The 72,089-nt window shown below is 45.5% G+C and overlaps 3 protein-coding genes across 3 annotated transcripts; all 3 read left to right on the plus strand.

Moving 5' to 3' along the window:
• The first annotated feature begins 6,761 nt into the window (after positions 1-6,761).
• Positions 6,762-7,340, plus strand: LOC136516013 (uncharacterized). Its single transcript, XM_066509435.1, has one exon. The coding sequence runs from the start codon at positions 6,762-6,764 to the stop codon at positions 7,338-7,340; it is 579 nt and encodes a 192-aa protein (XP_066365532.1).
• Positions 7,341-19,527: 12,187 nt separating this feature from the next.
• Positions 19,528-24,129, plus strand: LOC136517262 (periodic tryptophan protein 2-like). Its single transcript, XM_066510800.1, has 7 exons — positions 19,528-20,765; positions 21,238-21,489; positions 21,582-21,674; positions 21,843-22,214; positions 22,748-23,092; positions 23,187-23,414; positions 23,511-24,129. Exons 1-7 carry the CDS (start codon positions 19,575-19,577, stop codon positions 23,679-23,681), a joined length of 2,652 nt encoding a protein of 883 aa, XP_066366897.1. The 5' UTR covers positions 19,528-19,574; the 3' UTR covers positions 23,682-24,129.
• An 11,335-nt stretch (positions 24,130-35,464) lies between these two features.
• LOC136517116 (vesicle-fusing ATPase) lies at positions 35,465-43,460 on the plus strand. The gene is made up of 21 exons (XM_066510633.1): positions 35,465-35,773; positions 36,416-36,511; positions 36,596-36,680; positions 36,758-36,808; positions 36,991-37,161; positions 37,275-37,429; positions 37,505-37,613; positions 38,378-38,477; positions 38,571-38,626; positions 39,222-39,287; positions 39,392-39,474; positions 40,040-40,173; positions 40,753-40,963; positions 41,527-41,658; positions 41,737-41,797; positions 41,882-41,941; positions 42,143-42,201; positions 42,304-42,391; positions 42,555-42,677; positions 42,905-42,970; positions 43,055-43,460. The coding sequence occupies exons 1-21, from the start codon at positions 35,598-35,600 to the stop codon at positions 43,196-43,198; spliced, it is 2,226 nt and encodes a 741-aa protein (XP_066366730.1). The 5' UTR covers positions 35,465-35,597; the 3' UTR covers positions 43,199-43,460.
• Positions 43,461-72,089: the final 28,629 nt, after the last annotated feature.

Here is a 72,089-nt window from a genome sequence, read left to right on the forward strand (position 1 = left end):
TGTAGATATCCAGGGGCACACATATGATCTGCCTTGACTCTACCGCAAGTGTCACACTCTGCAACAAACTGGGTGATATCTTGCTTCATGTAGGACCACTAGTATAATTGGCGCAGATCATGGTACATCTTGTTGCTGCCAGGATGGATAGACAGCTTTGAATGATGGGCTTCATTCAAAATCTTTCTTTTCAGCTCTTCATTGTACGGAACCACTAGCCTATCCTTGTATCTCACGACCCCCTGCTCATCAATGCTAAAATGAGGGCCACGCCCTTCAGCCATCAACTTCCTGATGTGAGGAATCTCTTCGGGGTCTTCCTTCTGTTCCCAAATAATATGCTCTAGTAATTCTGAGGTCAATGCAATATGAGCTAGCACCTCTGTGTGGGTGAGAGACAAAGGTATTTCCTCAACCTAATGTGACTTATAGCTCAAAGCACTTGCTACAACATTAGCCTTTCCTGGGTGATAATGGACTTCCAAATTATAATCCTTTATCAACTCTAACCATCTCCTTTACCTCATGTTCAGCTCAGACTGAGTGAAAATATACTTGAGGCTCTTGTGGTCTATAAAGATATGCACTTTGTTGCCCAATAGATAATGCCTCCAAATCTTCAGAGCGTGGACCACAGCAGCCAGCTCTAAGTCATGAGTGGGGTAGTAACCTCGTGCTTCTTCAGTTGGCGCGAAGCATAAGCTATCACACGCCCATCTTGCATAAGCACACACCCCAAACCCATCTTCAAGTCATCACAGTATACATCAAAGGGCCTATCAATATCTGGTTGAGCCAACATAGGAGCCGTGGTCAGAAAAGTCTTCAGAGATTGAAAAGCTTCTTCGCAAGCTGGGCTCCAATCAAACTTAGCTTCTTTCTGGAGCAGCTTGATCATGGGCTGGGCTATCTTGGAGAAATCAAGGATGAAATGCCGATAGTATCTAGCTAGACCAAGGAACTGACGGATCTGGTGCACAGACTTAGGAGACTTCTAATCCAATACATCTTGCACCTTGATGGGATCTACAGAAACGCCTTTAGGTGTCAACACATGCCTCAAAAACTACACTCAATCTAACCAAAACTCGCACTTGCTGAATTTAGCATACAACTTGTGCTCCCTTAGTCGAGTTGGTACTATCCAAAGGTGTCGGGCATGCTCTTCATCATTCTTGGAATAGATCACGATGTCATCAATGAAAACCACCACAAACTTATCCAGCTTCGGCATGAAAACTGAATTCATCAGGTACATAAAGAAGGCAGGAGCATTGGTGAGACCAAAAGACATCACTAGATACTCATACAGCTCATACCTAGTAGAGAAAGTTGTCTTTGGTATATCATGTGGCCTGATCTTGATCTGATGGTAGCTTGATCTGAGATCAATCTTCGTGAACACCTTGGCACCAGCTAACTGATTGAACAAAGTATCTATGCGGGGTAAGGGATACTTGTTCTTAACTGTTACCACATTAGGGGGCGGTAATCCACACACATCCGCAAGGTACCATCCTTCTTCTTCACAAAAATAGCCGGACAACCCCATGGTGAGGAACTCGGACGAATGAAACCTTTGTCCATCAATTCTTCCAGTTGCCTCTTCATTTCTGCTAGTTCTCTTGGAGCCAGGCTGTATGGGCGTTTAGAGATGGGAGCAGTACTAGGCTCAAGCTCAATGGAGAATTCTACCTCTCTGTCTAGTGGCAACCCTAGAAGGTCTTCAGAGAAAACGTCTGGGAACTCACATACTACCGGAATGGAGGTAAGATCAGGAGCAGCTTCAGCATGGGCAGCAACAGGTAAGACTAATTCTGAGGGTATAATAAGAGACATCCTATCATCAGAAAAAGGAAGCCGTAACTCCACACTTCTCCTCTTCATATCCAATACTACCCCATACACCCGCAACCAGTTCATTCCAAGAATAGCATCAATGCCTTGCCTCGGCATTTTCATGAACTATAGATGGTAAGTGTGGGTGGCTAATACCAAAATTACTGTATCTATGCAGGTATTGATGAACATTTGTGAACCTACCATATGGATCTTATAGGCATACGGTATAGCCATAAGTGACAAGTTGTGCCGTTCTACAAACCCCATGCTCATAAAGGAATGTGATGCACCTGAATCGAACAACACCAAAGCTAGATGGAAGTCAATGGTAAACATACCAGCCATAACTGCCTCCTGCTACACAACTTGCTGAGCATCCGTGAAGTGCACCTGACTAGACCTGCTAGGCACTTTCTTCTTAATGATGGTCCTCTTGACAAGCCTGGAATTTGCAGACGGTTGAGCTGACTGAGCTGGCTAGTTCTAGGGACAGGCTCGGGCATAGTGGCCATCTTTGCCACACTTGAAGCAAGCTCCTGGCATATTCCCAAACCCCTGACGAGGTGGGGCCTACTGTCCCTGAGACTACTGTAGCTGCACCTACTGCAGAGGTGCATGATACTGAGTAGAGGAAGTCTGCGACGTCTGCTGAGGTTGCTGGAATGAAGGCCCACCAGATGGTTGATAGGGCCCCCGCTGGACAACCTGAATCTTCTATGTGTGAGGGTGGCTAGAAGACCCTGCGTCCACCCGCTTCCTCTTCCAATCATCTTGAGATGCCCGCTGAAAACCCTCCATGGCAATGGCGGCATTCATCAGAGCCCCAAAAGTCTGATAGTTCCCCGTATATAGTTTCTCCTAAAGGAGGGGAGCGACACCACGGAAGAAGTGTTCCCTCTTCTTGTCATCAGTATCCACCTGACTGCTAGCATACTAAGCCAAGTGATTAAACTTGTTCACATATTCCATCACTGTCCTGTTCCCCTAGTGCAACTCCAGAAACTCGGTCACCTTCTGGTTGATGACACCAGCAGGGATAAAGAACTCTCGGAAAGTGGTGGAGAACTCCTGCCATGTTGCCGGATGATCCGGTACCTCCATGGCCTAGAAAGTTTCCCACCATGCACCTACGGACCCCAAAAGCTGCTGGGCCATAAAGTACACCTTCTGCTCTTTGGTTACTCCGAGCAGCCGAAACTTCTGCTCCAGCGTGCGAAGCTAGTGCTTCGCCTCTAGAGGCTCATCAGATGAGGTGAAGGTGGGTGGGTGAGTCTTGAGAAAGTCCTGGTAAGAGGACTATCCCTTAGGGTGGCGGGCACCACCCCCATTCCCATCGTGGCCCCCGTGGCCTCTAGGGGCAAGGCCCGCAACAGCCTGTGCCATAATCTCCATGGCACGAGCCGTTTCCTAGTGAGTAGCAGCTGACTCCTGGCGAGCAGCCAATAGTTCCACCATTATCTCTGTGGGAGTCATCGGTGGAGGCGGTGGCGGCGGCAGGAAGGGGTGAGGAACCAGAGGTGGAACCTCCCGACCTCCCCCGCTGTCGTGCTGAACAGCCCGGCCACTATCACCCTGGCCCACGGGAGCCGCCCCAGAACTAATGCTCCCACATCCAGACCTTAGGTTCATCTGTAAGAGATAGGGACCATTCATTAGAACACCCTCCCGATCAGAATCAAGGGATTAGATAGGTGATAGCACAATTATTACAACATTCATTTAGTTAGTCCTACCAATTTACTACTCACTTATACGTGAAGGGGGATTTTAGTTCAAGTAAGATGCTATTATTATGATGCATGTTTCGACCTATACGTTCACTCAAGCCGAAATATAGCGCCATTCGTAAAATTTTTGGCACATCGCACACTCACTTTCCGTATACTAAGCGATTTCTTACGCAACGTAAGTCAGTGTACCTACAGAAAATAGATTAGATCAAACCAGTGATGCTATCCTAGATAGACCATATTGCTAGGGCTTATATTTATTTACATAATATAATCGCATCCTACTTTTCGTAAACTTTGTTGGTCAAATTTTTAAGTTTTGAAAAAGAGTGATGAAACTTGTAACCATTATTGGTTCTGGTACCAACTGTGGTAGAACCGCCCGAAATAGCACACTTACGGAGGTACTCGTCTTCCACCAGACACTAAGCACCCTGAAAGCAAGCCACAGTGGGCAGTATCCATCGAGCACACCCTGAGGGAGAACCCGAAAGATCCATATTTTTCCCAAGGATCCAATAATGAGAACGAGTTACAACACAAGTACATTTCATACATTAGAGTTTCTTAAAAAGTACATTATTATAATACCAAATACCAGAGTGCGGAATGATGACAGCAGAATTTAAAAATAACATCTAGTGGTAAGGGGCGAGGATTCTGTCTGAGCCCACCAGAAGAATCCTCCACACAAGGTACTCTTCAAGCATCACCTGCAACAGGGGTAAATAAACCCTGAGTACACAATATACTCACAAGACTTATCTGACTAGTGGGAATAATTTCCCGACTCCAAGGAATATGATAGGCCTTGTGGTTTGCTGGTTTTCTTTAGTAGAAAGTAATACTAATAGTGAGTCCTTATTTATGTATTATTATTATCAGCCGTATTAAGTTATCATCTAGCTAGTCTAAATAAGCGCATGTCTACTTTCAAGCAAGGGTTGAACAATTAGTTATATTTCTTCTCCTTTCTCCACTTTCAGTTCTTACTACGGTGCTAAACCGCAGACAAGCCGTACCGGATCGCCCAACGATTCGCGAATCAATGTGCCCTCCGAATCTCTTGTCCTCCAACTGATGACACCCCTGCGGCCACCCGCACGCACCGGCATAGTGGAACTAGCACCGGCGACCCACGCCGGCCACCTCAGGCCTCCTCCTCCCCAACCAATGAGCCGAATCTCACCTAGGCGTGAACGCGAAGTGCAGGGCGGAGGAAATGCGCACCGGGACGCAGTAGCGGGGTCGGACCACGATGGTGGGCAACCTGCAATCACGGCGATGCCGTTTCGGTGAACGTTAGCAAGACCAGGGCCAAAGAAGTAGCTAGCAAGCTTCAGCGACTCAGCACAGCACCTTACGATGCGCTGGCTCGTCCGGGAAAGGCACGAGCCAAGCTAGCCACGTGCGCGTGAGATGGTGCGGTGGTGCCTGGCGGTGGCATGGCTACGACAGTGATTGCTATACGATGGCAGGGCTAAGACTGCGGTGAGCATGGTGATGACCAGTTGGAGGAGGGGCTAGGAGAGCAAGGAATTGGGATGGGATGCTTTGGTTGCGTGGCTAGCCGACGGCGCACGTCCATCTGATCTTATGGACCCGGCGGGCGGCGTTTACAAATTGCCGCTCTGTGCAACGGCATATGCAGCAGGGTGGGGATGGGGGCGCAACCAGCTACCTAGCGGAGCTGAGCGTGAGACGAATTGGAGCCTAGTGTTGTGGTCATAGCGAATTGGAGGAGAGGGGTCACGCCGGTCACGGCGACAACGAAGGCAGGGGAGCTTTGGCACGGCTCGGTCCGGCTGTGGATGTCAACGCAGCGTACAACAATGGGGAACAGTGGGACATGTGGGACGTGCCCCCAGACTGTCATCCGCACGGCCGCTATTGCAAGGCAACGAGACGCGGTATGGCACCACCGTGGCCAACACCGGATAAGACGAGCATAGGGCAGCGCGACACCGAGGTGACGGGGACGCAGGTGATCATTCTGGGTGCGAGCAGCCAAGGTGAGTCAAAGGGAGCAGTAGCGACTAGCAGTGTGTAGCGCAGACCCGGTGCACCATCTGGCCTAGGTAGGGCAGAGCAGGGCATGGCACGGTAGGCACAGTTGGCGCCCTGGACGCAGCGCGTCAGCCGACGAGGTGACCCACGCACCAGCGAGGGCAGCAAGCAGCCAAGGCCTATGCACGGTGTGTTCACGGGCGGTAGCGAGGACGCTATCGGTGCTCTAGCGTGCGCTGGCGAGACAGCAGCGGCGGCAGTCCGGGCAGTGACGGTGGTCGCAGACAGCGTGGCGGTAGGCGATCAAGGCTCACAGCACAAGTGCCATGCGTGCGCACATGCCTAGGCGTAGCCCTAGGACATGGCCAGCGCGGCAGTGGAACACGGTCGGCATGGCAGTGCGCTGGCAAGCCAGCAGCGTGCTAGGCCAGCGGTGATCGCGCCCAGCACTAACTCAAGTGTCGTGCATGCTTTTTAAAGCAGGTAGAAAACTTGTTCACAAAGCTCCAAACGCCAAACTAATTGTTCGATGCGCAAGAGGGTACATCAAGCCATCAATCGAAGTCATGACATCACGCTATTTCCTAAGCCGATCGTTTTACAAAACTGGCCAAAGGTAGCTTCGTCGACCTTCTTTCAAGCCTACGTGAACGGGCGTCGTTCCGAATGGTTTCACGTCGAACCCCCATTCCGACCTCCTGGATGTACTAACTAGCTATCCTTGTCCGCGACCGCACACATTTCATCGTTGTTTGCTAAATGTTCTATAGCATTTTTATTTTGTCCACAATTCGATTAGAATACTAAACAGTATTATATGAAACGTAACCTTTGTCTCATGTTTTGTATGAATGTTTCAAGTGCCGAACATCGATTTATAATTCATGTTATATACATATGCACATAATTATGATGCTCATGAAATGTTTAGCAAGAATAGTATAATGTAACACAGAGGGTGTTACAGACAGTATATCTAAAGACCTATTACTATGTATTATTCTGAGATAGATCTTGTATCCAAAGCGAGGTAACTCCACCTTCCTTCATGATGATTCTTAGAAGGTGCTTCAGCGTTTTGGAGATGATTTTTAGAAATTTTCCATCAGCCGATACTTTTGGAACAAGATATATGATGCTACTGAGGATCCCGTGAAGCATCTTCCGTATGCCCCCTACATTATGCATGTGATTGAGCAAGTGTTCGGCATCCAGTTCCCCATAGACACTCAGCACAAACTCCTAAAGATCTCCAACAAGACATTCATCACTGCTGCAAAAGAACTAAAGATGAAGGGTGATGCAGCCAAAGCCAAAGGCAAAGGTGTTTCAGGTTCTCGCTCTCATCGTGGTGCTTCACCGCCTGCTGCTACTGCTTCTCGCTCTTCTAGTGCTGAGCCCCTCTCTTCTTCCTCCTCTAGTAAGAAGCCCAACAAGTTCAAGTTCTTCATGACATATATGTTTGGACAGTGTTGTGCTAGTGCTCAACGTGAGCACGATATGCAAGAGAGGCTATATCGGTTGGAACAGCACGTAGGCATTATGTCTTCTCCTCCATCACCGTTTGTGCCTCCCCATGATCCGTTGGCTTTATATGATGAGGCTTCTGCGGCATATGAAGATGATGTGGCTTCTCGCCCTCATGGCAAGGGCAAGGCTACTGAAGAGGAGGAGGAATACATGGATGATGATGATGATGAAGACGATGATGGTGATGATGATAGTGACCAAGATGAGGATGATGACTATGAGGATGAGTAGTCGGTTTTTCATGCGGCCTACCCCTTTTGGCACTTGTTGACAAAGGGGGAGTGTTAGGCTTTGATATCTTGTAATAAGTTAGTTAGTCATTCTACTTTGAGACTTAAAAACCTTTAGCTTGTGTGAACTATTCCGTATGGTGGCTAGTATGTGATGGACAACTTTATATATATGTTTGTGATGAATGATTGTAGGACAAGTAATGGTTATTTATCTACCTTATTCGCTTGTACTTGTCTATACTTGTGATGGTGGATGTATTTTGGATGGTCATGTGTTGCTTCAAGTTTTTACTTTGAAATCTTGGCCATCATATTCTCTTTTACTTGTTGTGTGAAATAACATGTCATATTGCATTCCTTTTCACGGATATATATTTGTTCACACACACTTGTTGCACCCCACGGATTGCAAAAATTAGGGGGAGCTTTTGTCTTGATGTATGCAAATCATGTATAGATGATTATAATTGAAATTTAAATTCATGCATATATCAAGGAAGAGCTCTTCATAAATTTTGGGTTTCAAAAGCTTTAAATTCTTTCATTCTTATAAAAGCCTAAGTTGGTTGTCATCAATTACCAAAAAGGGGGAGATTGAAAGTGCATTTGCCCCCTATGTGGGTTTTGGTGTATTGACGGCATCCAAATTAGGGACTAATATGATCTTAATGAGATATGTCGCAGCTATTAGTCCCATGAAAGATTCAAAGAGTTGATAAAGATGAAATGGTATCCCTCAATTCTTGAAGTTGTAAAGGCGAACGAACTCAAGATGCTCTCCAAAGGTTTTATTTTTGTTTTTGAGTTTATGATCCATCGTACTATAAAGAGGGATGCAAACTTAGTTGGTCTGAGGAAGATAGAGTGCTCAAGCATAAAAATAAAATCAAAAGAGAGACACTCTAGCACTCTACGAGCACGTAGAATTTTTTTTCTGTAACTATCGGTGTTGGAAGTCCCAACGTAAGCGGGAACACCTGACCGTCGGAAGTCACGACTCATGCCGGAAGTTCTGACTCCCAGTCACTTAGCCTGTGCGGTGACTGTGGACGTCAGAAGTCCTGACGTGAGTCAGAACTCCCGACAGTCAGAAGTCCCGACCCAAGCTAGGAGTCCCGACACCTGTGGTTCTGCTGGTCAGCTGTCTGCGCTCATCAAAAATCTCGACCCTTGTCGGGAGTCCCGACACCTGGGGCGTTGCTGGTTGGCTGGCTGTCTACGCACATCAGAAGTCCCGATGTTTGTTGGGAGTTCTGACATTGTCTTTCACGTGCGGACTTCTGACCCTATGTGAATAGTGTTTTCTATTAACGTTGGAAGTCCCAAGATCTGCGTCGGAACAATTCTCATGACCGACTGGACATGTCCGGTCGCGACTGGTACCTTACTGGAAATGATCGAACGCTGGGGAATTGCTGCGTCCGATCAGTTTGAGCAACTGTGTCCGGTCATCACTTGACCATTGAGATCAAATGACTGAGGTTGAATAGAGGAGACACATGGCGAGCATCCATTGACCGGACGCTGAGGTCCTGCGTCCGGTTGATACGACCGGAGCGTCCGGTTGTCCTGAGTTTTGCCCAGTGAAGGGGTAACGGCTAGTTTAGCCCGTGGGGCTATAAATAGAAGGTGGCCTCGGCCATGGCTGATGCTGAGCACCTCGGGGGACTTTGTGTCCATGCTTGAGAAGTGCTTGGGAGCCCTCCAACTCACATATACTTGATAGTGTTCATTTGATTGTGTAAGAGTGATTCTAGTGCGATTGCATCATGAGGTTGTATCGAGTGGCATTAGGTGATAGAGTTGCAAGTCAATGGTGCTTGTTACTCTTGGAGGTTGCCACCTCCTAGATGGCTTGGTGGTGGTCTCCGTTGAAGCCTACAAAATGCTTGTGCGGTGCTCCGGAGAAGAGCTTTGTGAGGAGCATTATGCTTGCCCCGCGGGAGCTACGAAGAGCAACTCTAGTTGAGCATGTCATTGAGCTACCCTCACTTTTGGGGTAGGTTCTTGCGGTGCTCGAAGTGCGGGCTTGGCGGGTGATGCCAATTAGCCACCGAAACACTAAGTGAGCGGTCGACACAACGTGGACTAGCGTGTTGGCAAGCACGTGAACCTCAGGAGAAAAATCACCGTGTCAACCTTGTTCTTCCTGTTGGTTTGCAATCCCCTTTCACAAGCTTGTATTTATATTTCATATACATTGTGCTTGTGTAGTTGCTCTTGTAATTAGTTAGCTTGTGTAGCTTACTAGTTACCTTCTTGCTTGTGTAGCATAGAAGTAGCTCCCTTGCGTGGCTAATTTGGTTTGTGTAACCTTGTTAGTCACATTGCTTAGTTTGTGTAGCTAAGTAATTGCGCTTTCTAATTTGGCATTGGTTGCCTTGTTATTGAGCATTGTTACTGAGCATTAGGTGGCTTTGTGCTTTTGCTTACTAGCATGTGTAGGAGCTCCCTTGTTGCTTAAAGTACTAATGGCATAGGTTTGTGTGACCTTGCTTCTAGAATTGGTTAGGTGAGCTCTAGCTAGCCCGGTACCTTTGTTGCTTAATTAGTATCTTTGGAAGATGCTAAAGAACATAGATAGAGGGGTGTAGTCTTGGCTAGACCGATGGTTTTAATTCTGCACTTATTTCGGTTAGCTGACGTGATTAATTTTAGAAAGGACTATTCACCCCCTCTCTAGTCCGCCATCTCGACCTTACAAGTGGTATTGGAGCTAGGTCTCTCATTTGTGGTCTTTACCGACCCGAGAGGATGGCGAACTTTGGGCTAGAAGTTGTTTGTCACACACATTTTTATGGCACACAATATGCATGGTGGAAACGTCATATGCTTGATCATTTCTGTGATTTGGGTCCCAAGGCGTGGTGGATCATTGTTGTTGGTTTTTCTCATGATGCTTTGGATAAGGACAACCTCACCCAAGTACAAGAGGATTGCTTATAACTTGATCATCGTGCTCTTTATTATCTAACGTGTGCTTTACATGATGATGTTTTTAGACGTGTGTGGGACTTGGAGAGTGCCCATGATATGTGGATGGCACTCTAAGCCTTCTACGGTGACTCCTCCACATGGGATGATGGCAAATTCAAGAAGGAGGATGATCACAAGGTGGAGGCACATGAGTGTGTCGAGCATGACCATAATTTGGTGATTGTGGAAGATTGCTCCACCTCATGGTCAAGTGATGATGATGATGATCGATCTACCACAAGTTCACTTGACAAGGTTGATGATGATGCCACAAGTGTTGCACATGAAGATTCTACCTCAAGCACACTTGATGGTGATCTTGATGATGATGGTTCATGCTCGGGCCATGATGATGATGCTACTACAAGCTCTCCAATGACACCACATTGCATCATGTCACAAGGTGACACCAAGGTATCAAATGATAATGTGGTTGATCATGTTGATTCATATGATGAGCTTATTAGTAGACTTGCTAGAATAACCATGTCTTTAGAAAATGAGAAAGCTAAAATAATGAACTTGGAAAATGAAAACTCATTTATAAAGAAATCTTGTGAAGAACATAAGAAATTACTTGATGCTTTTAAATCTTCACATGATGAGGTAAAATTGAATCATGAGACACTACTTGCATCTCATGATGAATTATTAGAACAACATGCTTCTCTCATTAAAGTATTTATAAAGAAACTTAAAAATAATGAGAGCTCATCACATGGATCAAATGATAAATTGCAAAATATTGCTAACCCTTGTGATGTAGACAAGAAGCATGTATCCACCTCTTGTGATGATTTATTAGATATGCCATGCTCTTCACAATTAGATGTTTGTTCTACTTCTATGTCTTATGAGACTAACCTTTTGAAGGAGAACAATGAGCTCAATGAACAAGTGAAGAAATTGAGCAATAAGTTAGAGAGATGCTACAACTCTCAAGTCACCTTTGAGCATATATTGAAGTCTCAAAGAAACTTTGGTGACAAGAGTGGCGTTGGCTTTAAGACTAGCAAAGTCAATCATCAAGAAAGCCGCAATGACATAAGTGGCATTGGCTTCAACAAGAGCAAGATCAAGGGTAAAAGATGGGGCAAGAGAAGATATGAAAGAGAGATGAAGAAGCAAGAACAAGAGAAGCCCTCTCATTTCATGTGCTTCAAGTGCCATGAAGTGGGACATCTTGCAAATGGTTGCCCCAATGAAGAAAAGCTCAAGTTGACGAAAGAAGAAGAGAGGCTAAGGCATATTAAGTGCTTCAAGTGCCGCACATGGGGTCATCTCACCTCAATGTGTCCAACCAAGCAATTGGTGAAGCAACTAGAAGAGCCTCAACCAAAACCACAAGTTGAGCAAGAGAAGACACCCCAAGAGCAAATCAAGATCAACCATGATGGTAGTAATTTGATGATAAAGAAGAAGAAAACTAGAAGGGGTGGAAAAGCAAGAGAAAGAGCAATGCGTCCAAGGATGAATCAAGATGCAAAGCAAGTGAGCAAGAGCAAAGAAGAGAAAATGGAGAAGATTGCTCACATGAGATGCTATAGTTATGACACATTAGGCCACCTAGCTTTGGGTTGTCCAAACAAGCTTGAGAAGAAGACTCAAGCAAACAAGGAGAAGCAAGGCAATGAGAAGCACAACATGAGCAAGGAAGAAAAGGCTCAAGCAAAGAGAAAGTGCTACTCATGCCGGGAAAGGGGACACATGGCACATTCATGTCTCCTAGGTAACACTCCTAAGCCTATTTCAATTGATGATGATTCTATGCTTAGGAAGGATGATAATGGTACCTCTATGGTTGCTATTGCAAAACATCTCGCTACTCATACTAAGGCTTTGCCTAAGTATGTCGCTCCTAACTTGAGAGGACCCAAAATTGTTTGGGTACCATCAAAAAGTGGATGATTGTTTGTAGGTACCATTGCATTGGAGGCTTGGTTCAAATGGTATTCATCTTGTTGATCATGTAGTTGAGCTAAGTATTGCTAGGTGATGATCATTACCCCAATGCCATGTCAAATAGAGTGAAATCCAAGTGCTATCAACATACAAGTGCTATAATTCAAGTTGTTGGTGATTCATTGGATATATTTAATGACTTGTAAATAATTGAGTTGAAGCTTGCTAATTGGATGATCATGAGCTCACCAAGGTATATCTCTTGTTGATCATTTCATTTGGGTGCATATGAGTTGATTGAATTGGATAAATATGCAATGTTGCTTGCTATGAGATGATTGAATGGATAATTGATTAGTAGTCAAGTTTGGATTGATTTGTGTTGGATAAGTTCATAAGATAATATTTAGCAAGTGGATTGAATGGATTTATGTCTTGTGAAAGTATTCAAATGAGTTAGTTTCAAGTTTGATACATATTTGATGAAGTATAGCTCAATTGTTGAAATCTGTCATATAATTGAGAATCTAAGCTAGCTGTGATCTTAGCCATGTTTGAGTAATCAACACTTATTGGATTGGCATAAAAATTTGTGTACATGCTCTAGACTTATGGTATAAGATGCTGTACAATTTTCATGAGAATTGGATAAGAAATGCTTTGGTTTTGGAGTGGATCTTGTCAGCTATAGTGCAACAGTTTTCAGCATATAGCAGTGGTGGAAGAATTGAAATTTGGTAGCAATCTAGAAATCACATGAAGCTCAAATTTTTACAGCTGCTAGATAACTTAGTGAAGCACATCTCTGCCAAATTTAGTGATGTTTGGATTTATACTTTGTGAGATATGCTTATTTCTCTAAAAGGTACAGAATCTGCCAGAAAAGTGACAAATATTGGATTGATCTAGAGTCACTTTGATTGAAAGGTCCTCAAGTTGGAAACATGTTTATAAGTAATTAAGGCATCTAAGTTTGGTTTTGAGATGATCTAGAAGCATGACAAAGAATACAAGGCCATTTGATTGTGGAGTGTACTTTGCACACATTCGGTACTCAAATTGGAAGATCAAGATCAAACTCAAGATAAAGTTAAAGTTTAAGTTCTAGTGACTATTGGAAATCATTTGATAGAAAGAAAAGGACTTAAATAAGTCGAAAGAAAAGGACTTAAAGAAGGAATCAAGGTTACTCATCAAGTTAAGTCCATCACTTGTATCAATCAATCAAGGTATTTCAAGTGAGTATCAAGAATGGTTCTTTGGAAAGATGTCACTTCTCCCTAGTGTAGGGGATTGCCGCCTATATATAGCCTAGGTAAACCAAGCATAGTACTTGGAAGGCTAACATGGAAGTGGTGATCTGAGGAATATTTGAGATGCTTAGTTGAAGAAATCAAATGGGTTGATCAAGAAAAGCAAGCAACACCCAAAAGAGAGCTAATTATATTATTTCAAGTGGTATACCAAATAGTTCTCTCATGCAAGCATTGATCAAAAGATGAAGCAAGTCAACCACAACAAGAAAGTGCACTTGATCATAAGTGGTATTCATTTTATATGGGTGAAGAATGGAATTCAAAATGGTATCTATTGGTCTTCACCAAGCTTATAATTGGACTTCACATTGCTATTGGAGTAATGAATTGGAATCTATGTGACTATCCTCTACTCCAACATAGCAAAGGTATCATTATAATGTGCATGATTATTTCATCCCTTACTAGTATGCGGTTAGTGCATATAGTACATGCTTCATAGGATCATGCATAACAAATAAAATGTTTAAATTCATAACCTACCACTATTGTTTGAATGATTACTTGATCTAGTGGTTAGTATATGAATTTATTCATGAGCTAGTGAACCCAAGTACTTGATTCAATTTGGATTGCCAACAAGTGACAAGTACAACATTGACAAGATAACCCTTGTAAGAGGTGTGAAGAAGCTTGTCATTGGTTCAAACCAGACTTAGAAGCTTAGGCAAATCAATTTAGTTCAAGTCAATATAGAAGCTCATGATAGTGATAAGAGTATAAGCACAAGACAACAATGCAAATGGATATCTAGTTTGTTTGTTACAAGTGGTATCTAGACTCAAGTATTTCATCAAGAATCTACAAGTGATGTCTAGATCAACTCACAAGTGATATCCTATAAGTGGTACTCATGAAGATAGCAAATGTTCAAGAAATGTTTTTTATTGATAAATCCAACAAGTGGTTCCATACTAGAAGATTCTTTCAAGTGGTATCACATCTACATGTGGTATCAATCATGCAAGAAGATGGTTCCACAAGTGATCCTCAACTTTAAGTGATCATCAAATGAAGAATGCATCCCTCACCTACAAGAGCTCAAGTGTATTGAATAGATGACCTATGCTATCACATAGGGGGAGGTGTCACACAAATTGATATCAAGATCAAAGATTCTATGTGTGGTATCTCAAGAAGCCCTACACAAGATACAAGTAGTACAAGTTACAAGTGGTATCTACAAGTAGTGTTATTCCAACAATCAAGTGATGTCCATAAAAAATGCAAGATTCAAGCCTTAACCATCTACCCCCAATGCATACCTTTGCATTAATGAGAAACTCACCTTTTATAGAAATTGATGACAAAGGGGGAGAGATTGTACAAAGATTTGAAAACTTTGAGTTTGAGATTGTACAAGGGGGAGAGATAAGATATGAAAGAAGTAGAGGTTGGACATGGACATAGACAAAGAGGGAGAAATGGACAAAGAAGGAGCAACATTGAAGAAAAGAGATGGATCAAAATTCTTGGACAAGAGAAGCACACAAGTAGGGGGAGCAAGCTCATGAACTTTGAATAATTGCATTTGATATGTGCATATTCATGTGCTTGCTTGCATTGCATAAGTTCTTAAATTTAATATGCATGCTTGTGTGATGAATGCTAGTTGTAGAATTTGATTGATGAAATGAAAACTAGCATGCATAGGATGATAGCTAGACACTTGGTATGCTTTTCAAGTAATGCTAGTACCTTGCTTTTATTGTTGATCTCATGAGGTATCTAGTGCTTTATGTTTCCAAGTGATATCTAGCTAACCATGGTGCTAAAGGATGAACTTAAAGGTGCAACTCCGAGTGGTACACACTTCAAAAGTTTATTCTATACACCTTAGCATCATTTAGTAGTATTTACTCTCCCACAATTTTAATCTATGCATATGTGAGAGCTTCAAAACAAACACTCTAGCACATATGTAGGGGGAGCTAATACTACCATTTCGGGTTTGTGGTACTTGTCCAAAATTATTTACACATGGTAAAATTGCTTGGGCAAGCAACATGAATCCAAAAGAGCTTAATTTTCATATCTTTGTAGAGTTGTCATTAATTACCAAAAAGGAGGAGATTGAAAGGTCCTTGTGTGGTTTTGGTAATTGAGTGACAACCTAGGTGAACTAATTGTGTTTATGTGAGATACACAGGTGATTAGTCCATAGGTACATGTGTGTGAGCAACATATACCATGAAAGTGAAAAAGGCTTGGAGATGTTGCAAAGCTCACACATATGATGATGAAGGAGCTCATTGCACATGAGACATGACATTGAGTCATGTGATCAAGGTGGAGAAGATCAAGACAAGACTTGGCTTGATGGACTGGTTACAAGCGTGAAGGGCAAGTTAGAGGCTTTGGAGCGATGGACCGCGTGGCGGTGAAGCTTGAGCAAGACTTGGCGCCGATAGACGAAGGCAACGGTGAAAAGCAAGTGAAGTCAAGATCGATGAACCAATATATTCACGTGATGATATGAAGTGGATCATATCATTGTTGATCATGTTGGTGCATGTGTTGCATCGACATTAGAGGAGATGGAATGGAATGCGCAAGGCAAAGGTATAATTTAGGGCATTTTATTTCACCGGTCATAGGTGTGTAGAGAAGTTAATGACCAGGTTTAGGATAGATGGCCATACTATTAACAGGGGCAAACTTGTTTACATATCGGTCATCTAGTGCCACTCGAGTGATCTAACTTTGCATCATCGCTAGGATCGAGTGGCGTGGCAAGTTGAGTGGCTAATCCTTTGGAAAATGATTGTGAAAATGCTAACACACATACACATGGTGGTGTACACTTGGTGGTGTTGGCACATTTATAAAGGAGATGAAGTTGGAGTTGATATGGATCAACTCGACGATGAAACAGAGGCGAGAAGGGTTAGAAACTCCACCGGCGCCCTATACAGAAATGATAGCATCTCACTGAGTGGACCGGACGTTGGTCACATGGTGACTGGACGTTGGGGTCCTATGTCCGGTCAGTGGCAGCAGAGAACGTGCAGGCATCGGTCTTCGACTGGAGGCTGGCGCTGAAAGTGACCGGACGCTGGCAGGGTGTGTCCGGTCAGGCTGACGTATGGTGACATAGGTGACGCCGAGAAGGTGGAGAAGGATTGGACGCTGATGCTATGTCCGATCATGACTGACCGGACGTGTCCGGTCACGACTGGTACCTTACTAGAAACGACCGAACACTAGGGTTGCTGCGTTCGGTCAGTTTGAGCAGCTACGTCCGGTCATCACTTGACCATTGAGATCAAGTGACTGAGGTTGAATGGAGGAGACACATGGCGAGCATTCGTTGATCGGACGCTGAGGTCCTATGTCTGGTCGATACGACCGGAGCGTCCGGTCGTCCCGAGTTTTGCCTAGTGAAGGGGTAACGGCTAGTTTAGCCTGTGGGGCTATAAATAGAAGGTGGCCTCAGCCATGGCTGGTGCTGAGCACCTCGGGGGACTTTGTGTCCATGCTTGAGAAGTGCTTGGGAGCCCTCCATCTCACATATACTTGATAGTGATCATTTGATTATGTGAGAGCGATTCTAGTACGATTGCATCGTGAGGTTGCATCGAGTGGCACTAGGTGATCGAGTTGCAAGCCTGTGGTGCTTGTTACTCTTGGAGGTTGCCACCTCCTAGACGGCTTGGTGGTGGTCTCCGTCGAAGCCCGTAAGAAACTTGTGCGGTGCTCTGGAGAAGAGCTTTGTGAGGAGCATTGTGCTCGCCCCGCGGGAGCCGCGAAGAGCAACTCTAGTTGAGCGTGTCATTGAGCTACCCTCACTTTTGTGGTAGGTTCTTACGGTGTCCGACGTGCAGGCTTGGCGGGTGATGCCAATTAGTCGCCGAACCACTAAGTGAGCGGTCGACACAACGGGGACTAGTGTGTTGGCAAGTACGTGAACCTCGGGAGAAAAATCACCGTGTCAACCTTGTTCTTCCCGTTGGTTTGCAATCCCCTTTCACAAGCTTGTATTTATATTTCATATACATTGTGCTTGTGTAGTTGCTCTTGTAATTAGTTAGCTTGTGTAGCTTACTAGCTACCTTCTTGCTTGTGTAGCATAGAAGTAGCTCCCTTGCGTGGCTAATTTGGTTTGTGTGACCTTGTTAGTCACATTGCTTAGTTTGTGTAGCTAAGTAATTGCGCTCTCTAATTTGACATTGGTTGCCTTATTATTGAGCATTGTTAGTGAGCATTAGGTGGCTTTGTGCTTTTGCTTACTAGCATATGTAGGAGCTCCCTTGTTCCTTAAAGTACTAGTGGCATAGGTTTATGTGACCTTGCTTCTAGAATTGGTTAGGCGAGCTCTAGCTAGTCCGGCACCTTTGTTGCTTAATTAGTATCTTTGGAAGGTGCTAAAGAACATAGATAGAGGGGTGTAGTCTTGGCTAGACTGATAGTTTTAATTCCGCACTTGTTTCGGTTAGCTGGCGTGATTAATTTTAAAAAGGACTATTCACCCCCCTCTAGTCCACCATCTCGACCTTACACCCTCGCTGCGGCGCCCCCATCATCCACCGTACTCTGTCTCGGCCGTGCACCTTCCCGCGTCATAACGTTTCATTTTCTCTGCAACATCCGTCCGACCGTTGCAACATATGCAGTATACTCTTGAAACGTACCTATATAGCCATTGCAATCCAGATGAAACACATGAAACATGGTCTGAAATATCTAAAAACATTTGGAGCATCGAGAAGAGGGGAGATAGTAGTGGATGCCTAGCCGGCGCCGAGAGGAGGATGATACATGGAGGCGAGGTAGTAGAAGGCGAGGAGGATGCAACAATCGATCTACTTTTGAAATATCCAAAAGAAACATTTGCATCACACATCTGGAGAGAGATGAACCACTTGAAACATACATCTGAAACACTTGAAAAGCCATTGCAAAAGAATATGCAACATCCAGATAAAACAATTGCAACATATGTTTAAAACATATGCAACATCCAAATAAACACATTCGCAACATACGTCTGAAAAAATAGATGAAGACATTTGGAACAGACGCTTGCAACATACGTATAGCCATTGCAACATATGCAACATCCACATAAAACACTTATAACATGCATATGAAACCTTGAAATACTTGAAACATATGCTTGCAACGTGTATGGTGCGACACTCTAGTGGACGGTGACCACCATGTTAGGTGAGCCTCGAGGCAGTCGCAAAGTACGGCATGGCACGACGCCCTTGTCGTCTCTAGCGGAAGAGGAGGTGATGAGGAGGACGTCGGTGCCGGTGTCGGCGCTAGCGATGAGACGGGAGAGAGACCTTGTACCGGTACCTGTAGCAGAAGCCATCCGAGGATATGAGCAACACAGCGGGCTTAGAGGGAGCTTGGAGAGCTGCCGCGTGGCAGCGGATGCCGCGGTCACAACGGTGAGGGGCGGGTGGAGCAGGACGAAGGCCGTGGCGGCAGTGAGGGCCACGGTGAGAAGGAGCAGGAGGCGGGGGTGCGAATGAGGGCTGGGGTGCGACCACGGAGAAGGAGAGGAGAGCGACGGTGGGCCACGATGAACCGGGGGTCCGGACCTCGATTGGGGGCGGAGACGCCATCGGCGGGCGGTGCTTTAACTGCAGGACTTGGGGAGAGTGGGAGTGGACTGGATCTGACAGAAGCAGAACGTGTGTGCGGCTGGTAGCTTGCACTCTTGCGGAGCGGGGGATTTTTATTTTGGGAGACGACATGTAGTATCAGATATTTATGATGGGCACAATAAATAAAAGACGTGAAGCCACGTAGGGTCCGACGTCCGAACGCGCATTACTGCCGTTCATGCAAAGATAGAGATTGGGTGTCCAAAATTTCCAAAACAAAAGGCCTAGTTGCCAAGTATCAACTTGGGCCAAATAGCCCCAGGCCGACCAAACAGTTGAGTCCATCAGAAGAAGCCACGACCCACTGAAAACTCAAAATCAACTAAAACCCCCTCGTCGTCGTCGAGCCGGTTCCCCTCGTCCCCCAAAACCCTAGGCGGCCGCCCACCCGCCCGCCTTCCTCCTCCCTCTTCTCCCGCCATGAACTACGGCTTCCAGAACCTCCTCGGCGCGCCGTACCGCGGCGGCGACGCCATCTTCGCGGGAGACTCATCCGTTCTCCTCTCCGCCGTCGGCAACCGCGTGGCCTCCACCGACCTCGCCGCCTCCTCGTCCCTCACCCTCCCCTTCGAGTCCTCATCCAACGTCACCCGCCTTGCCGCCTCCCCCTCGGGCGACTTCCTCCTCGCGGCCGATGACAACGGCCGCGCGCTCTATGCCAACCTCCGCCGCCGCGCCGTCCTCCACCGCGTCTCCTTCAAGGGCGCGCCGTCAGCCATCCGCTTCAGCCCCGACGGTCAGCTCATCGCCGTGGCCGTCGGGAAGGTCGTGCAGATCTGGCGCTCCCCGGGGTTCCGCAGGGAGTTCTTCCCTTTCCACCTCCTCCGCACCTTCCCGGGCTTCGCCGCTGGCGTGACAGCATTCGATTGGTCCCCGGACTCTGCGTTCCTCCTCGCGTCCTGCAAGGACCTGACAGCTCGGCTCTTGCCTGTCAAGAAGGGACTAGGAGGCAAGCCCTTCCTTTTCCTTGGCCATCGCGCGGCTGTCGTAGGTGCCTTCTTTGCCACGGATAAGAAGACAGGGAGAGTCAAGGGGGTTTATACAGTCTCCAAGGATGGAGCTATCTTTACATGGAATTTGGTGGAAGGAAATGAGGAAAATGATACTTCACCTCCGCCATCACCAGGGACGCCAGAGCAGGGGTCAGAACAGAATGATGTCATGGAACTGGATGATGGGAGCAGGGAAAGGAAGATTTTAGGAGATTTGGAGGAACCAGACACTAAGCTGCATTTGGCAAAATGGGAGCTGCGGGAAAAGCATTTCTTCAAGCAGTCACCGGCTAAGTTAACAGCATGTGATTACCACCGGGAGCTTGACATGGTGGTGGTTGGATTCTCTAGTGGAGTATTTGGGCTGTACCAGATGCCAGACTTTGTGTGCCTCCACTTGCTGTCAATATCAAGAGAGAAGATCACCACTGCTATTTTCAACAGTTTGGGGAATTGGCTTGTCTTTGGATGCGCCAAACTTGGGCAGCTTCTGGTCTGGGAGTGGCGGTCGGAGAGCTACATTTTGAAACAGCAGGGACACTACTTTGATGTGAATTGCATTGCGTACTCACCAGATTCTCAGTTATTGGCCACTGGAGCTGATGATAACAAAGTCAAGGTGTGTGCTAAGCGATAGCATTTACGATCTCAATCATGCCCTGCTCTTCTTTTTTGCTATGCATGATCTCCATTGTTTGTGTGATTGTGTGAACACACAATCTCATCTCACAGGAATTGTTGATATGCACTTTTTTTTGCTCAATCCATTGAAAACCGAATGTAACTTATGATTATCTTTTTCCTGATCATATTATCTAGTGCTGCGTGAGATAGCCAGAGAAACTTTGCTTCATAATTTAAGTCCAAATCACTAAACTGGTCCTCCAACTTCGTGCAATTAGAAGCTAACTCTGTCCTTGCCTCACTGAGCTGCTTACTCGTACCACGCTTATTTATTCAAATGAAAGAAGAGTAGTGCCTACTATCGGTATTTGGTGATAACATTAATTTTGCAAAAAATATTTAATAAATCTATTTAGTTAGTGTTAATGTCCTGCACAAAAAGTTTGATAATGTAACTCGTGTTGCAGGTCTGGACAGTTTCATCTGGGTTCTGTTTCATAACATTTTCGGAGCATACAAATGCTGTTACTGCAGTTCATTTTATGGCCAATAACCATTCTCTTCTAAGTGCCTCACTTGACGGGACTATTCGAGCATGGGATTTGTTCCGCTATCGCAACTTCAGAACATTTACCACCCCTTCACCTAGGCAGTTTGTTTCTTTAACCGCAGACCAGAGTGGAGAAGTAATATGTGCTGGAACACTTGATTCATTTGAGGTGTGTGTATGTAGCAACCTTTTATCCCCCAAAATTTTCATGTCTTGTGCTTCACATCAAGCTCCGTTGACAATCAAAACATTTCCATGCAGATTTTTGTTTGGTCAATGAAAACTGGTCGATTGTTGGATGTACTCAGTGGCCACGAAGGACCAGTGCATGGTCTAATGTTTTCTCCAATCAATGTAAGAGAATGCTTTGATATATTTTCTTTGACTTTCTTTTCAGAACTACAATTAGTTACAAAAGTCACTACTTTATGATTCTGCAAGAGCATTTTGTTCCATTTCAGTATTTTCTGTTCTGTATGTTATGTAAGTTCATCAAAGCAATAACTGGGCTTTGTTGGGTAGGCTATTCTGGCTTCATCATCATGGGACAAAACTGTTCGCCTTTGGGATGTCTTTGAGAGCAAGGGTGCAGTGGAAACCTTTCAGCACTCACACGATGTTCTTACTTTAGCTTATCGACCCGATGGAAGGCAGATAGCATGCAGTACTTTAGATGGCCTAATCCATTTCTGGGATCCATCTGATGGTTTGTTGATGTATACCATTGAGGGCCGCAGGGATATTGCTGGGGGTCGCCTCATGACTGACAGGAGATCTGCAGCTAATACAAGTATAGGAAAGTACTTCACAACGTTGTGCTATTCTGCTGATGGAAGTTCTATTTTAGCTGGAGGAAACACTAAATATATTTGCATGTATGATGTTGGAGAACAGGTCAGCAAATCTTTCTTGGCATGATTGTATTTGTACCTTGAAGCATAGTTGTATGCCAACAACTATGAGTGTGTCTTCAATTTTGGTCCTGCATTTTGAATACTCTCTAGATACTTGCTGGATATTATCTACTACTATTATCTAACCAATGTTCTATCTTTCTGCTTAATTTTCGAAATATTTACATGTTGTCATCATGCCATGAACTGTATGACATCAACAGCTAGTTAGGAACCCAAATCTGAAGCTGTAGTAGTCTGACTTTTCTCCATTTTGCTATGGTGAACATACTTTTAGGCTAAAATACATAACCACATGATCTTGACTTTGTTTTTGCTTGTACACATATCTTGGTCTGAAATAATACTAGAAACCTTTCATTTTATCTAGAGAAATTCCATTATGTACTACTGAAACTACATGATTCGTAAAATGCCATTCATTGTGGGTTGGCATCTTTGAATGGTGAGCATATGGGGGTATGCGATGGAAGATAAGTAATCGCCCTTGTTTTAATGTGTTTCTTTGAGCAGGTGCTGTTGCGTAGATTCCAGATCACTCGCAATCTCTCATTGGATGGAGTTCTTGATTTTCTGAACTCAAAGAAGATGACAGATGCTGGTGCACTTGATCTAATTGATGATGAAGACAGTGATGTTGAAGAAGGAATTGATCGACAGACTAGAGGAAACCTAGGGCTTGGTTTACCTGGATCAATGGCAAATCGTGGAAGACCCATAGCTCGGACAAAATGTGTTAAGTTTGCTCCAACTGGAAGATCGTTTGCTGCAGCGACCACTGATGGTGTTTTATTGTACTCAGTTGACGAATCATTTATTTTTGATCCAACGGACCTTGACATTGATGTTACGCCTGAGGTATTTACTTCATGCCCTTTCTTGTTGTGTATTACCTATTGAAAATTGAAATTACTCTAATCAATTTGCAAATTTCTGTGTTTGGTATTTGTAGAAAGTAGAGGAAGCTCTTGCAGAAAACCAACAGCAGAGAGCCCTTATACTTAGCCTTCGGTTAAATGAGGACTCCTTGATTAAGAAGTGCATATTCGCAGTTGATCCATCCGATGTAAGAGCAATTTGTTCAGCAATTCCTTACAAGTATCTCCAAAGATTGATTGATGCTTTTGCTGGTCTCTTGGAAAGTTGTCCCCATCTGGAATTTATCCTCCTGTGGTCTCAGGTATCATCCTCATTTTCATTTTCTTCCCAAGATTATACCTGATGTTTTGGTTAATATACCATATGTTAATCTCATACTTTTCTTTTTATCATATAGGAGCTATGTAAGGTCCATGGCCACTATATTCAACAGAACTCCAGAACTTTGCTTCCTTCTCTGAAATCATTGCAGAAGTCTATAACAAGACTACATCAGGATTTGGCAGACACTTGCTCTTCTAATGAGTACTTGTTGAAATATCTGTGCACTGCTGGTACAAAGAATTAGGTTGTGCTGAGAAATACTTAGTTCAGTGGGCAACATCTTTACCGATCTCCTTGACTGCGATTTCTATAGGAGGTTGATGTGTTTGCAAACCCAGAAATGCATGCGAGCTCTGACCACTTCAGGAGCTCTGCTTGGGACCTCTAGGGCTGGATTGGCATCTGTGCTTAATCCTGTGGACAGTGGCTGTTGTGTTCAGTATACTGAACTGAAGCAACAATGCAACATGATCGATGCTCCGGAGAAAGTTGAGCTGGGTCTGGTTTTGTTGTCAGTGACCATTGACAGTTGGCGATTTTGTGTTTTTCCTCGGATCTGTGTTCGCATGTGTACCTAATCAGAGGAGGATTGTTAGCCGATTTGTTAGGAACGAGAGAAACGTGTTATCAAATGTTTGAATCAGAACTGGAAATTGATATTTTGTAATGAATCGAATCGGAGATCTATGTTATATTCACTGCTGTTTTTTTTTATTTCTGCTGTGATGTTCTGAAGTTCGTCTGCTACGTGGAATTTCCAGAGCCTGGCAAAGTTGGATGGAGCCGACGGATTTCAGGTATTTCCTCAGTGCTGAATTAGGGAGCAAGCCTTCCAAATGGTATCAGGTTGTTTACGGCACGCCTGCTTGTGGGCTTTTTGGGGCGTCTGCGAGTCTTTTCTCATTCTACCACTAGAACTATTGAAATCAGATATTCTACTCACTTCGAACTTTTGAAACCATTCATGTTACCTCCATGCCTTGGTTTGAAGTGGTTTACCTCCTTATCCTTTTTTTAGTTTAAAAAACACTAAATACTTGATAAGGTTTTAAACAAAAAAAATTGTCTTCAAGGTTTTAAAATTCTGAAGATAGATTGCGATACACCAAATCCAAATAAGATATTCAGAGCCCATGAAATTATATCTATATGGCATAAAAAAGATTTAGCTTTAGCAAATGCAAAATTATTCGGAAGTATCTAGAAAATTTTCAAAACATTCTAATTGTTGTATAAACGTGTTTTAAAAACTTATCGCAACATAAAACATAATATGCAACCAGAATGGATACATAGACTTAATGTTTTGTTTTTGTTTTAGACTCTTTAATATTTATCTTAGACTTCATAAAATTTTCAAATCACCAATATAGTCTTCACTACTACATGTGTTTCTTTAATATATGTTTCAAAAAAAAATGCACATGCCTGCATGATGAATGCTAATGTTTAGCATATGCAGTGCGATGAATACCTAATATTGGGGTTAGTAAATCCTTACTTAGCACCTTTGTACATCGGCTAATCCTATACTCATAAAGTTAAACCCTACTAGAGATTTCTCTCAACATGCAAGCTATCCACATCAACATCCACTACAACTTGCAATTATAGCCAACTAGCACATGTAATTATGATAGTTATCTCTTCATCTACTAACATGCGTTTAGCTGTCCACATCAATGTGTCAAACCATTCATCAAAATTAATTTAAGATAGTTTCATTCATATAACTATAAATATAAATAGTCTATTTTTTTTAAAATTATCTTGAATCCCCACAGCAACGCGCGGAGTATTCTCCTAGTTATAATAGACAACGAGAGTTTCTACTAGCAAATAAGCACCAAAATAAGTCTATTAAGGCCCCGTTCGCTTCACTGAAAAAACAAGCCGAAATATTGTTCCGGCTGATTTGTTGTGAGAGAAAAATATTGTTCCGGCTAAAAAAACAAGCTAAAAAATACGGATTATAAGAGAAGCGAACCGGACCTAAGATTCAAACAATTTGGTACGACTGAGCTTCACTGGTGAATCATTTTTTTTGTCTTTGGCTTGAAAAGCAGCTCTACTGGTGAAGCTAAATCTATTGCTAAACCGTTTGACAAAACAACTTATCTTATTTGTTGAAAAGAGTGAAATATCCCTAATACCCTTTCTTTTTTCATTTCTCTATTTTTTTCTTTCTTATATATTTTTCTCTCTCTTCAGTCTCCACCATATCTCTTCTCCCACCGCGTGACAATCTTCCTCTTCCCCGGCTGCTTGCTCCACGCGCCGGCCCTCCCCGGTCCCACGCCGGCCCTCCCCGCCAAATTTTTTATATTTTGGCAAGTTTCTCACAAATAGATCATTAGCGGAAAGAATTCAGAAAATGGACCCTTAGCTCGGCGTCATTGATGCTGATACCGAGCTAGGCGTCAGCGTCTCTGGCGCTGAGCTCCTGGGCACGTTGGATGGCCTGCCAGGTAGCTCGGCGCCAGAGCGACTGGCGCCGAGCCTCTATTACCTGTTCGCAACAACGCGCACGCATATGGCAGCATTCATTTCCTACACAGTGTATCGCTGTTTTTTTCCTACACAGTGTTTCGCTGCAGTCGCAATTTTGTTACCTATTGTCTGATCGTGGTAAATACGGTGGACAGGCAGGCAGGCTTCACGGTCGCTGTGCCTGCTACTGCTCAAGAGCGTGGGCGAGCAAGGCTGTCATTCCCAATTCCGGAAGAAGCACTGAAGCAAACACTGTGCTGCTCACTGCTTTTTAGAGTTCACTGCTTTTGCTGCTGCTCACTGTGCTGCTCACGGCGCGCGCGACGAGGCGGACAAGACTGGAGTTATGCGCGCCTGCTGCTCACTGCTCAAGGCTACAATAGCTAAAAATTTGTTGGGAGTTCAGTTTATTAGTGCTTGTTTAGTTTCCAAAAAGTTTTCCAAAAAATACTACAGTAGTCATCACATCGAATCTTACGATATGTGCATGGAGCATTAAATATAGACGAAAAAAAACTAATTACACAGTTTGGTTGGAAATTGCGAGACGAACGTTTTGAGCCTAATTAATCTATGATTGAACACTAATTGTCAAATAAAAACGAAAGTGCTACAGTAGCCAAATTCATAAAATTCGCGAACTAAACACGCACTTAGAGATGATATGTCTGCCGTGAGAGTGACGAGCATATAGGTTTGTCCTCCTTTGTTTTGTTCATGGCACAATCAAATTTGTCTCCTCATATGATTTTAATTGATTTTCATGTTTCCACATAATTTATGATTTTCACCACATACTTTGTCGTACTAATAGACAGGATGGAGTCGGATCCAGCGACTTATACTGTACGCGGACACAATGTGGTCGTCCAAGGGCTTTAAGGTGAACTAATAAGTGAAGTGTAAAAGGTGCCACAACCGTAGTCGTGTTGAGGTGGAGGTGGGATAAGAGGGGAGAGAAATATCGAGTGGCTTACATATCCAGGATTTATGGAAGCTAAAATATCAAGTTCAAGCCTACATATCTAGGACTTAAGTGTATTTATTTATGTCTAGTAGGCAGTGGCTTACATAAATCCATTGATCTTCCACAAATCATGAAATGACCATGCATTACAAAAACAAAACCAAACGAGTCACATCAGCTATACCCGGATGGTGTGAGTAGACACCTGTACAAAAAAGAAGAAGCTAGATAACGTACGCACATACTACAGAAATACGATGCACACTAGGGATGAACGTAGCATCATTAGCACCACCGCTAACTTACCGTTCAAACGAGATTAGCACTAAAAACAAACGGGGAGCTCAGAGAGAAAGGAATAAACAAATAGAGGAAGCAGCGCAGTCAGAGGCAGTGAGCTCGCTCGCCCTCCTGCACCTCGGCCCTGTGCTCCCATCGCTTTCCCCTCACTCCTCCCACTCCCATATGCGATTCCAAAATTTTAAAGACAGGGCACGGGTCACGCATTGTTGCTCGTATTTAAGACAGACAGAAGGCTACGACAGCCACTGATATGAACCCGCTAGGGTTTATGGACGATCTTTCGATGAGAGGCGTGAGATCACTCGATTTGGTGGATGGAGATGACGTTCACGGCCCGACTACAGCCTTCCAAGACCGCGCCTTAGCAACCGATACACCACCTCCAAAGGCCGTCACGATCTTGTGGAGCGCGACAACCAGCCACTAGGGCTCCCGTCCTGCAAGCAATCGAAGAACTAGCAAGAACAAGGAAACAAGCACTGAATTTGCAAGATGAGATTGAAAACCTCAAACTGAATCTTATTATGAGTGGGGTTCCGAAGACAAGGAGACGGGCGGCTGGATCAGCACGCGCGCCTACAAGCAAGTAGCAAAGGCTAAACTTGATCTAAACAAAACCCAAGTGTTCCTGGTGGCGGCTAAGGGGTATATGACGTGTGGAGGACGACCACAAGAGAGTTTGGGTCGTGCTCCAACCCTAGGACGCGTCCCTACTGGACTCTAAACGATACAAGCCCATTGGGCTAACTTAAGGTGGCGCAGCACCCTGGACAGAATAGACCTCTCGGTGATTTTTGGACTGTTGACGCCGTTTCTGAGCAGGTATAAGTATGAGGTCAGATCCGTATGAAAGTAGACTTTATTAGCTTTCCAACAAGTCCAGAATCACCCCAATCCGAATCCGTATGTAACCGTGGCGACCGTCGCAAGTTGGAGGTGTGCTGCAGTCCGAATCCAGCCTACGCGAGTCCTTTTCCCTTTCGGTCTTCTCCTTGATTCCTAATCAAAACAAGAGTGCACGTGTCTCCAAGATCTAAACAGGATGGACAAGAGCTCAAGAAGGAACTCACTTGATGATTAAGTGTTCGAGCACGAGCACGGGTAATAGGACCAGCAGGTGTCGGCGTGGATGTATGATCGGTGTTGATGTCCTCATCATCCTCCCTTTCTTGAATTTGAGTCGTCCTCGACTCAAGCTCATCTTCCTCACCCAAATAAGGCTTCAAATCTGCAATGTTAAATGTGGGACTAACCCCAAAATCTGCAGGAAGATCAAGCTTATATGCATTCTCATTTATTCGTTGCATCACTTTAAAAGGACCATCCGCTCTAGGCATCAATTTAGATTTTCTTAATTCAGGAAACCTATCCTTTCGCAAATGCAACCAAACCAAATCTCCAGGTTCAAGAATCAATTCCCTTCTACCTTTATCTCCAGCAAATTTGTACTTAGCATTCATGCGCTCTATGTTTTCTTTAGTGGTTTCATGTAGTTTTAGCATCAATTCAGCACGTTGCTTAGCATCAAAATTCAACTTTTCAGAACTTGGCAATGGCATTAAATCAATAGGAGCACGTGGTAACAAGCCATAAACAATCTCAAAGGGACACATCTTCGTAGTAGAATGCAGCGAACGATTATAAGCAAACTCAATATGAGGCAAACAATCTTCCCACATCTTAATATTCTTCTTTAAAACAGTCCTTAACATAGTAGATAAAGTTCTATTCACAACTTCAGTTTGACCATCAGTTTGGGGGTGATAAGTGGTGGAAAATAAAAGCTTAGTCCCCAATTTGGCCCATAAAGTTCTCCAAAAATGGCTAAGAAATTTAGCATCACGATCAGAAACAATTGTATTTGGCACACCATGCAAGCGAACAACTTCTCGAAAGAACAAATCAGCAATATTTGTAGCATCATCAGTTTTATGACATGGTATGAAATGTGCCATTTTAGAGAATCGATCCACAACCACAAAAACACTATCTCGCCCTTTCCTAGTCCGTGGCAATCCCAACACAAAATCCATAGAAATATCCTCCCAAGGAGCACTAGGAACAGGAAGAGGCATATACAAACCGTGTGGATTCAACCGGGACTTAGCCTTTTGACATGTTGTGCAGCGAGCAACAAATCTCTCCACGTCTCGTCGCATCTTTGGCCAAAAGAAATGACCAGCAAGAATGTCCTCCGTCTTCTTCGCTCCAAAATGCCCCATCAAGCCACCTCCATGCGCTTCCTGCAGCAACAACAAGCGAACGGAGCTAGCTGGAATGCATAGCTTGTTAGCTCTAAACACAAACCCATCATTGAGGATGAATTTGTTCCACGTTTTCCCATCTTTACAATGCAGCAGCACTTCTTTAAAATCAGCATCATGAGCATATCGGTCTTTAATTGTTTCTAACCCAAAGATCTTGTAATCAAGTTGATTCAGCAAAGTATATCTCCTAGACAATGCATCTGCAATGATATTATCCTTCCCTTTCTTGTGTTTGATAACATAAGGAAAAGATTCAATAAATTCAACCCATTTTGCATGTCTACGATTCAGTTTTCCTTGACTACGAATATACTTCAAAGATTCATGATCAGAATGTATAACAAATTCTTTGGGCCACAAATAATGCTGCCATGTTTCTAATGTCCGCACTAGAGCATATAATTCCTTATCATATGTAGAATAATTAAGAATAGGCCCGCTCAATTTCTCACTAAAGTATGCAACAGGTTTTCCTTCTTGTAACAAAACATCACCCAATCCAATTCCACTCGCATCACATTCAAGCTCGAAAGTTTTATTAAAATCAGGGAGTTGGAGTAGAGGTGCATGTGTTAACTTATCTTTCAGCACATGGAAGGCATGCTCTTGTGCTTTGCCCCAAGAAAAGGGCACTCCCTTCTTTGTAAGCTCATTCAATGGTGCAGCAATGGTGCTGAAGTCCTTCACAAAACGGCGATAGAAACCAGCAAGTCCTAGGAAACTCCGCACTTGTGTGACCGTCGTGGGTACAGGCCATCCTTGTATAGCTTCCACCTTGGCTTTATCAACCTCAATTCCCTGTGGAGTGACAACATAGCCAAGAAACGATACTCGATCGGTGCAGAAAGTGCACTTCTCAAGGTTACCAAACAAACGTGCATCACGTAGAGCATTGAAAACATCACGTAAGTGATCAAGGTGTTCATCCATGGATTTGCTATAAATCAGTATATCATCAAAGTAGACGACAACAAATTTCCCAATGAAAGCACGCAAAACCTCGTTCATTAATCTCATGAAAGTACTAGGTGCATTAGTTAACCCAAAAGGCATGACTAACCACTCATATAGACCGAACTTGGTTTTGAAAGCAGTTTTCCATTCATCTCCCAATTTCATACGAATCTGGTGGTACCCACTACGCAAATCAACCTTTGAAAACACAACAGCACCACTCAATTCATCAAGCATATCATCTAATCGTGGAATAGGGTGTCGATATCGAATGGTGATATTATTAATAGCCCTACAATCAACACACATGCGCCATGTTCCATCTTTCTTAGGCACTAAAATCACTGGAACAGCACAAGGACTAAGAGACTCACGCACATAACCTTTGTCTAGTAGTTCTTGCACTTGTCGCTGAATTTCCTTCGTTTCCTCCGGATTGGTCCTATATGGCGCACGGTTTGGCAAAGATGCTCCAGGGATAAGATCAATTTGGTGCTCAATCCCTCGTATTGGTGGCAGCCCCGCTGGTATCTCCATGGGGAACACATCAGAATACTCCTGCAAAATGTTAGCAACAGCAGGGGGCAAAGAACGTTGCATATCCTCAAATGAAATCAAAGCATCCTTGCATACCAAAGCATAAGCAACAGAGGTGGATGCATTGAACTCATTAATATCAGATTTCGTAGCAAGCATACAACGTCCTTTCAATTTTATCTCATCTTTGTCATCAACAACAGATTTGTCACTCTCGCTCTTTGCTTTTGCAGCCTTAGTAACATCAGATTGCATAATAGCTTCAGGAGACATAGGATGCAACACAATTTTTCGATCATGGTATAGAAACGAATATTGATTTGATCTACCATGATGCATCGAATCCCTATCAAATTGCCATGGTCTACCTAGCAGAATATTGCAAGCTTGCATAGGCACAACATCACATTCAACAATATCTTTGTATGATCCGATGGCAAAATCGATTCGCACAAGTCTCGTTACCTTTGCCTTACCACTGTTGTTCAGCCATTGGATGTAGTAGGGATGGGGGTGTGGTTTGGTGGTGAGGGCGAGCTTCTTTACCATGTCGCTACTTGCCAAGTTGTTGCAGCTACCTCCATCAATGATCATGCGGCACGAACGCTCCTTGATGACACACTTTGTTTGGAATAAAGTGTGTCGCTGATTTTGCTCCGCCTTCTCCATTTGTGCACTAAGCACTCGCTGTACAATCAAGCTCTCATAGTGCTCCGCGTCACCTGCATTAATGTGTTCTTCTATGTGTTCCTCACTACCTGCATAGTCAGCCGCAAGCAATGCAAGTGTATCTTCATCAAAATCACTAGCAGATGAGCACTCACCATCATCTTTGACAATCATAACACGCTTGTTTGGGCAGTCACGCATCATATGGCCATATCCCTTGCACCGATGACATTGTATGTTGCTTGTTCTACCTGTCGATGCCACGGATGAAGTACTCGCAGCCGGCTTTTGCGCTGTCTTCGCTACTGAATTGGTGGGGGCAGCTCGAGTCTTGTCACTAGATGATGGCGTAGGAGTACGTGTAGACGAAGTTGTAGACGTGCGCGGCTGCCATGAACTAGCTTTCCCTGCAGAAACATTAGTCCTTGCGCCAGCACGTCGTCCCTGCACTTCCCGTTCAGCTTTACAAGCAAGATGAAACAGTTTGGTTACGTTATTGTATTCTTTGTAAGCGAGGATATCCTGAATTTCCCGATTTAACCCACCTAAAAATCTAGCCATAGCAGGTTCCTCATCCTCCTCTAATTTACAACGCAACATACCCGTTTGTAATTCCTGATAGTATTCTTCTACACTTTTAGAACCTTGTCTCAATTGCTGCAACTTATTTATCATATCACGGGCATAGTAAGATGGAACAAATCTAGCTCTCATGGCTCGTTTCAGCGCATCCCAAGTTTTAGGTATGTTATTAGGATTTTTCTTGCCATATTCAATCCACCAAACAGAAGCAAAATCTGTGAACTCACTAGTAGCAGCCCTAACACGTGTGTTCTCAGGAAATTCATGGCATGCAAACTTTTGATCAACAGCAATCTCCCAAGTAATGTATGCATCAGGGTCATATTTACCATCAAAAGGAGGTATTTTAAATTTAATCTTACTGAAAGCATCATCATTATTGTGTACCTCGCGTCGGCGGCGGCCACCCATACCTCTACGGTTGTGACGTAGGCGACGTCGATCACGAGTGTCTCGATCATCATGTTCAGTATCACCTGTGTATTCTTCATCGTAACTACCATCCTCTCGATCTTCCTCCTTCTTTTCTTCTTTATGCTGGTCTTTATCATTGTTGTGGAGGTCATCAAAACGCCTCAGCAGAGCAGCAAGGCTTTTGTCCACACTAGCAATGGACTGCTCCAAACCTGCAAGCTTGTTGTTGGCGGCAATCTGCGTAGCCTCCAACTGCCCAAGTTTGTCATTTGTCACCTGCAAGTCATTATCAAGTCCCTCCGTGTGCAACTTCACTTTCCTTTCAAAATGTTGTATGATGCCCTTTGTGCGAGGCGAATGTGGAATTTGGTTATCTTCGTCGGTCCCTGGCATGGTTCAAAGACAAAGACAACAAGAAGACAAGTGAAGAAATAAAAGCCCTACAACTACTAGGATGTAGCTACAGCAAGTCGCTCACTCTCCACCTATTACACAAGTTCTTACCAGTTCTTACCTTGCTCGACAGGAGGGGTCATCTACCAACAAGTCTGCAGCAATGGATGAAGTGTATCGGTGCCGCAGCACGAGACCTGTCAAGCTGTAGAATATGTGGAGCTATAGGTGGGCTGAAACAAGGAACGAACTAGCACCACGTTAGTTACAAAAAGCAAGCTGAATAATCGTTCAACCGGCGGTACTGTGCTGGTCCTAGTCTAGACCGTGCTAGAGACGCGAGCCTGGACACAAAGGAGAGCACAACACACCACCCGAAGTGAACAAAAAATCTCTAAGATCAGCCCCTTTCTCTTCTTTTCTTTTGCTTCTTTCTCTTTTTTTTTTCTTTTTTTTTCTTTTTTTTTTGAATAATTTTTTTTTTCAGGAGGCACTCAAAACTGATTATATGAACAAGAACACTTCCAAAGAGTAACTCAGCACACACACTTTTTCCGAAAGGGCAGGGGTATTCCGGTAAAAAAAAGATACTCTCTCTCTCTCTCTCTCTCTAGAGTAAGCCACTCGTTTAGATATGAATACTTGCTGCGTGGTTCGTTTGATATTTGTAGCACAGGGTGAACTGATTCCTCGTCCGATTGGAACTTCCAATTCTACTCGGACTTGGCCAACAGCGAGGAATACCCGATTCCTTGATCCGACTCAAACTTGAAAACCTACTTGGATTCGGCCAACAGAGAGGAACAGCCGATTCCTTGTTCGATTCGAACTTCAAACCCTACTTGGATTCGGCCAACAGAGAGACTATATGATAGCGCGTGTTGTGATAGAACGTGACAAGAACTCGAAACTCTAAAGGACTAAAACTAAGACCAGCAACTTGACACAACCGATGCAACCGACGACTCAACAAGCCCTAACTAGGTAGCACTAGCCACGGCCCAAAGGTCTATAGGATTGTAGTAAACTAATCTACTATTTTTTTGGCTTTTTTTGGACTGTAGGAAAAATAAAAACAGTGAAGAATTACAAGTCTCTCACCGATAAACCTTGCTCTGATTACCAATTGATATGAACCCGCTAGGGTTTATGGACGATCTTTCGATGAGAGGCGTGAGATCACTCGATTTGGTGGATGGAGATGACGTTCACGGCCCGACTACAGCCTTCCAAGACCGCGCCTTAGCAACCGATACACCACCTCCAAAGGCCGTCACGATCTTGTGGAGCGCGACAACCAGCCACTAGGGCTCCCGTCCTGCAAGCAATCGAAGAACTAGCAAGAACAAGGAAACAAGCACTGAATTTGCAAGATGAGATTGAAAACCTCAAACTGAATCTTATTATGAGTGGGGTTCCGAAGACAAGGAGACGGACGGCTGGATCAGCACGCGCGCCTACAAGCAAGTAGCAAAGGCTAAACTTGATCTAAACAAAACCCAAGTGTTCCTGGTGGCGGCTAAGGGGTATATGACGTGTGGAGGACGACCACAAGAGAGTTTGGGTCGTGCTCCAACCCTAGGACGCGTCCCTACTGGACTCTAAACGATACAAGCCCATTGGGCTAACTTAAGGTGGCGCAGCACCCTGGACAGAATAGACCTCTCGGTGATTTTTGGACTGTTGACGCCGTTTCTGAGCAGGTATAAGTATGAGGTCAGATCCGTATGAAAGTAGACTTTATTAGCTTTCCAACAAGTCTAGAATCACCCCAATCCGAATCCGTATGTAACCGTGGCGACCGTCGCAAGTTGGAGGTGTGCTGCAGTCCGAATCCAGCCTACGCGAGTCCTTTTCCCTTTCGGTCTTCTCCTTGATTCCTAATCAAAACAAGAGTGCACGTGTCTCCAAGATCTAAACAGGATGGACAAGAGCTCAAGAAGGAACTCACTTGATGATTAAGTGTTCGAGCACGAGCACGGGTAATAGGACCAGCAGGTGTCGGCGTGGATGTATGATCGGTGTTGATGTCCTCATCAGCCACTCCACCTCTCACCAGCAGGCAGCACTGAACTCACGCGTCTCACCAGGGGCCAACCAATCACTCTGGCGCCGCTCTAGCAAACAGGTAATAGAGTCTCGGCGCGCCATCGGCGCCAGCGTCTCTGGCGCCGAGCTCAGGGTCCATTTTATGAATTCTTTCCGTCAGGAGTCTATTTATGAAAAACTTTTAAAAAAAAGGACCAAAATGTAAAAAATTCAGCCCTCCCCGCGCCGTCCCTCCCTCGAACTCGAAGCCGCCGCGCCCCCGAGTCCGCTGCGGCCGCCACCCTCGAAGCCTGCAGCGTGAGCCGTAAATTGGACTTTTTCCTCGAAAGAATCCGGTGCACCACATTTGGCCCATGACCAGGCCCAAAGGCTCTTCCTTCAGAACGAAGCGAGCCAGGAGCCACTGTACACGCCAGCGGGCTCAGAGCATAAACTGAATCCCTCTTCTTCCTCTTCGCGAGCAGCGAGACATCACACGCGCCTGCACGATCTCCTCCTGCGAGCGAGATCTCACCACCGCAGCGGCGCCGCGGCCATGGCGGGAAGGTACTACCACGGGCAGGGCGGTGGCGGGGGCGCGTCCATGGAGGTAGTCAGCACGCCGAACCAGGAGCTGGCCCTCACCAACTGCGCGTACGTCTCCCCCGCGGACCTCCGCCGCTTCCCCAACGGGCTCGCCCTCGTCGCCGACGCCTGGGTCTTCACCCTACGATATCCTTTTGTAGATGGTCTCGTAATCTATCGTCTGCACAGTTTATTCTGAGATCTCTGTCGCACGAGCCTGCCTGGCGCTTTGATCTGGTCTGGTAAATTCAGTTTGAATCCCGGGTCTACGGAATTCCGCGTTGATGTTTTGATTTTGGTACCATATTTGAGCTTTGGTAATCTCGTGGTGATAACCCGGAAATTCGATTGCACTGAAATTTTGGTCCTTGTGGAATTTGTCTCAGCAGGCTTCGCACATTTATAGTCTTGTTAATTGTTACTGGAACTGTTTGATATGTTTTGTGCCATTTAGTTGCACTGGAAAATCCTTGAATGATGAATCAACTTCGAAATGAACCATCATTCTTTCATTGACTAGTGATCCGTTTCCTTATCACATTTGTACGCTAATGTTATACTGCTATTGGTCATTCTAATGTTGTGCTCAGGTGTAGGGCTTTGTACTCAGTTCACCAGTGTCACCTTTGGGTATTGTGGCCTAGAAATCTAGTTATTTTAAAATAACATAACATTGCTTCAATTTTGAGAACAGCTGAATCCTATGAAGATCTGATAATATCATGTATTGTCCTTCCTAAGTTTTTTTTTTTACCTTTCTCTTATGTTTGATCCTTAACGAATATCCACTGACCACAATGCGGTCGCAAGTGGACGCATTGCCTTGAATGCTATTCAGCGTCGGCAGGCAAAGGTTTCAGCTGGGGATTCTGTTACTGTTAGCAGGTTGGAAGTTTAGCTGCCCACTGAAATGAATATTTTTATGATACTGTGTTGCCTTACTGTTTGCAATGACAATTTGTGGTCCAGTTTTGCCCCCCCTGATGATTTCAAGTTGGCTTTGCTCACTTTGGAGCTAGAGTATGCCAAGGCAAGAGCCAATCGAAATGACGAGGTAAGCTATGACTGTTTATGATGCAGATCTTACTAGTGCTTGATCACTATCTCATATTCTTTGTCTTGGCTTATCAGCTGGATGCTGTTGTGCTTGCCCAACAACTCCGTAAGAGGTTTCTGGATCAGGTACGAGACTATCGGTTACTTAATTTCTTTGAGTAGCGCTCTTTTTCGTTCAGTTAACTTTAAAGTGTATGCTATTCATGAGATGCCACTAGTGCATTATTGGATTATCAATGGCTGTAGTTTTATTATTGTTACTTATGTGCCCAATAAGTTGGTCCCCTGGGGTTGTTTACACATTACAGGTCATGACCTCGGGGCAAAGGGTGCCATTTGAATTTTATGGAACAAACTATGTATTCACCGTGAATCAAGCTTTGCTAGAGGGTCAAGAGAGTTCTACACCATTGGATAGAGGATACTTGTCAAGTGATACATACATCATATTTGAGGCTGCTCCTAATTCAGGAATTAAGGTTATCTGAAACACCCCCTATATTGTTCTTAGCACTCATTTTAACTGCGAATGTGGCAGAAGCATTATCTATAAATTGTAACATACCTCAATAATCCTGTTTTTGTACTTTAGGTGATCAACCAAAAGGAAGCTGCTAGCAGCAAACTTTTCAAACATAAAGAGTTTAACCTGGAGAAATTGGGGATAGGTGGGTTAAGTGCTGAATTCACTGACATATTTCGTAGGGCATTTGCTTCAAGAGTCTTTCCTCCTCACGTTGTCAGTAAGTAAGTATGATACCTGCTTCACTGTTTTTTCTACTGTTGTAATCGGGATTTTTTGCTAATGACCTAATACTATAGGTTGGGCATCAAACATGTAAAGGGTATATTGCTATATGGACCTCCTGGTACTGGCAAGACTCTTATGGCCCGACAAATTGGGAAGTTATTGAATGGAAAAGATCCCAAGGTATGAATTTTTCTTAATAAGCATGGATACAAATTTTTCATTTACCTAACTATTTGTGCGAAGGTTGTTGCATCATTCATTTTATAAGTATTTGAAGGACATTTTACTATATATGAACATTAGATAAAACTTGGGTTGAGGAAGTTTCTTATTTGCTAGTGTTAGTAGATCAGAACTTAGCACTTTTCAGGTAGTCTCAGTTCTGTTATTGTAAATACTAACTCGACTAAAATTTTGATAATTTTTCATGTACTATTGATGATAATATAGTAATATACTTGAATGGAGCACGGTTAGCCAGTGGTCTGTACTTATATGATTTGTGAAAACTAACACCATAATGCAGAGGCAGAACAGAACTACAAAATTTAGCTGTGGAGTGAAGTATAGGTTAGCCGTGTTGTCTGTCCATCTAAATTAATAGATGTAAGAGGGTTTGTAAAACCTGTGCAGTGAATTGATTCCACAGATACTATCATCTTCCTCTACTTATAATCAGTGTTTTCCTAAACGCTAAACGGTAAACAGTCGGTCACCTACCGTTTAGCTATTATTCGGGCTAAACGGTCCACTAAACGGGCTAAACGGTCAATTAAACGGGGTAAACGGACGATTAAACGGAAACGGACGGAAACGGCGCACCACCGTGTAGCGTGTACACGGCGTGTACACGGGCTACACGGCCGTGTAGGCGAACAGTGCTTATAATGCTAGTTTTTTGTCGATTAGCCTCTTACATGTCTTATACATTTTTCCAATCTCAGATTGTGAATGGACCTGAAGTTCTGAGCAAGTTTGTTGGAGAAACCGAGAAGAATGTGAGAGATTTGTTTGCTGATGCTGAAAATGAGCAGAGGACACGAGGTATGTTTTCTCATGAGGTAAAGCATTCCCATATTTCTGTGTTGATTGAAACCTTTTAAACACTTCATTTTTTGTACCTCCTTTCTAACACAGGTGATCAGAGTGACCTCCATGTTATCATATTTGATGAAATTGATGCCATCTGCAAGGTGAAATTAATTTCCATTTATGTTTATGTCATCATGTGTATTGTACTATTTTGATTGCCCAGAGCTTTAGCAAGGTGCCAGATTTCTCGAACACGACAAGGTGACAGATAAAAGATTACTTTAAACTATCAATAATTCATTAGATAAGTACAGGGTGTTCTTACCGGTTTAGATTTCGGTGGAGTCTCCATGGGTACTAGTGCTTTTATCCCCTAGGTTGCATTTGAGAAAAACATCCCTTATAATTGTTACACGAGCTTCCTCTTAAATGTGTTGCTACAGTGGGTGATCATGTATTATTGGAAAGGCCCTGGCAAAAGTACCTAGTTTTAAGTGGCATAGTTTCTTCTGGATACCTTTGATTACATGAAACTGAAACCTATTACCTATGAATCTATGATATACTGTCCGTAAACATTTCTTTAGTTATACCTAATTCCCACGTTAAGCTGTTTCATCTCTTCTAGGTCTTCTGTAAATTGCAATTTTGTCTATTGCATGCACCACTGTACCATTTAATTTAATCATTTACAGTATCATTCGTTTTATTTAAAACAATAGCCTGGCTAGCCTAAATGGAAATCTGATTATGCAGTCTAGAGGATCTACCCGTGATGGTACAGGTGTACATGATAGCATTGTAAACCAGCTCCTTACAAAGGTGCGTTCTCTTAGAATCTGCAGCTTTTTTTTTTCTTTTATGTTCTGTATATACATTTTACATTTATATGATACTGAGTTCTGATCAAAATTTGTACCCTTTAGATAGATGGTGTTGAGGCGTTGAATAACGTATTGCTTATTGGTATGACCAATCGTAAAGATTTGCTTGATGAAGCTTTATTGAGGTAAGATATGTTTCTCTTTGGTTCATTTTACTAGTTGTAAACTCACCAATTTAGTGGTTAAGGGCCTCTGTGGGTGGTGTTGAAAAATGGGGTATGAAGGAACCGTAGTTTTACAAACCAGAGGTGTGCAAAATCACTGTTGTAGAAAAAGCCGTCTTGAGTGGGGTCTCTAGAACACCTAAGATACTACAGTTTTAGCAAGGAGTTCTGTGGTTTTCAAAACTACAAGATTTTTTTGCATCCAAACACCTTTTAGCTTTCCTATATCATAGTATTTCGCAAAACCCTAACCGTTTCCAAAACTCCAAAGATGGAAACCTTTCTATTCAAACTGGCCCAGTAGCCTGAAATGTGTCTTATTAAAAAGACAGAGTTGGCTAATAAGACATAGATATATTGTTTAACCTGCCTATTTAATGAATTGAAATTCAAACCAGTTTTTATCACTCAGATGTGGCAATTCAAAGAGGTTGATGTTCATTGATTTAGGAATTTTGCACCTTAACTACAGTTCTTTTGTTTTCTATTTGCATAAGTTCATTGCCCTTTGGTACATCTGTTGCAGACCTGGACGATTGGAAGTTCACATCGAGATAAACCTGCCTGATGAAAATGGTCGTTTGCAAATCCTTCAGATTCATACAAATAAGATGAAAGAGAATTCTTTCCTATCTCCAGATATTAATCTTCATGAGCTAGGTTTGTCTCTTCTTTTTTGGCGAATCGATATACTTTCAGGCGTTGAATTCTTTATAACAAAGGTTTCCAGTATTTTTCATAGCATGGAACCCTCACCAGTTAGTTAGCTCTGGCTGAATCATGCTAGTTCTATTGATGGAATTGTAATATCTTGAAACTTTTGTTTTGAAATATTTACTGTGTCAACTGTTATTCTAATCCTCATGTTGTACAGAGCAGTAGGCTGTCTTTCGTTTTTCTTTGGCTTACTACGTATGCTGCATGACAGATAATAGCAGCAGACATTATTAACTGTATGAACTGTTATACAAATTGTAGTTTTTTCTTGTGTAACAAATTGTGTCGGTTCTCAAACCGACCACCCATGTACTATAAATAGACCCCTAAGGCAAGGATGAAGGGTAATCTCATAGCAGCCCAAAACCAGATTCCCTCCTCACTCACGTTAAGTGTCAGCAAATAACAGCTGCACATACCACTATGCCTGCACATTAGCACTCATTGGAAATTTTCTTTGTATAGAATGGATTGATGATTGTTAATACTATGTCCAAATGACACCTGATTTTCTGAATGAAGCCGCACGGACAAAGAACTACAGTGGAGCGGAGTTGGAAGGTGTTGTCAAAAGTGCTGTCTCGTTTGCTTTGAACCGACAGATAACCATGGATGACCTCACTAAACCTTTGGATGAGGAAAGCATTAAGGTTACTATGGATGATTTTGTGAATGCACTTCATGAAATTACTCCTGCATTTGGTGCTTCCACCGATGATCTCGAAAGATGCAGGTGTGTGCTGTAATGTCCTTGAACATTAATTTAGCAAAGTGACATACATATGTCAAATGCAAGATGATTGTATTATTTTTAGGGCATTTCTAGGATCCGCTTTCCTCTCCCCCCCCCCCCCCCCCCCCCCCCCCCCCCCCCCCCCCCCCTACTCCCATTGCGTAGCACTTATCTTCTCTCATTGTGTTTTTTGTGTGTAGATTTAGGTGTCTTCTGTCCTCTCCAATTCTCCATATTCTATCAAGCATGCTTTTACACGCTTACGTTAAATATGTTCCACTTAATGGTTTTTTTCTTTATCTAGTAGCTAGCTTAGTAGGAGGCTCTCTCATTTTTTATGTTATGTCATGCACAACTTGACATGAACAATTGCATGTGCTAGCATTTTCGGCTGCTCAGCTTATTTGAATTATTTATTCTTGGATGCTATTTCACACATATATGTGTTTTTGTAATTAGTTTCCTGTGTATATTTTATAATACATACTGTTGGCTTCCTTGTTTCAAAGAACTCAAATAATTTAATTTTATATTCAACACCATCTTTATGTGGAAATATGCAGATTGCGTGGTATTGTTGATTGTGGCAAGGCACATAAGCATATTTACCAGAGAGCTATGCTCCTTGTAGAGCAAGTTAAAGTTAGCAAAGGTAGTCCACTTGTGACTTGCCTCTTGGAAGGTCCTGCTGGAAGGTACAGTATCTAAAGGCTAAACAACATCCATGTCTTTAAAAACTTTGCTGGAAACTTATTTCATATTTACTGCTGCAGTGGTAAAACAGCTATGGCAGCAAGTGTTGGCATTGACAGTGATTTTGCATATGTCAAAATTGTAAGTTTCCTTTCTTTTCAGTTTTCCTACTTGCTCTATAGCAAGGTATAGGACTAAATTTTTGAATTGTGCTTTTCACTATAGATATCAGCAGAAACAATGATTGGTTTCAGTGAAAGCAGCAAATGCGCACGGATTTGTAAGGTCAGTGTATATAACATTTAGGGTATCCTAGTCAATAGTTAATACGAATATATGGAAAGATCTATTTGAAACTTTATCCCATTTACTGTTCTTGTGTTGTTCTGCACCATTTTTCTTGGCACTTTGTAGCTATATCTGGTTTGCTTTTTTTGGGGTGTGATTTCACACTATATTGACTTTGTGTCTTGTTGTAAAATACAGGTTTTTGAGGATGCATACAAGTCTCAGTTCAGTATCATAGTTCTTGATGATATCGAAAGGTACCTGAGCCCTTGATTCTAAAAGTGAATTGGCTGCCATGCAACCTTTACGCGTCTCATTTAGCTTCAACTGTGTTTTAATATTCTTGTATGATCTTGTAGGTTACTGGAGTATTTAGCCATTGGACCACGTTTTTCAAACTTGATCTCTCAAACTCTTCTTGTCCTCCTCAAGAGGGTTCCTCCTAAGGTTTGCATAAATGCCCAGTATTATCCTTGAGCTCCATACTTGGTTATTGTTTCACTACTTACATGTTGAACTCGGACGCTGAGGCTAGACATCGTTAGCAGAAGGTTAAACCCCTCTTTTGTAACTACTTCATTTGACTTGCTCGCCTCTTCATATTTTGCAGGGAAAAAACTTGCTTGTGATTGGAACAACAAGCGAGGTTGGCTTCCTAGAATCTGTTGGAATGTGTGATGTGTTCTCTGTGACATACCATGTTCCCAAACTGAAAAAGGAGGATGCCAAAAAGGTGAGGAATACCATACTGGATTTTGTTTCCCGGGTAGTTGAAATGCTACATACTGCGACAGTTGCAAGATATGGTTGCAGCGTGGCAGTGATACTTCATAATACAATCATGATGTTATTGGTTTTCTCTGCATATGCGGTGATCACAGTGTTGTTCAGAAGTTTGTGCCTTGGATTCGTTAGGTGTGTTTCTTCCTTCACAGCTCACACTTTCTGGTTTCTCTACAGGTATTGCATCATCTTGATGTGTTCGATGATGGAGATCTTGAAGCAGCTGCAGAAGCACTGGATGATGTAATCTTTTGTTGTTAATCTAGCATTCTTATTAGTAGGTAGAAACCTGAATGATCAAATCCTTACAATGCTTCTGTGTTGCAGATGCCAATCAAGAAGTTGTACACACTTGTTGAGATGGCTGCACAGGGGCCAACCGGAGGAAGTGCAGAAGCAATTTATGCCGGAGAGGACAAGATAGATATCAACCATTTCTTTAGCATCTTGAGTGATATTATCCGTTACTAAGCCCGCATGGAGCCGGAATGGACCCTAGGAGTCCAGTAGGAGTTTGTTTGCACCTGTGCTTCATCACCCCTTTTGGCATCCTCACAGCGTGTAGATTGGTTGGATGTGTTGTTTTTGTTTGATGCGCCTACCAGAGCTGTTGGATTTGATCAGAGGCGAATTACACGATATAGCATTTTTGTATTGTATGACGATGTTTATACAGTTGATAACGGGATCCAGCTATGCACTCCAGAAGAGAAATGATTTGATTCTACTTTTATATGGTTCCAGCAATTCACTCGTCTTGAAAGGCTGCAATACAATTCACACTGATGATTGCGTGGCTAAACATTTGACAAGCCATGAACTCTAATGCTTACTGGAAGCAATACAGCTAAACAGCGGATTTTATTGATTCTAGTATAGCAATCTAAATCGCATTATAAAAAGATGTCTATTTTACAAGTGTCACTAGCATTTAATGGAAATGGGGTTGCCTAAGGTTGAAAAAAAAACAAGTGTCACTAGCATGACCAAAGCCGTATAAACTAAGGTTTTGTTTGGTAGGGTAAGCGTTTGGCAGTTTTTTCTTCTTCCTCTCCCTCTGGATTGGTTGCTGGTTGCTAATTCTTTATGTTATTTTTAAATTTTATTTTTTAAATTTAAATTTACTTAGATAAAAAATCATATAGAAACGCACAACTCTAGATGTTACTACACATGTGCGTACATAGGGTACCTTGGACAATTGGCCTCTCAGCCATGCTTGATAAGATAGGTGCATTCGTTTTGCCAAATGGTTTACCAAAACAGCTTTAACTTCACTGGTGGAGTCGTTCGTTCGTGGAGCTGAAACCAAATTTTTTTTTTTGCTTCACTAGTGAAGTGAAGGCCTACCAAACGAGGCCTAAGCTAAGTGTCGGTGCGAAATGTGGTTAACAAGTAAATATTTGTAGTTTTGCTATACGTTGTGATCGGATATGGCCTAGCACTCAATGACACATGATTTATATTGGTTCAGGCAACATGCCCTACGTCCAGTTGAGGTCGGTCGGTGACTTTATTCCTGAGCTCAGGTGCTCGAAGTTTGCTGTGGGTTACAAACGAGTAAGGAATGAGAAGGGGTGTTAGAGGTCCGATCGGACTCTGAACCGAGTGGAAGAGAGTGACGGATACTCAAACTTGCGTTAAGTATGGGAGCGTATGCTCTGTGTGTCCGAGCTTATCAGCTGTTGAGAGCGTGTAGGCTGTGTAGCTATCGAGCTCTAGAGCTCTTGTGCTATTGTCCTCGAGTCCTTGAGTCTTCGAGTCTTCGATCCTTCTGGTAGGAGAGAGTGCATACGGCCGCTGCCTAGTCTTGTTGCCCACGCCATCGGGTACGGGATGGTTGCCATCACCCACCTTAGTGTTCATGCTCTGTTGTATCTGGCAGGCTACATAGTGTTCGCCTGGTACAGCAAACAATAATGCCCACAATACTGTTTACGCTCATACGCGTCTGGTAGGCTCTAACATGTTCGCCTGGTACGGCAAACGACGACACCCACAATACTGTTTATGCTCTGACGCGTCTGGCATGTTCTATCGTGTTCGCCTGACATGCCCCGACGGCACCGTCCTGTAGGTGCGCAGAGCACGGCAGGGTACGGTACTTAGTATTGCGGTTGACTTGAGCACCTTACCTTATCTGCTCCGCCTGCTCCCCGGGCCCACACCGAGCGGGCGTCCCCGGTCGGTCGTTCCCAGTCAGCCCCGACTGTGTCGGTCAGGAAAGAGCAGCGAGCAGAGGTCCTGGCATATTCTCGGTCGGAGAAAGGGGGTCGGAGTCGGACTACGGTCCCACCACGGATAGGCCTTTCGGTCGCACCTCCGATCAGATCTCCTGGCCAGAGGTGCCGGTCGAGGACCGGATCGTGGTCTTGGCCTGTCATTGTGTATCTGGGCCGGCCCAGGCACGTGCTGTTGTTGCGCCGCCTGCTAGGCCGAGTTTTATAGGGAAGCGGGTCCATTGGGGACCCCGGGTTTAAGAACCCGACAGGAGCCCTCGAGCCCCTTTGGGACTTCTGTGAAGCCGTGAAGGGGCTATTTACACACGCTTTGCATGATATTGTAAAAGTCAGGGGCTTGTGTTTTTAGCTTAATGAAAGCTTGTATTTCCTTTGTAATTCCTATGCCCATTGTGCCGTGGAGGCGGGCTATTATTGGAACTTCGGTGTTTTTCCTCCTTGGTTTGTTGTACCACGTAGGGTAACCGAGTAGGATTTAGGCGCTCAGCCTCTATGTGGAGGACTGGCAAAGGCCACGGAGGCATGCAGCATAGACATAGGCGCCCAGCCCCTGAGGAGGAGACACGTTGGTAATCCGTTTTTGGCCGGGTCGCGAGCGCACCTGGTGGGTGTAGCCCCCGAGCCTGTGGCCGACTAGGGAGTTGGTCGGAGGCTGAGCACCTTGGTACTCTCTTTTGGGGCTACGGACTCTTGTGTCTCTTTCGGTCGGGGTGTTCGCCCGTGTCCGTTCCGACCACAACCTGTGCGGTCGGTCGGGTTCCTGAGTCGGGATCTGGCGGCTCGAGCCCCCGAGCCACTAGGGGCCGATCGGGGTCAGTCGCATGATTTCCTACGTCACCCCGTCCATGATTTCCACAACCAGAGGGGTTGAGCTAACGCCACTTGCCTCAATGGCTCGAGTGGCGGGCTTCGGTGTGCTCGCTAACGGGCATGTCCGAGTGGAATCCGGGTCCGTCGTTCATGACAAGGTCGGCATAGCCCTCATGTGGCACTCCACTTCTCCTTAACCTGCCGTCCGGCAGATGCCCAAGTCATTCCAGAGAGCGACTCAGGTGGCCCAATGGCCTCTCATCGATGGAGATTCTGTGGGAACGACTCGAGGTCAGGATCGAAGGAGAAGGTTGAGATGACCCTGTCTGCTCTTGAGCGAGTTGGGCGAGGTCCGCTAGGGCTCATCTGTGTTTTCTCCCCTAGCTCTGTTTGACGCGAGGAGGCCTCGAGCCCTTCGCGGGCCGACCTTTGAACCCCGATCGATTGCCGCTCATATCGAATGAGACGACTACCATTTCGTGATGCGACGTGAAGCGTTTCGATACAATGATTGCACATGCAATGATTTGGATGTATAAATGCATGCATGAGAATGAATGCTTATGTACTAGAAAAGTAAAACGAGGGTTGGTAAAGTTACCTCGATGGCTCGAGTGATGGGTTCGGGGAGCTCCTATCGGATATGTCTGAGTGGAATCTGGGCTCGTCGTTCATGACAGAGTCAGCATAACCCACATGGGGCATCCCATTGCTCCTTACCTGTCTCTCGGCAGTCGCCCGGGCCGTTTGATCGATTCGGGTGACCCGCTGGCCTCTGCTTGATGGAGATTCCATCGGTGGGCCCCTCCAAACCCTACCTGGGAAGACGGAGGGTCATTTGCATGTAGTTGCGCCTCGTTTCCTATGCCAAGATTGTGGTAGTGGTGGGCCCCACCTAGGCCATGTCCCATTAGCCAGGTGATGTCCCGTTGGGTAGGCCGTGTCCTATTAGCTAGGGCCACGTCTCGCCGCACGCCTTTCTGCATTATATAGGGGGAAGGGAGAGGGGTTTCCTCCTGTTCTTTCGCCTTTCTTCAACCACTGCCGTTCCTCCTTCCTTCTTTTTGTCAAGCATGTTTGTGTGCCGTGGTGGTTTCTAGGAGAGAGTAGGGCAGAGCGAGGGAGAGGAAAAAATCATAGATTCGTTCGTAAATCCAAGGTGCGATGTCGAACTGGAGGCCTTCCAACATGGATGAGGCCGTGCTGGCCGACTTCATCGTGAAGGGGATACTTCCGTTGAAGGAGGTGGCGCACTAGAGGGCTCCCACACCAGGGGAGGTTGTTCCGCAACCCTAGGCTGACAAGGTCATCTCCTTCCTTGCCTTCCATGAGCATGGGCTCAGGTACCCCGCGCACTAATTCCTGTGTAGGCTCCTCAACGAGTGGGGCCTAGAGTTGCAACACCTCAACCCGACTAGGGTGCTGCACATCACCAGCTTTGTCACCGTCTATGAGTCCTTCCTTGGGATGGAGCCGCATGTGGATCTATTCCGATGAGTCTTCATCGGGCGAGCCCTGTTCGAGGGGAAACCGCCCAGAACCGCATCGGTCGGGGGGTTTGCCCTGCAGAAGAGGCCGAAGCCATCGGTCCCCTACCCTGCGTACTCCCCCAGTGACTCCAACGGGGGTGGCATGGAGTGTGGTTCTATATCAGGAACCCGGTGGAGGCGCCGTTCCTGACGTTTACCGGAGGGAGGCCGGAGAAGAGGGAAAGTTGGACATGGGGTCCTTCCCGTCAACAGAAAAAACTAGGGATTATCGAGCCAAAGCTTTGGAAGCTCATGTGGAATGGCCTTGATGGATTGTGAGTCTTCCACACCTTCTTCCATCGTTGGGTTGCCCCACTAGGGGAAAGGAGGCGACCGATGTGGGAATACTCTGGCCCGACGGATCCTGACCGCGCATCGCCGGAGGAGTTGTCGAAAGATGAAGTCCGGAGTCATCTTGGTTGGGCACTGCAGTTGAGGGATGAAGACTCCCTCGAAGGGATGCCCGGACCCCTTCATGCCGCGAAGCTATCCAATTTGGTATGTTTTTTCCCGTGACCTTTTCCTTCTTATTTTGATGTTTTGATTGTTTTTGAGTTGCCAATTTCGAAGGGACTCATGGGCTATAAATCCTGGCTGCATCTTCCAAGAGGGCCGAAAGGCACGGTTTGGTAAGCCACCTAGAGGGAGGCTACACTTGCCAAGAAGAAGTAAACCAAGAAGGTCCGGAGGAGGTTTGATAAGGAGAAAGAGATCAACCGATGGGTTTGTGGTGGCGAGAGCTGGAGTGACGTGGAGGCGGAGCTCGAGTCAGAGGAGCCCATGGAGATGGGTGATGACGCAAGTTCCTCAGAGGATGAGGGAGACAGGGGCACTGCCATGACCTTGGTGGAGCGTTGTAAGCCCGTGACTGTGCTCGTCGACGGCTGGCGTGGTATGGAGGTGCACGACGATGTTCCTGAGTCGAGGAAGCACGCCGCGAGTGAAGATGCCGCCCTCAAATGAGAGGCAAAGCAGGTGCGGGCGCCGCCCCCTTCGGAGGCGTCATCGGCTTTGCGCCCCCTGCTTTGAGTGTGGCAGAGCACGCCGGTTGGTCGGGGGGGACATGAACGTTCCCCTTCATCTTTGGGGTCGACGCGTGTGTGCGACCCCCAATGGGGAGATGCCCCGATTGTTGCTCCAGTGGTTTCACCATGAGCTGGTGGTCGTGGCCATTCGTGGGCCGATCAGGGACCAGCCGGGTCTTTCCCTCCCTCGGTTGCTGTGAGGGGACGCGGGTCGTGACCCCCGAGCGGTCCTCATTCGGTCAGCTCATCATCAGCCGGTCGGGGCTTCAAGGTTCTGCCGCTTTCATCTGGGTATGTATTTATGTTTCCCTTTGTTCTCATAGTTGAGTTTTTAAGTGTGACCAACCTGCGCTTGTGCCCTTTTTTTTCTCTTTCTTTTTTTTCTTTTGCAGCGGCCAAGAGCCGACGGGACTGGCGATCACCCCACCTCTCGTGTGAGAAGAGTGGAGACCGAGCCAATGGCGGGTTGCGATGAGTGAAGGGCGAAGCAGGCTGGTGGCGGTGTGACCTTCCTTAATGGGTGTTATGTCTTCCTAACCAGTCGTGAGCACAGCGGCGGCTATGATGGCGGCGATCCCCGTGGTGACAGTGGAGGCTGGGTCGGAGGTGACTCTTGCAGTCCCTTCCCCACTAGTCGTGGAGGAGGAGCACATGGTTTGCCCGCCTGGTCAGAGCTGGAGGGGTCCAGAAAAGCCACGGCCAGGCCAGAGGTTGAGCAGTCACTGGTGAGCCATGGAGTCCTGGTGGCGGACATCCCCTTCGATGGTGAGGATGACACCGAGGTAGAGCCACCAGCCATCCCTCTATCCTTGGAGTTGGTGATGATCTAGTCATCGCTTGATACTACGATGGCTGGATCTTCCGATAGGTCGAGGGTGACCCACAAGCTAGTGTGGCCTTGCCCCGGCGAGCCGGGAAAGGCCTAGTTCATTCTTTGCGATGAGGAGGAGGTGAATCTTTAGCACCTGCTCGAGGAGAGAGGACTATCGATGGAGTCTGATCTCGCCCTTACCAAGGCAAAGCTTAAGGAGGCCTTGGAGAGGGTTGAGCTCGTCCATCAGGCCATGACCATCGACCTGCCATGCATTGCAGAGGTAAGTTTTCTATGTTCCTGGTGTTGTCTTTGATTTCTTAGCATTTAAACAGTTGTCTCAGCACACCTACCTCTTGTCTCACAGGACTTGGAGATGATGTCGATCCGCAAATCCTGGTTTCTTTGGGAGGAGCATGGTCGAATAGAGAAAGAAGCGGTGGCATTGTGGCGGGTTGATGAGCTCAGGCATGAGTTGGAGTCTGCCTGCCATGAGTCCCAACACTGGGCAGCCAAGGCGATGGGAGCAAGGGCGGCGGAGCTATGTGCGGTCGAGCGGGTGACTGCTACCGAGCAGAAACTCGACGTGGCGAAGGCCCACTTGGTGGAGACCGAGGTGGCACTTAGGAAGTCCCTAGAGGCTCTGGAAGTAGAGCAAAAGGCTCAGTCGGACACCAGTGGGAGGTCGTCGCGCTCCGGGGGTAGATGCTCAGGGCAGAGGAGTCGAACACTCGGCTGCTCGAGGGGGTGATCCAGCAAGAGGAAGGGGTCTCCATTCTCAAAAGTGCCCACCTTGGTATGTACCTATTCTACCCTCGATTGATGCCTTGAATTTTTCTTTTCCTTGCTCCTGAATTTGTCGTTCGTTTCTAGAACTGGGTGGAAGGATTGGCTCTCTAGAGCAAGAGCTAGAGACGGTCGAAGCGGTGGTCGGTCAGAGTGCCGAGGCGCTAGCCCAGTCCCTTGAGGAGCAACACGCTCTCAAGGGAGAGCTCGACCAGCTTCGCAACAGTGCGTAGGTGGTGGTCTCCAAGTTGTTCGGGTTAGGACTGAGCACCAGTAGGCCCGCCATCCTGCTGGGTTGGTCTCGAATGAAGTTCGAGCGCTCATCTCTGATGACATGTTCTATGGAACATCGGGGGTGCTGACCTCGGTGGTGACCCACTACCCCGATTTGGACTTCATGGCCATCTACAGAGGATATGTCGATGGGTGGAGCGTAGACGATATCCATGTGCTGGGGAAAATTTGGTCGCTGAGCAGGTCACCCTATAGTGGGTGATGGAGGCTCACCGTTCGACCATGGCCGTAGATGTGCACTGAGAAGACGTCGTCCAGCCTACAGAGGCAGCGGAGCTCAGGTCGGAGGTGAGCGTCATCCCGCCCTCAACTAAGCCGAACGTCGTCCTAACCATAGCCGAGCCGAGCACCGTCGTCCCAACCACAACCGAGCTGCCTTCGTCCTCATCAATTGCACCATCAACCAATGCAGCCGAGGGCCATAATGGAGTTAGAGTAGAAATAGTCAGTTTATGTAAAAGATGAATTCGTGGGGGAGCCCTCGTATGAACAGTTTTACATTCATGAATATTTTAAGTTTATTTTGTGATGAAATCACTCATGAGGGGAAGCTTGTCTTGTCCGCCCTTGTTTTTATCCTTGCATAGATTTATCTTTTGTCCTTTCTTTTTCGCACCTGCCCGTTGACCCATAGGCTGCAACCTTAAGAACCCGGGCATGGCCCACAAGGCTCAACTGCCCGTAACCGTAGGTCATGGCGGGGTGTGATCGGTCAGGAGGTTAAAGCGCAAGTTACATAGGGTAATCAAAGGAACAAAATGCCCTTTTGTTTGAGCGATGCCCTTTTGTTTGGGCGAAAAGTGTTACTACATGATAGTAAAAAAAGAAGGGTGGTATCGCACCGCCGTGCAGCCCCCGAGCGACCCAGGACGATAGTGCTCAGGCTGGGGCGCTGTAGGAGCAAGCATTGAATGGAAATAAATGTAAGACTGAGTTTTAGGGAAAGAAACGACGTAACTGTTCGATGTTCCATGTGTTGGTGAGAATGTTGCCATTGTCGTCCTTCAGCCGATAGGTGCCCTATCGGATCACCACGGCCACCGCGTACGGTCCTTCCCATGGTGGAGAGAGCTTATGTTTGTCCTTGGGTCACTAGGTCCTCCTGAGTATGAGATCACCAACCTCGAGGATGCTTCCCCTAATTTTTCATTCATGGCACCTGCGGAGAGTTTGCTGGTAACGAGCAAAGTGGATGACGGTCGTCTCATGAGCCTCCTCTAGCAGGTCGACCATGTCCTACCGAGCCTCCATGGATTGGTCTCGGTCGAAGGCCTTTACTCTTGGGGCACCGTGATCGAGGTCGGATGGCAACACTACTTCGGCTCCGTATGCCAGGAAGAAAGGGGTGAACCCCATGGATCGGTTTGGGATCGTTCTTAGGCTCCAGAGGGTCTCTAGGACCTCTGCAACCCAACTCCTGACATACTTTTTGAGTCAATCGAAGATGTGGGGCTTGAGTCCTTGGAGGACCATGCCATTGGCCCATTCGACCATACCATTAGTACGTGGGTGTCCGACCGAGGCCTAATCGATCCTGATGCCATATCCGTCACAAAAGTCCAGGAACTTCTTCCCGGTGAAGTTTGTTCCGTGGTCAGTGATGATACAGTTAGGAACACCAAACCAATAGATGATGTCAAGGAAGAACTTGACCGCCTCTTTTGAGCAGATATTGGTGATGGGCTACGCCTCTATCCACTTAGTGAACTTGTCCACCACCACGAGTAGGTGAGTGAAGCCACCCGGGGCCTTTTTGAGGGGTCTGACCTTGTCGAGGCCCTAGACCACGAATGGCCAGATGATGGGGATGGTCTGAAGCTCCTACACCGGTAGGTGAGTTTGCCGAGTGTAGAATTGGCATCCTTCACACCTACGGACCACCTTTGCATCTCGTAGCACAGTGGCCCAGTAAAAATCTTGGCGAAAGGCTTTCTCGACTAGCGACCTTGGGGCCATGTGATGTCCACAGATTCTGGCATGGATCTTGAGGAGAAGTTGTTTCCCCTTGTCGGTCTGGATGCACTTCATGAGCACTCTTGATAGACTTTGCTTGTAAAGTTTGTTACTAATGGCGACGAACGTCTTGGCACGTTGAGCGATTCGTCGTGCTTTAGTCCTTTCCGGTGGGAGAACCTCCTCGAGGAGGTAGGCGAGCAGTGGTGCTCTCCAGTTGGCCGGATCGAGTGCCATCATGATGATGTCACCGGGTGATGTTGCCATGGAGACACCAAGGTTGGAGCCCCTAAGTGCTCTGTTGGGGTCGGGGCACGTCGGGGGGTCGAAGCCCCCAAGTGCCAGATTGGTGTTGGAGAGCGTCTGGGTCAGATCCTCTCGGATGCGGGCAGATGGTTCATGGAGGTCGTTTACAAAGACTGTGTCGGTGGGCGGTTCCCGTCTGGCCACCAATTTTGCGAATAAGTTGGCAGCGGCATTGTCCTTTTGAGGGACATGATGCAGCTTGATCCCTCGGAACTTGTCCTTGAGCTTGCACACCTTCTGGCAGTACGCCGCCATGAGAGGGCTCTTGTAGGAGGACTCTTTCTTGACTTGGTCGACAACCAACTCTGAGTCGCCACGAACATGCAGCCACATGGTGCCAAGCTCGATGGTGATGCATAGTCCATTGATGAGGGCCTCGTACTCTATGGAGTCGTTCGAGGCTAAAAATAGAGACGATTCGCGTAATGGAGCCTGTTCCCTTCTGGGGAGATCAGAACCACTCTAGCCCCCAAGCTAGGTGCCATGACCGACCCATCGAAGTACATCGTCCAATGCTCGTGGGTGATGTCCGGGGTTAGGAGCTAGACTTCCGTTCATTCGGCGATGAAGTCGGTAAGAGCCTAAGACTTAATAGTGGTGCGGGGGACATACCTGATGTCGTGGCCCATGAGGTCGAGAGCCCACTTGGAGATTTGGCCGGTGGCGTCGCGGTTATGGATGACCTCCCCAAATGGGTACGAGGTGACGACCATGACCTCATGGTCGGTGAAGTAGTGCAGGAGCTTCCGGGTCGCCATCAGCACGGCATACAGAAGCTTCTGAACCTAGGGGTAGCGAATTTTGGCATCGGTGAGTACCTCACCGATGAAGTACACCGGTCGCTGGACCTTCAGGGGGTGTCCTGGCTCCTCCCTCTTGATGACGAGGGCAGTGCTCACAACGTGGTTGCTTGCCGTGATGTAGAGGTAGGATTCTTCCCATTCAGGAGCAACGAGGATTGGGGTCAACGTTAGTGATGCTTTGAGGCTTTCCAAAGCCTGATGTGCCTCCTTTGTCTAGATGAATTCGTCTGTCTTCTTGAGAAGTTTGTAGAGAGGCATCCCCTGCTCGCCTAGTCGGGAGATGAACTGGCTTAGGGTGGCCAAACAGCCGGTGAGCCTCTATATGCCCTTGACATTGTGTATGGGGCCCATGTTGGAGATGGCCATGATTTTTTTGGGGTTGGCTTTGATACCGCGCTCGGACATGATGTATCCGAGCAGCTTCCCCTTCGGAACACCAAAAACACATTTTTTGGGATTCAATTTGACGCTGAACCTTCGGAGGTTCATGAATGTGGCGGCCAAGTTTGTGATCAGGTCACTAGCTTGAGCCATTTTCACCACTATGTCATCTACATAGACGGCGATTGTTGGTTTTGGCCGCTCGACTTGGTCATGTTGGTCAGGTGGGTCAATTTGGTCAGTGAAGCATCGTTGCATGCACCGTTGATAGGTGGCGCTAGCGTTCTTTAGACCAAAAGGCATGGTTACGTAACAGTACGAACCATATGGGGTGATGAATGAAGTCACGACCTAGTCGTACTCTTTCATCGTGATCTGGTGGTAGCCTGAGTAGGCATCCAGCAAGGAGTGGATTTCGCACACTGAGGTGGAGTCGACTATCTGATCTATGCATGGTAAAGGGAAGTGGTCCTTTGGGCATGCCTTGTTGAGGCTAGTATAGTCAACACACATTCTCTATTTCACATTCTTCTTTTTCACAAGAACAAGATTAGCTAGCCAGTGGGACTGGTATACCTCTTTGACAAATCTGGCTGCCAGAAGTTTGGCGATGTCCTTGCCTATGGCCCTACGCCTCTTGTTGTCAAAGCGACGCAGGCGTTGCTTGGTGGGCTTTGAGCCTAGGACGACGCGTAGTGCATGCTCGACAACCTCCCTTGGTATGCTCGACATGTCAGAAGGCTTCCACGCGAAGACATCGTGATTTGCATGTAGGAAGTCGGCAAGCTCGCTTTCCTATTTGGCTGGGAGCTTGGTCCTGATCCGCACCATCTTGGTTGGGTTGCTAGGGTCGATCTCCACCACCTTGGTTTCCTCGATCGGTTGGAAGGTGCTCGAGGAGGTCTGCCCATTGCGGTTGGGGACTGCTAGAGTCACTGAATTCCTGAGCTCTGAGAGCTCAGTGGAGTTGATGACAATAGTGGCAAGCTCGTAATGCTCGTGGTCGCACATGTAGGCGTGCGAGAAGGTGTTACCTACAGTGATGATGCTGTTCGGCCCCAGCATCTTTAGCTTGAGGTAGGTGTAGTTGGGGATCGCTATGAACTTGGCATAGCATGGCCGCCCCAAGATGGCATGGTAGGACCCCGGAAAGTCCACTACCTCAAAGGTTAGGACCTCCAAGCGGAAGTTAGCGCGGTCACCAAATGTGATGGACAGGTCAATCTACCCAAGTGGGTACGCCTACATCCCCAGGATCATGCCATGGAAAGGAGAGCTCACTGGGCGGAGCTCCGACCAGGGGATGCGCATGGCGTCGAGGGTGTCAACATAGAGAATGTTGAGGCCGCTGCCTCAGTCCATCAGCACCTTGGTGAGGCACTTCTTACAGATGATGGGGTCGATGATGAGCGAGTAGCGACCTAGTCGGGCGACATGGGAAGGATGGTCTCTCTGATCAAAAGTGATTGGGGAGTCCGACCAGCTAAGGAAAGAGGGGATGGTTGACTCGGCGGTGCATGCCTCTCTATAGCGTACCCTGTGCTGGCGCTTGGAGTGGATGGTGCCGGATCCCCCAAAGATCATGAGGCATTCCTCGGGGTTAGGGAAGCCATCTTCATCCTTACCCAGCATGCCTCCTTTCTTGGCCTCCTCCTCCTTGCCTATCCCTTCCTTTGGCTTGGCGGCTTGCCGTAGGAAGCGCTTGAGGAGCTCGCAGTCCTTGTAGAGGTGTTTAACGGGATAGGCATGGTTGGTGCATGGACTCTCCATGAGCTTGTCGAAGTGGTCGGGCTGGCCCTGCTAGGTCTGCTTGCCCACGTGGTCGGTCGTGGCGACCAAAGCTGGGTTGGCTGGTCTACTCCGGTCCATCTTGTTCTTCTTGCCCTTTTGTGTGGAGGGGCCCTCACTTTGGTCCTCATGCTTGGCCGGAGGCATGGTTTGTGGCAATGTTGATCAGGTCATGGGTGGTATGGGGCTTCACACAGCCGAGCTTGTGGATCAGGGACTTGCAGGTTGTCTCAGAGAGGAACGCTCTCACAATGTCCGCGTCGATGACATCAGGAAGGGAGTTGCACTATTTTGAGAACCTACAGATGTAATTCTGCATGGACTCATTGGGCTCCTACTGGTAGCTCTCAAGGTCCTAGGAATTCCTAGGACAGACATATGTCCCCTAGAAATTTCCAACGAAGACCCTCTTGAGATCTGCCTAGTCGTGGATGCTGTCAGGCGGAAGGAATTCGGGCCATGCTTGAACATGCTCCCCACACAGATGGGGAGGTACTAGATGATGAAGTAGTCATCATCCATTCCTCTGGCTCAGTAGGCGAGTCAAAAGTCTTCGAGCCATATACCGGAATTCGTCTCCCCGGTGTACCTGGCGATGTTGGTGGGCGGTCAGAAGCGATGTGGGAACGATGCTTTCTAGATGTGGTGACCAAAGGCCCATGGCCCCGGTCGTTTGGCTGGCAGCCATGCCTAGGGTGCGTGTCCTCGCACTCCTCGATGGTTAGGCTAGGGCCCATGTCGCCTAGTCTCGCCGCCCTTTGATGGACATCATCATTTTGTCGGGCATGGCGTCGATTGTTGATGATGCTGCAAGCTTCACGGTTCGGCCTGAGCCATTTGTGCATAGGTGGTTGATGTGGAGCAGGCGCCGGGTTGGGGTATGGTGTAGCCGTGGCTTCCTACTCCACACCGGTGTGGCAAAACCATCCGAAATAACATACTTACGGAGGCGCTTGTCTTCCACTAGACACTAAGCACCCCGAGAGCCGGCTACATCGGGCGGATTCTGTCGAGCACACCCCAAGAGAGAGCTTGAATAATCCACATTTTTTCCTCAGGATCCAATAATGAGAATGAGTTTACATTACTTAGTCCATTTCATACATCCAGAGTTCTTAGAAATATATTATTATGGTACCAAATTCAGAGTGCGGAAATTTAACAGCGGAATGAAAGAAACAACTATCGATAATATACAAGGATCCGTTTGTGCCCACTAGAAGAATCCTTCACACAATGGCTACTCCTCAAGCAGTACCTGTAGTAGGGGTAAATAAACCCTGAGTACACAATATACTCGCAAGACTTATCCGACTAGTGGGAATAATTTCACCTTGGCCTTCGCCTTAGCCTTCGCCAAGGCCATGGCTCGCTCCGGCAGTGGTGGTCCCACGACCAGATCTCAAGTTCATCTGAAAACAGATAGGAACCAACCACTTAGGACAACCCTCAAGATTAGGAACAAGAGATTACAGAAATGATAAGACCTTTATTAAAGCATTCCTTTAATTTATCCTATCAATTTACTAATCCAATTATACGTGTAGGGGGAGTTTAGTTTAAGCAAGATTTTTTTATCATGATGCATGCATCGGCCTATACGTTCACTCAAGCTGGATTATAGCGGCATTCACAAGATTTTCGGCACATCACACACTCACTTTCCGTATGCTAATGATTTCTTACGTAGCGTAAGTCAGTGTACCTATAGAAAACTGATTAGATAAAACTAGTGCCACTATCCTAGATAGACCATATTGCTAGGGCTTATACTTATTTAGATAATTTTATCGCATCCTATTTTTCACAAAACTTTTGTCGGTCAAATTTTAGGTTTTGGAAAAGAGTGATGAAACTCGTAGACTCATTATTGGCTCTGGTACCAACTATGGCAGAACCGCCCGAAATAACATACTTACGGAGGCGCTTGTCTTCCACTAGACACTAAGCACCCCAAGAGCTGGCTACATCAGGCGGATTTTGTCGAGCACACCCCAAGGGAGAACTCGAATAATCCACATTTTCCCCTTAGAATCCAATAATGAGAACAAGTTTACATTACTTAGTCCATTTCATACATCCAGAGTTCTTAGAAATATATTATTACAACACCAAATTCAGAGTGCGGAAATTTAACAGCGGAATGAAAGAAACATCTATCGATAATATACAAGGATCCATCTGTGCCTACTAGAATAATCCTTCACACAATGGCTACTCCTCAAGCAGTACCTGCAACAGGGGTAAATAAACCCTGAGTACACAATGTACTCGCAAGACTTATCCGACTAGTGGGAATAATTTCCCGACTCCAAGGGATATGATAAGCTTTATGGATTGCTGGTTTTTCTTTTTGCGGAAAGCAACACTAATAGTGAATCCTTATGTAAGTTTATTATTAGTAGTCATGATTAGTTCATTGCCTAACCATTCTATGTAAGCACCTATTCTACCTTCAAGCAAGAGTTGAGCAAGCAGTTCAATTTCACCACCTTTCCTCTTTTAGTTCTTACTATGGTGCTAGACTGTAGACAAGTCGTAAAGAATCGCTCGGCAATTCGTGAATCAATGTGCCCAGCTGGGTACCCCAAGACACACACCCCGCTTGTACCCTAGGCACAAGTAGGACCAACCCACCACTCTCCTGTCACGGGGTCTAGGTCCCCGTCCAAACTTGGTCTCCAAGCCCTCGCTACTGAGTCCTAGATTCAGTGCGGTGCTTAGACCTCCACCATCCCCGCCCCTAATCAGTCGGTCCGGAAAGAACCGAAACCCATGACAAGAGAGCAACAAGCCTTCCCTGCGCCCATACACAAGTATATGTTCAGGATAATAAGTCTATGACTTGCCTAGAACCCAATGCAACGGTCGGTCCATAACCAACACAAATAGGGAAACAGTGTAACCAAGCTATGCCCTGTTGGCCATAGGACACAACCTCTTACACCCACCAATACCTAAACCATATCCCTACCCGGTCTCTATTTTCCTTTCACCATTTTATCATGAGTGATAATAATAATCACCTATTGTGAGTAACGGCAGGTTACTCACGCTACCGAAATCCTGAGCATAGCAACTACTTGCCCTATGCTAGTAGAACTCATGGGAAGGTATATATATGCATGTAGTTTCCATAAAATGCATGTAACGTAAATGCACATCATATATTCAGTGATCATTCAAAATAAGGGTTATGCACTGGGGCTTTCCTTGGGCAGGTGGGGTGTCAACAAAGTTAGCAGCTGATGGCTCTGGGGCTCCCTCCTGTACGAGAATCTCCTCCTCGTACTCCTCAATGATCTCCTCATACTCCTTCTCGTTCGTAGGCACGAACTCTACCAACTCATTACCTACATGCATGAAATGATGATGCAACACTTAATAATACTGCAACGACAACTCTTAAAATAAGAATACATCTATCAAACCACTAATCTAGCTCTACAGACTAAGACACTAAGTTGCCTATCATTTCCATTGAACATGTATGAAACATTTCATGTATTAACTTAGCAACTAAAGGCATTCTCGCTCTTAATACTGATTTACTATATATATAATAAAACAAGGAGTACTAGCTACCATATTTATCAACCTATTCTAAGGCTACAAAAATTACAGTGAGCACATAATAATCTAATGAGCCTACTGTAAAAATTTCATGGCTAGAGCTATTACCAACTTGCCACAAAAATTCCTACAATTATTAATCTAAATAACATTAACACTTCCAAATAATTTAATGGACCTTAGCATCCACACAGATATATATAAACTAACCATACTATCAGATAGGCAACATTTTTAGGAACTCAACAGAATTTATTTCACCATTTTTGGATACTAATATGAATTGATATTAATTTCTAAAGTTTAACTTAGAATGAAAAATACAAAGCTATTTCTATCTTCTATAAATTTAAAAGCGAATATAACCCGCGCGGCCCACGAGCGAGCGACACGACCCATCCCGCGCAGCGTGCACGCGCACGTGACCCGCCAACATGACCCACGAGGGGCGCGGCCCAACCGCGCGACAACGGCCCACGACGCGGAGGCCCATGCGCGCCGGCCACTTATGCGAAAACGCCCCCAAACAAACTTTTGTTCCCCTGACTACTATGCGGCCTATTCCTATAGTCGGGACTTAAACAAACTAGCCCTCGGAACAATCCCTCTTTACAATGGCCAGGTCCTCGGGCCACCCCCGCGCGCACCGGCGCTGCGACGACGGCACTGGACCACCACGCCGGCCAACCGAGACACGCTCCGCCCTAGATAGCAAGACAAACAGCACCTACAACCCTAGAGCCTACCCTAGCCGAGTTATAGGGGTGACCGAGCTCGCAGAAGTGGCGGCCATGGTGCGCGACCATGCACAACAGCGGCACGAGCACGTCGGCCACCCTAAGCCACTGCGGGGAGAGCTGGCCAACTCTAAAGCTCCACTAACGTACCCTGGTTGCTGCTATGGTGATGGTTTGGCCAGGGATTCCCTAAACCGAGCTTGCCACGTGCGACGGTGGGATGCGGCGACGCACTATGGTGACACCATCGCATCAACGACCAAGGCGGGCCGGTAGCGGCAAGGTTGAGGTGCGCGGGGTGGAGGAAGGACCTAAGCAAAGGTAATGGTGTAGCTAATTGGGCAGCGAGCGACGGGCGAGCAAGCTATCCATGCCCATGGCCAAGCATGGCCTTAATGGCTCGCCGGGCTAGAAACGCCAAATTAGTGCCCGACCGGCCATCATCAAGGCTGTGGGTGGCACAGGCGGTGATAGGACAAGAGAGCGCAGGTATGGACGAGGCGAATTGAAGAGAGGTGACTTCTTCCTGGTGCGCTCGCGGCACAAGGAGACGGCGGCGACATAGAGAGAAGCAGGAGCACGAGGGCGGATGGGACGGCTGCGAGACCCATCAGACTTCAACTGGGGCGCGTCTTGGAGGGGTGCGGGTGCCATGGCTGAGGGATCCTTGCCCCAAACGCATTGGATGAGCGAGCGCGTCGGCGACAGGCCATGGCCCGCGTGCTGCGGTGCCATTAATGGCGTCGCGACAGCGTGCAAGGCCACGCGGACGGCACCCACCCGGTCAGAGAGGAATAGCGCAGCGCAGTGCAGACATGACGCGACACAATGCAAGGCAGCGACATGGCAATGCAGAGCAGCTAGGCAGTAGTGGACCGGCCAAGGTGTCGGGCCCACGACGACAATGGCAGGGCACGACGGGGTAGAGCGGCCAGGCCAAACGGTCCCCAGCGTCCCACCGAGCATGGCGGTGCACATGTGTGTGTGCATGTAGGTGTGCGCGTATGCGTCGGACGACCGACGCTGCGACGCCGAGTGCCCGAGGCACGGTGACCGCGCCCACGCGATGAAACCGGCCGGGAACATGCCATGCACACTTTTTAAAGCGTCCTAAAAATCCAATTCGATGATTCAATTGCCAAACCACCTATGCTATACTTAAGAGGGCATGTTAGGCTACTAAAACAAGCCCTAATACCCCATCACTCCTTAACCCAATTGCTCTACAAAAATTGCCAAACTTAGCCTTGTCAAACCATTTTCTGACTTAAGAAATTTGACTAAGTCTCGATCGGATTCGCGTCAATTTGGATTTCCAAGCTATTAGGTATGCTAGCTAGTGAATTCATTTCTCGACCATAGGTATTTCATTGCCATCTACAAAGTTCATACTTCTAACTTTACTAAAGTTCCGTATATACATTCTATAGTGTTTTCGTTCAATAAAAATTCACGAACATCATCCGTACTTAATAATTTTATACGTCACGAACGACCTTTCGTTAAGCATTTCCGTTGGTCATTTTAAGTTACGTAAATTGATTCACACACTATATTACATACATTGACACATAACCATGATGCTCATGACATGTTTTACCAAAAGATTTTATAGTGTAACACCGAGGGTGTTACAAATCTACCCCACTAAAACAAAATCTCGCCCCAAGATTTCATGTGCCTAGTGTGGGAAAATATAAGAAATACATTTTGAAATAAACAACTACCTCGATGAACAAGAAAGAAGATGGGGATAATGCTCCAGGATGTAACTTTCTTGCTCCCACGTTGCTTCATCCTCTAAGTGGTTTTGCCACTGAACCTTGTAGAACTTCACCATGTTGTTCCTAGTCACTCTTTCTTTCTCATCTAAGATCTTGATAGGATGTTCAATATACATCAAGTCAAGATGGAGGGGAAGTCCTTCAATTTCCACAGCTTCATCAGGGACCCACAAACACTTCTTCAACTGAGATACGTGGAACACATCATGTACCGCCGATAAAATATCTAGAAGTTGGAGATGATAAGCAACTAGGCCACACTGCTCCAAAACCTTATAAGGACCTACATATCGAGGGGCTAGCATGCCATGGACACCAAACCGATGCACCCCTCTCATAAGAGACACCTTGAGGTACACATAATCCCCAACTACAAACTGCAAAGGTCTTCTTCGCTTGTCCACATAAGCTTTCTGTCGGCTCTGAGCCGCCTTCAAATGACTCTGAATGATACTGACTTGCTCTTGAGCTTCTTTGATGAAGTCAGGCCCAAAGTATCCATGATCTCCCACTTCAATCCAGTTAAGTGGTGTCCTACATTTCTTTGCATACAGAGCTTCAAAGGGTGCCATACGAATGCTTTCTTGATAGCTATTGTTGTAAGAAAACTCAGCTAAGTTCAAACATTCGTCTCACTTCTTAGGAAAAGAAATAGTACAAGCTCTCAACTTGTCCTCAAGTACCTGATTTACCCTTTCTGTTTGGCCATCAGTCTGTGGATGATAGGCTAAACTACGGAGGAGGCTAGTACCAAGACACTCCTAGAGCTGCTCCCAAATATGGGAGAGAAAGATGGACCCTCTATCAGAGACGATAGTGAGAGGAACTCCATGCAGGGTCATAATCCGATCAAAATACAGCTTGGCATACCTTCTAGCTGAATATCTAGAATCCACTGGGAGAAAATGAGCTGACTTGGTAAGGCAATCCACAATGACACAAATAGAGTTATAGCCCTTGGATATGCAGGGTAAACCCACAATGAAATCCATGGAAATATCTTCCCATTTCCAAATAGGAATGGGCAAGGGCTGCAAATATACTAGGGTACACATGTGGTCTGCCTTAACTCTCCCACAAGTGTCGCACTCCACGACGTACTTGGTGATATCCTGCTTCATATTGGACCACCAATACAAGTGGCACAAATCATGGTACATCTTGTTACTGCTAGGATGAATAGACAACTTGGAATGATGAGCTTCATTCAAAATCTTCCTTCTAATCTCCTCATTTGATGGAACCACCAATCAGTTCTTGTACCTTACTACCCCTTGCTCATCAATGCTAAACTAAGGACCACGCCCTTCGGCAATTAGTTTCTTAATGTGAGGAATTTCTAAAGTATCTTGCCTTTGCTCTATAATAATCTGCTTAAGTAAATCTGAGACTAAGGCAATGTGAGCTAGCACCTCAGCATGGTTGAGAGACAAAGGTGTTTCTTCAACCTGATATGACTTTCGGCTCAAAGCATCAGCTACCACATTAGCTTTTCTAGGATGGTAATGTACCTCCAAGTTATAATCCTTAATTAATTCCAACCATCTCCTTTGCCTCATGTTCAGCTCAGACTGAGTGAAAATATATTTGAGGCTCTTATGGTCTGTAAAAATGTGTACTTTATTTCCCAACAGATAATGCCTCCAAATTTTTAGAGCATGCACCATAGCAGCCAACTCTAAATCATGGGTGGGATAATTCACCTTGTGCTTTTTCATCTAGCGTGAAGCATAAGCTATCACACGTCCATCCTACATAAGCACACATCCCAACACCGTCTTCGAGGCCTCACAATATACATCAAAAGGTTTGTCAATATCTAGTTGGCCGGAACAGGAGCAGTGGTAAGAAATTTCTTTAAAGCTTGGAAAGCTTCTTCACAAGCTGGGCTCCAAATAAACTTGGCATCTTTCTAGAGCAGCTTGGTCATCGGCTGAGCTATTTTGGAGAAGTCAGGAATGAAGCGCCGATAATATCCAGCAAGACCAATGAACTGACGAATTTGATGCACTGACTTGGGAGACTTCCAATTTAGCACATCTTGCACCTTGCCTGGATCCACAGAGATACCTTTAGGTGTCAGAACATGCCCCAAAAACTGCACTCGATCTAACCAAAATTTACACTTGCTGAATTTGGCTATCAGCTTGTGTTCCCTCAATCGAGTCAGTACTATCCGAAGGTGTTGGGCATGTTCTTCCTTGTTCTTGGAATATATCAAGATATCATCAATGAATACCACCACAAACTTGTCCAACTCTGGCATAAATACTGAATTCATGAGATACATGAAGAATGCAGGAGCGTTGGTGAGACCAAAAGACATGACTAGGTATTCATATAGCCCATACCTAGTAGAAAAAGTTGTCTTTGGTATATCTTGTGGTCTAATCTTGATTTGATGATAGCCTGAGTAGAGATCGATCTTGGAGAACACCTTGGCACCAGCTAGTTGATCGAACAAAGTATCAATATGAGGTAAAGGATATTTGTTCTTAATGGTTACCGCATTGAGAGGACGGTAATCCACACACATCCGAAGAGTGCCATCCTTCTTCTTCACAAAAATGGCTAGACAACCCTATGGTGAAGAGCTAGGACAGATGAATCCCTTTTCCAACAACTCTTCTAACTGCTTCTTCATTTCAGCCAATTCCTTTGGGGCCATATGGTACGAGCATTGGGAGATAGGAATAGTGCCAGACTCTAACTCAATGGAGAACTCCACATATCTATCCGGTGGCAACCCAGGTAGATCCTCAGAAAAGACATCCGAGAACTCACAGACCACATGAATAGAGGTAAGATCAGGAGAAGCCTCAGCATGAGCAGCAACAGGTAAGGCTGGATCTGAGGGCATAAGAAGAGACATCCTATCCTCAGAAGAAGGAAGCCATAACTCAACAACTCTCTGCTTCATATCCAAGACTACCCCATATACACGCAACCAGTTCATTCCTAGAATTACATCAATGCCTTGTCTAGGCAGCACCATGAACTAGAGACGATAAGTGTGAGTGGCTAACACTAAGCCCACTATGTCTGTTCGAGTATTAACGCACAACTATGCACCCAAAGTACTGATTCTATAGGCAAAAGGTATATCCATAAGAGGTATATTGTGCTGATGTGCAAATCCCATGCTCTTGAATGAATGTGATGCACCAGATTCAAACAACACATAAGTTGGATGGGGATCAATGGTGAACATACCAGCCATCACTGGTTCATTTTGCAATATTTCCTCAGCCTCCATGAAATTAACCTATCCAGAATGGCTGACTAGCACCTTCTTCTTGATAATTGTTCGCTTGATCAGGCGAGGTTAGCTGAGGGTTGAGCAGACTGGGCAGGCTGGTTTTGCGGACACTCCTGGGCATAGTGGCCTTCCTTGCCACACTTGAAACAAGCACCAGGCTTGTTCTCCTATCCTTGACGAGTGGGACCTGCTGTCCCTAAGGCTGCTAATGTTGCACCTACTGGGTAGGTGCACGATACTAAGTAGAAGGAGCCTAAAAGGTATGCTGAGGCAATCAAAATGAATGCCCACCCAAAGACTGATAGGGCACCCGCCTGACAACCTGTACTTTTTGAGCATGAGGGTGACTAGAAGACCCAGTAGCCACCTGCTTGCGCTTTAATTCTACCTGAGAGTCATGCTGCAAGCCCTCCATGGCAATGGCCACTTCATCATAGCCCCAAAAGTCTGATAGTTACCTGTGTATAACTCCTTTTGTAGGCTGCAAGAGAGGACATGATAGAAATGTCCCTCTTCTTCTCATCGGTATCAATGTGACTCCCAACATACTGTGACAAGTGGTTGAACTTGTTAACATAGTCCATCATGGACATGCTTCCTTGCCTTAGGTCTAGGAACTCCGTCAACTTCCTGTTTAGAACACCAGCTAGAATATAATATTCTCTGAAGGCCATAGTGAACTCCTGCTAGGTCACACGATGATCCATCGGCTGCATGGCATTAAATGTGTCCCACCATGCACTAGCAAATCCCAACAGCTATTGCGCTGCAAAGCGCACTTTCTGCTCCTCAGTTATGGTGAGTAGCAGAAACTTTTACTCTAGAATGCGAAGCCAATGCTCTGCATCTAGAGGCTCAGCCGTCAGTGTGAATGTGGGTGGGTCCATCTTTAAGAAATCCTGATAAGAGCAGGGTCCCTTGGGGCCACGGGCACCACCCCTATTCCCACCATTGCCTCCGTGGCCTCCATGGGCGAAGCCACCAATAGCCTGTGCTAACAGCTCCATGGCACAGGCTGACTCGCGATGAGCAGCCAACATCTCCACCATCATCTCTACATGAGTCATCGGAGGCGGCGGTGGTGAAGGAGGAGGAGCCAGAACTGGGGCCTCATGGCTCTCCCCGTTGCCATGCTCATTGCCCCGACCACTTTCACCTTGGCCTTCGCTAAGGCCATGGCCCGCTCCGGCACTGGTGGTCCCATGATCGGATCTCAAGTTCATCTAAAAATAGATAGGAACCAACCATTTAGTATAACCCTCTAGATTAGGAATAAGAGATTATAGAAATGATAAGACATTTATTAAAGAATTCTTTTAATTTATCATATCAATTTACTAATCCAATTATACATGTAGGGGGAGTTTAGTTTAAGCAAGATTTTCTTATCATGATGCATGCATCGGCCTATACGTTCACTCAAGCCGGATTATAGCGGCATTCGCAAGATTTTTGGCACATTGCACACTCACTTTCCATATGCTAATGATTTCTTACGTAGCGTAAGTCAGTGTACCTATAGAAAACTAATTAGATAAAACCAGTGTCGGTATCCTAGATAGACCATATTACTAGGGCTTATACTTATTTAGATAATTTTATCGCATCCTACTTTTCACAAAATTTTTGTTGGTCAAATTTTAGGTTTTGGAAAAGAGTGATGAAACTCGTAGACTCATTATTGGCTCTGGTACCAACTGTGGTAGAACCGCCTGAAATAACATACTTATGGAGGCACTTGTCTTCCACTAGACACTAAGCACCACAAGAGCCGGCTACATCAGGCGGATCCTGTCGAGCACACCCCAAGGGAGAGCCCGAATAATGCACATTTTCCCTTAGGATCCAATAATGTGAACAAGTTTACATTACTTAGTCCATTTAATACATCTAGAGTTCTTAGAAATATATTATTACAATACCAAATTTAGAGTGCGGAAATTTAACAACAGAAAGAAAGAAACATCTATCGATAATATACAAGGATCTATCTGTGCCCACCAGAAGAATCCTTCACACAACGGCTACTCCTCAAGCAGTACCTACAACAGGGGTAAATAAACCCTGAGTACACAATGTACTCGCAAGACTTATCCAACTAGTGGGAATAATTTCCTAACTCCAAGGGATATGATAAGCTTTATGGATTGCTGGTTTTTCTTTTTGCGGAAAGCAACACTAATAGTGAATCCTTATGTATGTTTATTATTAGCAGTCATGATTAGTTCATTGCCTAACCATTCTATGTAAGCACCTATTCTACCTTCAAGCAAGAGTTGAGCAAGCAGTTCCATGTCAGCACCTTTCCTCTTTCAGTTCTTACTACGGTGCTAGACTGTAGACAAGCCATACCGGATCGCCCGGCGATTCACGAATCAATGTGCCCAGCTAGGTACCCTAAGACACATGCCCCGCTTGTACCCCAGGCACAAGCAGGACCAACCCACCACTCTCCTATCATAGGGTCTAGGTCCCCATCCAAACTTGGACTCCAAGCCCCCGCTACTAAGTCCTAGACTCAGTGCGGTGCTTAGACCTCCACCATCCCCGCCCCTAATTAGTCGGTCCGGAAAGAACCGAAACCCATGACAAGAGAGCAACAAGCCTTCCCTGCGCCCATACACAAGTATATGTTCAGGATAATAAGTCTATGACTTGCCTAGAACCCAATGCAACGGTCGGTCCATAACCAACACAAATAGGGAAACAGTGTAACCAAGCTATGCCCTGTTGGCCATAGGACACAACCTCTTAACCCACCAATATCCAAACCATATCCCTGCCCGGTCTCCATTTTCCTTTCACCATTTTATCATGAGTGATAATAATAATCACCTATTATGAGTAACGGCAGGTTACTCACGCTACCAAAATCCTGAGCATAGCAACTACTTGCCCTATGCTAGTAGGACTCATGGTAGGTATATATATGCATGTAGTTTCCTTAAAATGCCTGTAACGTAAATGCACATCATATATATATATATATATTCAGTGATCATTCAAAATAAGTGTTATGCAGCGAGGCTTGCCTTGGGCAGGCGGGGTGTCAACAAAGTCAGTAGCTGATGGCTCCAGGTCTCCCTCCTATACGAGAATCTCCTCCTTGTACTCCTCAATGATCTCCTCATACTCCTGCTCATCTGTAGGCACGAACTCTACCAACTCGTTATCTACATGCATGAAATGATGATGCAACACTTAATAATACTGCAACAACAACTCTTAAAATAAGAATACATCTATCAAACCACTAAGCTAGCTCTACCGACTAAGACGCTAAGTTGCCTATCATTTCCATTAAACAAGTATGAAACATTTCATGTATTAACTTAGCAACTAAAGGCATTCTTGCTCTTAATACCGATTTACTATATATATAATAAAACAAGGAGTACTAGCTACCATATTTATCAACCTATTCTAAGGCTACAAAAATTACAGTGAGCACATAATAATCTAATGAGCCTACTATAAAAATTTCATGGCTAGAGCTATTACCAACTTGCCACAAAAATTCCTACAATTATTCATCTAAATAACATTAACACTTCCAAATAATTCAATGGACCTTAGCATCCACATAGATATATATAAACTAACCATACTATTAGATAGGCAACATTTTTAGGAACTCAACATAATTTATTTCATCATTTTCGGATACTGATATGAATTGATATGAATTTCCAAAGTTCAACTTAGAATGAAAAATACAAAGCTATTTCTATCTTTTATAAATTGAAAAGCGAATTTAACCCGCGCGGCCCACAAGCGAGCGACGCGGCTCACTCCCATGCAGCGCACACGCAAACGCGACCCGCCGACGCGGCCCATGCAGGGCGCGGCCCAACTGTGTGACAACAGCCCACGATAGGGAGGCCCACGTGTGCCGGCCACTTATGCGAAAATGCCCCCAAACAAACTGCTATTCCCCTAACTACTATGTGGCCTATTCCTATAGTCAGGACTTAAGCAAACTAGCCCTCGGAACAATCCCTCTTTACAATGGCTAGGTCCTTAGGACACCCCCACGCGCACTGGCGTGGCGGCGACGGCACTAGACCACCACGCCGGCCAACCAAGACACGCTCCGCCCTAAATAGCGAGCCGAATAGCACCTACAACCCTAGAGCCTGCCCCAGCCGAGTTTACAGGGGCGACCGAGCTTGTGGAAGTGGTGGCCACAGCGCGTGGCCATGCACGATGGTGGCGTGAGCACGCCGGCCACCCTAAGCCACCACAGGGAGAGCTGGCTAACTCTAAAGCTCCACTAACGTACCCTAGTTGCTACTGTGGTGATGTTTTGTGAAAGCATCTAGGCCCCTAGTTGGGTTTCGATGATTAATGATAATACGAGATTACTATGACTAACGTGTGTTTTGCAGAGGCAATTAAGTTAGGTCATGGTAATGGCAATTGATTGGGCAATCATGGTGTCATGCCCCTGACGATGGAAATCGTTTCAATTTTCAAAGGATGGACGACAAGGTTAAGGATGGACTAGTTCTAAGTGTCATTTGGTGTTGAAGAGACACTTAGAGTAGTCTAGGACTTTGTTTTTCCTTTGGCGGTACTATTAAGGGGGGTATGGACTAGTAGCTTGACCTAAGTAGTCTTGTGGGTTAGGTATGGTGCACACTTGTCAAATCTAGCACTAGGTAGCTCCAGAGTAGCCCTAAGATCAATTGGAGCAAACTTCATTCACATATGATTTCGAGTTGGAAGTGAATGGAGGGTCAAATGACTGACCGAACGCTGGTCTGGTTATGACCGGACGCTAAAGGGTGAGTTCGGTCAGTTCATTTGATCAACTGGAGCCATCTGGTTGTGACCGAACGCTGAGTGAAAAGTGACCGGATGCTGGGTGCTAGAGTTCGGTCAACTCTAGAGAGGTTCCAGAGAGGGAGATTACTGACTGGACGCGTCCGGTCAGTGCTGACCAGACGCTGGTTAGCATCCGATAACTGACCGAACGCCGAACAGTGAAGTGACAGCACTCTGGGTGCCAGCATCCGATCAACATCAATAAGGTTCTAGAGAGCAGTTTTTTTGACCATACGCGTTCGGTCAGTGCTGACCGGACGTAGGTCAGAGTCCGGTCAGAACTTAATGGCTCTTTCTGATATAGTGGTGGGGATAACTGACCGGAGCATCTGGTCACCCCACAGAGTGATGACTCAACCTCCAAACATTATGTTTTGAATGAGGAGGTATAAATACTTACTCCATGTGATAGAACCACCCAATTTATACAAGATCAAGTACGGCTATCCCCGCTAACACGTTGACACGCGCATACTTTCACTTATATAAACCCGGTAGTTCGCCGAGTGTCCTGAAAGACCTCGGTAAATCAACATCACAACCAAGATCGCGTGATTAAGCAAATATACATCACATACGCAGAGTTGCAGTGGAAATAATATTACAAATGAGTTCACAAATAATAGTACAAGTTTGGGTTTCAAAACCAATTAGTAAAAACAACATAGCTTTCAAATAATTACATTAATATAAGTTCCAAATACATTGCTAGCATAAGTGACCTCCTCAGATAAAAGCATATAGATGAGATATAACATAGAGTCACTGAGCCCACCGGTGGTTAGCCACCATCTTCAGCAGGTCGAAACCTCACCTGCAACATGGTGGGATAAACCCTGAGTACTCGAATATACTCAGCTAGACTTACCCGTCATAACCAGAAATAAATTGACTCCAAGGATTATGCAAGACTTTATAAGTGGAGGTAGCTTGACAACATTTTGCATAAAAAGCAATTAACTCAGTTATACAATTATAATTCCGTCATCAAGTTTATTATAACTATCCATCTCTAAATTAGCAACTATCATGTGCCAAACATGTGGTATATCATTTTAGAGCATACAATAGTAACCATAGCCGGTATAGTAATTCCATGTTTATTCGAACCATCATATTCCATAGTACAATTACTACGATGTTGGGGCTAGCCAAGTTTCTCACTATCCGGGAGAGACGGTGATTCGAATAGATTTCAACCAGCTGGGAATTTATTCCTAACACAAACCCAGGTCTACCAGCCACGGTAGCCTTAGGTCACCTTTGGTACAACTCAAGTACACATTTCGCGGGTTTGCCCAGCGCCGCACAATCAGGGACACCAAATGCCAGGACGTTCAGGCCCAGCCTGCCCTTGGGCTCAGTCTGGCTCCCCGCACATCCTTACTACCATCCAGAGTGCGCACTCTTATAGAGCGGGGCCTGACCTAAGTTGAGCTACTTGGCTTCGTGGTCGGAATGTGTTATCCGGCCAGCTAAGTGATAGGCATGCGTTCAATCTTGTCAGAAGTGCCAACAACGGTATGGTCCTTAATCGGCACAGACGGAATCACATGAGTCAACCTACCATAGACTCCGCCCGGCCTCGATTTACATTACCCCCATGGTTCTTTTCCACGATAGCAAATATAGCCAACCATGCTTCGGTATCCACCTATATCTCACAGGTGACAGGAAATCACCCGACTTCTACCGGTCTAAGCATGGCTAAGCATATGTTCGATCCTTGACCTACACAGGGTTAAAGGTGTATATATCTAGACAAGGTAGTTCCATGCATCAAGTGTTTCCAGACAACTCCTATAACCTAATGCATCAATCATAAAGGATTCAAGTATTATTTTGTAAAACACTGGGAGACTTAGAATGCTCCGGGGCTTGCCTGGAATCCAACACTAGGTCAGTGTTTGTTAGATGACACTCGCTTGGTGAGCATCTCTAGTTTGGACATGTACTCTAGGGTCCTTCCATCTTCGGGATAGGTCCACCATATACCGTCTTCGGGTTCGGTTCCAACCTCATGTCCTTCATGTGGTTCATCTAGCGTACCTAGACGAGATGCAAGATGCAAGTGCATGAATATACAGAATGGTAATATGAGATGCAGCACATAATAGCATTCAAGGTAAACCTAAGATCATGCAAGACATAGGCACCTAGAGTTATTTAACTAGATATCACACAACCTATTATAGAGGAATAGCAAGCATTTTAGGTATTGCACACAAGTGAACTTAAGTTCAGATATTGCACACATGCATCGATGAATAACTAACCAACATGTTAAGCCAAGCAAGAGCAAGCTAAAGGAATCACCTAGCACATGTATAGAAATCTGGACAGCAGCATAGCAGTCACTTGTTTTAATCGTAACTAGAGATCCAGATATCCAAAGAAGGTGATCCTAGACTTTCTGGAAAGCTAATTAAATTATCTAAAACATGTTTATTATCATC

The sequence above is a fragment of the Miscanthus floridulus genome, chromosome 17, assembly GCF_019320115.1.
Source record: "Miscanthus floridulus cultivar M001 chromosome 17, ASM1932011v1, whole genome shotgun sequence".
NCBI lineage: Eukaryota > Viridiplantae > Streptophyta > Magnoliopsida > Poales > Poaceae > Miscanthus > Miscanthus floridulus.

What these genes read in the sequence shown, in the direction of transcription:
- LOC136516013 (XM_066509435.1), top strand. Translation starts at nt 6,762, where the DNA reads ATGCATGTGATTGAGCAAGTGTTCGGCATCCAGTTCCCCATAGACACT.
- LOC136517262 (XM_066510800.1), top strand. Translation starts at nt 19,575, where the DNA reads ATGAACTACGGCTTCCAGAACCTCCTCGGCGCGCCGTACCGCGGCGGC. An exon ending in GAACACTTGATTCATTTGAG is followed by an intron (nt 21,490 to 21,581) that starts GTGTGTGTATGT and finishes ATTTCCATGCAG; the next exon opens with ATTTTTGTTTGGTCAATGAA. An exon ending in TAATGTTTTCTCCAATCAAT is followed by an intron (nt 21,675 to 21,842) that starts GTAAGAGAATGC and finishes TTTGTTGGGTAG; the next exon opens with GCTATTCTGGCTTCATCATC.
- LOC136517116 (XM_066510633.1), top strand. Translation starts at nt 35,598, where the DNA reads ATGGCGGGAAGGTACTACCACGGGCAGGGCGGTGGCGGGGGCGCGTCC. An exon ending in CTTGATGAAGCTTTATTGAG is followed by an intron (nt 39,475 to 40,039) that starts GTAAGATATGTT and finishes CATCTGTTGCAG; the next exon opens with ACCTGGACGATTGGAAGTTC. An exon ending in AAAAGGAGGATGCCAAAAAG is followed by an intron (nt 42,678 to 42,904) that starts GTGAGGAATACC and finishes GTTTCTCTACAG; the next exon opens with GTATTGCATCATCTTGATGT.